The sequence below is a fragment of the Sorex fumeus genome, unplaced genomic scaffold, assembly GCF_029834395.1.
Source record: "Sorex fumeus unplaced genomic scaffold, SorFum_2.1 ptg000002l, whole genome shotgun sequence".
Lineage (NCBI taxonomy): Eukaryota > Metazoa > Chordata > Mammalia > Eulipotyphla > Soricidae > Sorex > Sorex fumeus.
In genome coordinates, this window is record NW_026606059.1 from 26,444,036 (window position 1) to 26,504,983 (window position 60,948).

The following is a 60,948-nucleotide window of genomic DNA, read 5'->3' on the forward strand; positions in this document are numbered from 1 at the left end:
AAGAAAGCTCCCGTGTTGCCCATGAGACCCTGTGGGACCCTGGCTAGCAGACTGATGCCAGGGAAGGTGTGAGCAGCAGAAAAAAAGCCTGAGAGTTGGGGTATGGGAATGATTACTTGGGAAGCCGTCTCTGCTGAAACACAATCCTGGAATGTAAATTCCTTCCAACGTGTGTTTGTGGGGGGCTCGCAGTCAGCTTTAAGAGTATTAAGATTTAGAACCAAGGAGGTAGCTTAAACTGTAGAGCCCAGCATGTGCAAGATGAAAGACCTTGGCAGTAAAGTCTCCCCTAAGCATTAAACACATTTCTGCACCATTGGGTATGGCTCATCAGCCCTGCATTGCCCGCTGAGCTCTTTCCAGAGCAGACCTGGGCTTTGCCATCCAGATGCTGAAAGGATATTACGTATATCCTCTTTCCTGCCTTCAAGACTTAATTCTTGACCAGAACGGTCATTTCCAACTAGTATTATCATAAGGGATCCTCCTTTATCTTACCTACCCTCCATCTCCCACACCACTGACCAACCATTGACCAGTCCTCCTGGCCCATTTTCCCTGGCATTGGGTGTTAGTGTCCTACTGTTTACTTTTTTAAATATCCCACAAATAAATGCAGTCATTCTATATCTGTGCCTCTCCTTCTGACTCATTTCACTCAGTATGATACTCTCCAAGGCTATCCATTTATAGGTCAAATTTTCTGACCTCATTTTTTCTAACAGGTGTGTAGTATTCCATTGTGTACCATAGTTTCTTTATCCATTTGTCTGTTCTTTTTAATTGTTTGCTGGCTCACTAAGAGATATACAGGACTCCACCACCCCATAGCCTAAAACCTCATGCTAATCCTCTCCTAGAGGTTGCTTAGATAAAGCTCAGGTCCCTTTCCTGCTGCTCTTTGGCAGAATGTGCGGACTAACTCTAGAGTTGCCCTTTCTTACAGGAAATCTGTTGTGGTTTTCACAATCCCACTGGGCAGCTAATTCATCAAAGATAAAGAACTGTTTTTGTTTGTTGGCTGGATTGATAGCAAAATGGGGAGGGCGATTGCCTTGCATGCAGCCTACCTGGCCAACCCAAGTTCGATTCCTCCACCCCTCTCGGAAAGCCGGCAAGCTACTGGGAGTATCCGGCAAGCTACCGAGAGTATCCCGCGCACACGGCAGAACCTGGCAAGCTATCCATGGTCGATATGCCAAACACAGTAACAACAAGTCTCACGATGGAGATATAACTGGGCCCACTCCAGTAAATCGATGAACAACGGGAGGACAGTGCTACAATGCTACTATTGTTTTCATGAAAATATATGGAAAAGATTGATTAAACATAAGAACTTGGGTAATTAGAAATTCAAAATAATTTATTTTTAAAAATTTATTTTTTTGGTTTTTGGGCCACACCAGTGAGTGCTTCGGACTTAATCCTGGCTCTGAGCTCAGGGATCACTCCTGGATGGCTCAGGGGACCATGAGGATGCTGGCAACTGAATCTGGGACTGCTTTGGGTTAAGGGAAGCACCCTACCCGCTGTACTATTCTTCCAGCCCCAAAATAGTTTAATTTTTTAAATCCAATTGTTGTCTTAAAACATATACGATCTGTGTTAGAGTGATAGCACAGTGGGTAGGGCACTTGTCTTGCAAGCATCCGACCGGGATTTAATACCCAGTACCCCATATGGTCCCCTCAATCCCTGCCAGAATTAATTCCTGAGTACAGAGTCAGGAGTAAGCTCTGAGCGCTGCCAAGTGTAGCCCCAAAACCAAAAAATAAAATACTCTAACCCAGCGACAGATCAGTTGCCTTGCATGTGTAGAGCCTTAAGTTCTATCTCTAAACAAAACCAAATCAAAACCAAAACTCTCTGAAACCTCCATTCCATGACCTTTAAGATAGCTCCCGCTTTTAAAAATACATATCCAAATTATTTAAAAAGAAATATGAAGTCTCTTACCTAAATAAATGAGCTCCATTATTCTATTGAGAGTTTCTCCAATGAAATAGCTCATTAAGCTAAGTACCTTTCCCTGTGCCTCCCACTCAGATGAGAGTCTCTAACGCAGTGATCTCCAAAACATGACTTCATGCCCACTTCCAAAGGTCACTGACAAGCTTTATAACCCTCATACCTAAAAGTGTTTGCCCAGGGGCCAGCAAGGCAGCGCAAAGGGCTGGACCACTGGCTTTGGGCGCAGGAAGCCTGGGATGGATCTCTAACCCTAGGCTTTTCCTGCTCCAATGAAGATTCCTCTTGAACATCCTCTCTCCCCTCACATTTTTTTCTAATAAATTTCTTTTTATTTATTTATTTTATTTTCATCTTTTTTTAAATCTATTTATTTATTTTTGCGGCACACCCGGTGATGCACAGGGGTTCCTCCTGCTCCTGGCTCTGCACTCAGGAATAACTCCTGGCGGTGCTCAGGGGACCATATGGGATGCTGAGAATCAAACCTGGGTTGGCGACCAAGGCAAACGCCCTACCTGCTGTGCTATAGCTCCACCCCCGATAAATTTCTTTTAAAAAACAAAACAGGGCCTGAGTGAGAGCACAGCAGGTGGGAGCCTTACCTTGAATGCAGCCCAATCAGGTTTAATCCTCCTCACCTCATATGGTCTCTGAGTACCAACAGGAATGCTCCCTGAGTCTGGAGTAATCCCTGAGACCACAGGGTGTGGCCAAAAAATAAATATAACTAATTAATTAATATAACCACACACACAGACACAAAAACCCAAAATGATCTCTGGCCCCACACGGTCTCCTGAGAATTGCAGGAGACCTTTGTGTGTGGCTTAAAGACCAAAAAAATTTTAACATCTGTATCATGGATGTAATTTGGTACACAGGACCAATTTTCATGGTAATGTATGGATATTACACTACACTGTCCTCCCGTTGTTCATCGATTTGCTCGAGCAGGCCCAGTAATATCTCCAACATGAGACTTGTTGTTACTGTGTTTGGCATATCAAATACGCACAGGTAGCTTGCCAGACTTTGCTCTGCGGGCGAGATACTCTCAGTAGCTTGCCGGGCTCTCCGAGAGGGGCAGAGGAATCGAACTCAGGTCGGCCATGTTGGCTGCATGCAAGGCAACGCCCTACCCGCTGTGCTATCCCTCCAGCCTGGTTATTGGTAATTTAAAAAATAGCATTTGTGCCCAGAGAAATAGCATAGGAAGCAGGCAAGTGCCTTACCTCCTTGCTATTTCTCTGGCACCGAATGTGCATGCAAATTTAAATGTTTAGGTTTCTTATGTCCCCAAGACTGTATAAGTTTTTAAAAAACTGATGTGGAAAGAGTTTCCAAACACAAGGATTTGCTTTACCAAGAAAACATGCACAAAGACCTTGCTTGTAGCTATTGTCATTAGAAATACAGTGCAGAGAGTTTCAGCTTCATCCCAATATCTCCTAACCATGCTGGTGGCAAGGCGAATTCCAAGAGAGCTTCTTTCTCTTTAAAATGGAACTGGGTGGAGCCAGCATGGAAAATCCCTGACTTTGGCCCAAAAACCTGTACCTCAGACCTGTCCCGACTGCTCTCTAGTCTAAAGGTCATTTCACTTCCTTTCGTCTCTGTTTCCCATCTTTGTAAACTGGAGACAAAGTGTTTCCTGTGCAGAGTTGTAGAAAGGTTCACCAAGAAGAATGTCAAGATGCCTAGTACGCACTAAAAACAAAATCCATTGTTAATTATTGTTAGTAAAAGTTAATTATTATTAGCAAAAGGCCTCTGAACACCAGAATTTAAATTTCAATGTGATATAATTACCACATAAGGCTGGTTTAATAGGATCTGTCTGATATCACCTTAGACCCTTCAGTATCCAATAAAATAAGATAATTTTCACATCTCCCATCTGGAGCAATAGTTCCAACCATCATTGACTTATTGGTCCCTTCTCTATACCAACTGCCTTCTCTCCCGGCACACGAGGCAAGCTTCCAACCATGGAGCAATCTGACAAAGGACCAAACATGATGGCCTCTCAGTATCTGCATTGCAAACCATAATGCCCCAAACTAGAGAGAGAGTAGCACAGTAGTAGCACTGTAGCACTGCCTCCCAGTGTTCATTGATTTGCTCGAGCGGGTACCAGTAACGTCTCCATTGTGAGAGAGAGTATAGGGGGAAATTGTCTGCCATAGAGGCAGGGGGTGGAGTGGGGTATGGGTGGCCGGAGGGATACTCGGGATATGGGATTGAAATTGTACAATGGAGGGATGGGTATTCAGTTATTGTATGACTGAAACTCAATTATGAAGGCTTCGTGACTGTATCTCACAGTGATTCAATTTTTTAAAAAATTCCAAAAGAAGAATATATATATATGTACATATATATTATTTTTGGGTCACACCCGGCGATGCACAGGGGTTAACTCCTGGCTCTGCACTCAGGAATTACTCCTGGCGGTGCTCAGGGGACCATATGGGATGCTGGGAATCGAACCAGGGTTGGCCACGTGCAAGGCCTACCCGCTGTGCTATCACTCCAGCCCCCAAAAGAACAATATAAGGGTCTTTCAGGAATCCGTGTAGTAATTTTAAAAATGGAAAAGAAAAGGATTCCTATGAGTCTAAATAATTCTATGCTTGAGCTCAATCCCCACTGGGGCCTGGAACCACCAATTGTCCAACCAGAGGGAAGCTGTGAGTGGCTGAGTGACCCTCCCTGTGTCTGGGAGTGGGCAGCTTCCGGCTCTAAGGACGTTTCCTCTTAGACTCTTGGATTTTGAAAAGAAAGAGGGAGGGGGGAAAAGAGCTATAAAGAGTAAACAGACACAAGAAAATGCACAAACGAGGGAAGGGAAAATAACATACAAAAATGTAGCCTATTTGAGGTCTCCCCATCTTGATCCCATCAGCGGTCCCCTGGGGCGTGTTTGTGCTGGGCGGGTGGCCCCGTGGAGGAGGAGGTGAGGAGGGGCGCGCTCTCCACCCATAGATCCCCCGACTTCGCTCTGCTTTGAAGTTGACCTGAACAATCCTTTCATCGAGTTTTCAATATCACTGTGGCTATAATTTAAACTTGAAACAGGAACAAAGTGTTTCTACTGTTAAATAAGTCCTCTGTTAGAAGAGCAGCTCTCCCCCCCCCGCCCCCATCCCCCACCCCGCGGATGGTTCCTCTCCTCTCTTCTTGGTGGCGGTGCGTTTTTTTGGTTTTTTTTTTTTTTTGGTTTTTTTGCCAACACACTTCAACACAAAGTTTGAGAACCGTTCTGTAGTGCAAGTAAACATAAAGTACATCAGGACTGACCACGAAGTCTAAAATCCAGAGAGATAGTGCAATGGGCAAGACAGCATACAGCCCACTGGGGTAGGATTCCCAGCATCCATTTGGTCCCCTGAGATTGCCACAAGTGATCCTTGAGTTCAGAGCCAGGAGCAAGCCTAGAGCACAGTCAGGTGTGGCCCAAAACAAAAGCAAAAAAAAAAAAGCACCATTTCTAAATCCTTCTTTCATTCCCTCCTTTCGCTCCTTTCCTCCTTCACTTCCTCCTTCTCTCTTCTTCCTTCTTTCCTCCTTTTATCCATTATTGTTTCCTTTTTCTTATAAAACATTTTTTTTGCTCTTGCATAGCACAAATACAATAATACTATGAATGTAGTGATCATTATAAAACATTGTCACTGTCACTGTATACTGTCCTCCCGTTGTTCATCGATTTGCTCGAGCGGACCCAGTAATGTCTCCATTGTGACACTTGTTACTGTGTTTGGCGTATCGAATACATCACGGGTAGCTTGCCAGGCCTTGCCATGTGGGCAAGATACTCTCACTAGCTTTCCCGCCTCTCTGAGAGGGGTGGAGGAATCGAACCTGGGTCGGCCAAGTTGGCCATGTACAAGGCAAACCCCTACCCATTGTGCTATATCATTCCAACCCTATAAAACATTAAGAAAAAAAAAAACACAGGTAATGGGTCCAGAGGGATAGTACAGTGGGCAAGGTGCTTGCCTGGTACAGAGCTGATGCAGGTTCAATCCCCAGCATCCCATATGGTTCCCTGAGCACCATCAGGAGTAATTCCTGAGTGCAGAGCCAGGAGTAAGCCCTGAGCACCAATGGGTGTGGCCCCCAAAGACAGAAACAGCTCTAGCCACCCCTCAGTACATGTGAACAGACATAAAAGGTGAACAGCTTTCTCAATAAACAATCTCTATTGATATTATAATAGAAAATTTTCTTGACCATCCACCTGCCTCCCTTCTAAATTTACCTATGTATGTTGAGATCTGAATGTGTTATGTATGATTACATACAGGAGGAGTTACTCTCCTAGAAATAAATTTTCCTGATGATGATAAGATGATAACTTTCATTTCCCTAAGTCTGATCCAATTCTGACTAAGATATTATACTTGTTTTCCTCAGCAGAAATACTTTAGTTTTAATTTTTTTTTTACTTTTTTTCATTTTATTTATTTATTATTTATTATTCTTATATTTATTTATTGAATCACTGTGGGAAAAGTTACTAAGCTTTCAGGTTTAAGTCTCAGTCGCACAATGATCAAATACCTCTCCCTTCACCAGTACTCATTTTTCACCACCAAGAACCCCAATATATCCCCCTCCCACCCCTCCCAATGCCTGTGAGGCAGATGATTTCCACTTAACTATTGTCTACATCGATTACATTCATTATTTCGACAAAAGATGCACCATTATTGTTTAGAATTTCCCCCCAAAAAATCAGAATTGCTGAAAAGGCATTGTGAAATACTTTGTTTTCTATAGCTGGTTATAAGAATCATATAATCTCTTGTGGCTGCAATAGCGGCCTTGCAATTTTGGATGTCTGCAAAGAGCCAGATAATTACGAGATTGGTTTCTGTGCGTCTGGTGTTATGGTTTGCCAGAGAGCCACTCGTGGGGGGTAACTCATGTCCTCCATAGGATGAGACAGTACCGCCCCACTTCCCATGAGTCTGCAGTTGCCCCATCACCGCCGGCTCATACCTGGCTTTCCAAGAAGCTCTGAGGCAGCAGCCACCTTGTATGTGGTCCAGATGCATTTCTGCCAAAAGCCACTGGGTTTCGAGATTTGTTTCTGAGTCTTTGGGATCATGGCCGTTAATAAGTTTGATCAGGAGCCAGAGAGGCCGTATGTAGGCGGCGACTCAAGGTCTCGCTGGGATGGGGAGGAAAAGGCTGGTTCCACCCCCATCTGGTGAGGCCCTGCGTGTCACTGCAGGCCCAAACCTGACTGTCCAGTGGCTTCTGGAGGATGGTGGTCACTGGGCCGCCAAGGGAAACAGGCCAAGGCATGAAACCTATTCCCACCTGGAGTGGCCCAGCGCCAGTAACCTACTACAGGAAAAGGATGCATTTCTGCCAAAAGCCTTTGGGTTCCGATATTCGATTCTGAGTCTCTGGGATCATGGTCATTAAGCAGTTCGATCAGGAATCAGAGAGGCCATGCCTCCAATTATATAGCTGAGCCGGAGGTGGTTTGTGGGTGTGTCTCCCACATACCTAACTTTTGGCCATTTACTTTCTTGGTAAACTTTGTCCCAAGTTTTTGGGGTCTGGCCAAAGGCACAGAAGCAATTTTGGGGTACCTAGAAGTCTGTAGGCGCCCTGAGGCTACTGATGCACTCGCCTCACAGGTTCAAACTGACCTGCTAGAAGCACCATACCCTCTTTAGTTTTAATTTTAAGGAACTAACTCTTGGAACAGTAAGATGTCCAGATCAGGATTATTCGAGAATATCAGTATTGCTGTTTCTGTTTATGAGAGGTCTGGGGTTACTATTCAAATGGGACCCAGTAGGGCCTGAAGTCAGAGCTTTCAGAGCAGGTGTGTCTGACTCTGACCTTGTTTAGGATGACAGAAATATCCTCCCCAACCCACAACATGTCCATCTGAACAACCTCCTCCCCCAGCCTCTGGTCTCTGTGCTTAACAACACTTTTTTTTTCCCTCAGTGGTGGAGGGTGCCACACCTGACAGTTCTCAGGGCTTACTCCTGACTCTATGCTTAGAGATCACTCCTAGTAATGCTCAGGGAACATTATGGGGTGCCAGAGATCAAACCAGAGTTGGCTGCATGCAAGCGAGTGCCCTACCCACTGTACTATCACTCCAGCCCCAAGAACTCATTATTCTTTGTACTATAGAGGCTCTGCAGTATGCTCAGGTGGAAAGATGCCTGTTGGTAAATGTAACACCAAATCCTCACCAGGCATCAAATGATATTTTAAGTCATAGCAGAGCAGTAGTGTCTGGGGAGAGAGGAAGAGGTTGGAGTTGAGAAGATGAGGGAGAACAGAAAGTTAAAGAAAAGTTAGGAGAGGAAATTCTGATCGTCAACTCAAGGTCTTCCTCCAATGTGATGAATATTCTTATAATAAAGAACAGAAACCCACCCAACACACACACACACACACACACACACACACACACACACACACACACACACCCTACTACATACAAGAATAGGAGGAAAGTTTTATTAGAAAGAGCCAGTCTTATTGGAAATGATGGAAATATGGAATGAAGGACTGCAGGCCTTGGGCATAATTGCCCAAGAAAGTCAGAAACTGCAGTACCTCTTTTCCTTCTTTACATCTCTTGTTTCTCTGCCCCTCAAACAAGGACTTGGAGTCTCTCTCTTGAAGTTTGGCCCCAAGGAGTCTCGGGTCCCACCACCACAGCATCCGGTGCAGTGCCGCCACGGCAGATAATTGTTCTGTTTCTCGTCATTCAGATTCCCTAGAGCAGGACTTCCAAATCTATTGGCTGCCTGGAATTCCCTGAGGATTTAAAAATATATATACAGATTCTTGAGGCTCTGTCCCAAAGAACTGAATTATAATCTCTGTTTGGGCACATGTGACATGGCCGTTGATTGGTTGCCATGGAAACCAGTCAAGGACACTGGGCTCTCACCTGGGTGGGTGGGCTTCAAGGGGCTCATGTGGGCTCCTCAGGATTGTGATCAGAGAAAACACTTGGAACGTATTTATCACAGTGCTCTTTCCAATACAGCCTGTAGTGATCTCTAGGGAGAGATAAACATTTTAATACACGACTTTTTCCACACTGGAGAAGGCTTTTGTTCGTCTTGAACGTGCTCTTCACCTCCATACCCTTCCCTGGATTTCTCGGAGTAAGTTTCTCTAAATAAAACTGTCACGGTCATGGTCCTCCTTCTGTTCATCGATTTGCTGGAGCAGGCCCAGTAACATCTCCATCGTGAGACTTGTTGTTACTGGGTTTTGCATATTGAATACGTCAGTGTAGCTTGCCAGGCTTTGCTGTGCAGAAATAAAACTATAATACATATATATGGTCAAATTATGCTCATTCTGACTTGGAGTCCTTCAGATGACTCAATCTTTTTGGCTTTAGAAAATGTAGGCCATGCTGGTTGGTGTTCAGGGAATATTCCAGGCTCTGTGCTGAGGAATCACGGCTGGCAGTGTTTGGGGAATTAGACAGAGGTCAGTGGTATGCAATACAAGAATCTTAAGCCCCTGTATTATCTCTCCAGCCCAATTTTCTGTATTTTAAGATAAAGATCAAAATCATTTATGTGGTTCACAAGAAGAGAGTGAGAGAGCTCTGAGGGCTGCAACAGGAAAAACAAAATCAGCAGAAGGGGGGGTAGGGTTAGGGTTAGTAACAAATCTTGGGATCTAGGGACAAGGACTCTGGTTTGGCATCTGTCCGTGTCAGTCCTGTAACTGTCTCTGGCTTCATCGAAGAAGTTTGTGGCTGGACAGACAGGCTCTAACTCTCTCAGCTCTCACATCCGAAGGTGCTGGAATCTGCATCACCCTCCGAGAACAAACTGCCTTTCCAGGGAAGCAAGGAAGACGGGGTAGGAGCACCTGGGTCCTTCGCCGAGTGTTCATTGACAAGATGTGAAAGGGAGAAAGGACTGGTGGAAGAGGGTCCTGTGGCAGACCCTGACTGAATAAATCCTGCTTCACGGACCACATGACACCCACTGCCTCCACCCCGACCCCATTCCTCCCCAAACGCACACACACACACACACACACACACACGCACACACACACTCACACACACACTCAGTCACTCACATTCAATGTGCAAACCTGTTTCTACTCTCTCAGGACACAAGAAAAAGTCAGGTGAACAAAGCAATTCTGAGACTGTTTTTTTTTTTCTTTTTCCAGTCATCCTTTCTTTTCCCTTTTGCTGTGATGGTGATGACCAACGGCCGCACACCTTTGACCTAGCGCTTGCTAAGAGTCACACGCTGGGCTGAAGTACTCACGGCGTGCCTGCGGGTGTGACCTGGGGCCTCTCGGATAGCACTGCTGGGGCATGGGGCAGTGCCGGAGTGGACTCCAGGGGCAGGGCGAAGGGGGAAGGGGGGAGGGTCCACCTCTGAGCACCCCCTGGGCCCTCTTTGAGCCTCATCTTTCAGAGGATGAATTCTAATGCCCGCCCAAGGGTTCCCACCAGGGCTTAGTCCTGTGAGTATAAGGCGAGCGCTGAAATAATTCTGTCCCAAACACACTGAGAATGGATGCAGGAGGAAATGATGCGAAACGAACTACCAGGAGAAAATGAAAAGCTTCTCTGGATGACTGGTCACACGGCGGCTCCGAACAGAACTGAGTAGGGAAGATGAAATAGAGTGTCAACAATTCATTGGTTGGATGATTATAATGACTCTTGTAAGTGGATGAAGAGGCTGATATTGCAGTTTTAAAAGAGCAAGTTCAGAGATACGTTATTTATTTCTACTATGCAAAGGGCGTGTCCTTGAAGTCGAAGATGACATCCATCACTTTAATGTACTTGGGTCTTTCATGAATTTGAACTAATCCATAGCAGTAGCTGATACTTGGATGGAATGGAAGATGGAATGATTGGATGGAAGGCTGCAAAAACAGCCTCTCATTGGGCACCCCCTTTGTATATCTGCCTACTTCCAGCTAACCACACTCTTCTTGGGTGCAGGACACTCTTGTTCACCCTTCAACTTACTAATAAATCATACCTTTAGGTGGAACTAGTGTTGTAATATTAAATGTCGGTAACAAATCATCATGAACAACTTCATAAACCATGGTGTTTAAATAAAATGAGGAAAAGAATAAAAAAGAAAAAAGAAAGAAATTATACCTTCACCAAAAATAATGTCCTTTATCTGATGGATCAGGGCTGGTGATTTCTAAATAGTTATTGCTTTTCTGTGCTACCATATTATCTTATAAATGTCACAATGATAAAAGACTTACAGTATTAGTTATGTCTTTCCCTCAAAACTGTGTTGTTCTTTTGATAAAATTTTCTCTGTTTTTGTTTTTGGGACCACATCAAGCAGGGATATGTTTCTGGCTCAGTGTTAGGGAGTCATTCTTGGTGATGCTCAGGGGACTATGCTATGCCAGGATCAAACATGGGCCTCCTGTGTGCAGAACATGTGCTCAGCCCATTGAGCTATCTCTCTGGCCCCAAGACCATATGTCTCAACAGAACAGCAATTAGGACTCATTTGTGCTTATAACTCACATAACTAACACATAATTGTTACTCAATCAATATTTAGAGAACAAGAATTGTTGTGATAATTGAGGGGGTGTTAGGAGGAGATATGAAATGGACAGTTTATCTTCTAAAAAGGACTTTGATATTAATTTATTTTCAACAGTTAACACTCTAGGTTGACCATGAAAATATAGCAGAACACACTACCATGAACATTAATGATTGACACTGCTTTGTATAAAATTTATATTTTGAACGACAGTGATTAAGAAAAATTTTTTTAAATAAAATAAACTGGTGGGGCTGGAGTGATAGTACAGTGGGTAGGGCGTTTGCCTTGCATGTGACTGACCCAGGTTCGATTCCCAGCATCCCATATGGTCCCCTGAGCACCTCCAGGAGTAATTCCTGAATGCATGAGCCAGGAGTAACCCCTGTGCATCACCGGGTGTGACCAAAAAAATAAAATAAAATAAGCTGGTTTAAATTGAGAAGGGTGAGGAAGTTAATATCTATTGAAGAAAGTTTTAGAGTGATTTTGTGGGCTACTTATACTTCTATCAAATCCTAATTTATTTCTTTCTCTTTCCTTCCTTCCTTCCTTCCTGTCTGTTTTCCCTTCCTTCCTTCCTTCCTTCCTTCCTTCTTTCCTTCCTTTCATCCTTGGTGCTGTGGATCCAAGCCAGGGCTTCATGCATGCAAGGCAAGTGTTCCAGTTACATTTCAAAGCACATGGACTTCATTTTCTTAGATAGGCCCATCCTTATAAATTTCCATTATACATAGGACAATTTATAGACTGATAGGGCAGAAAGGGAAAGAGTAGATGAGAGAATGAGAACAAAAGGCTGCTTTGAGGTATCTATGACAGTTGTAAGGAGAAAAAAGTTACTATGGGTTGAGTGGTGGACCACACCCCCCCCCAAAGTTTATGTTTAATTTATAGGCTCTCACTCAGAATGTGCTGGAGCGATAGCACAGCGGGTAGGGCGTCTGCCTTGCACGCAGCCAACATGGCCGACCAGAGTTCGATTCCTCCGCCCCTCTCGGAGAGCCCGGCAAGCTACCGAGAGTATTCGATATGCCAGACACAGTAACAACAAGCTACCGAGAGTATTCGATATGCCAGACACAGTAACAACAAGCTACCGAGAGTATTCGATATGCCAGACACAGTAACAACAAAGTCTCCAATGGAGACGTTACTGGGCCCGCTCGAGCAAATCGATGATCAATGGGAGGGCCTTTACTTTACTTTACTTTACTTTACTCAGAATGTGCCCTATTTGGATATCATAGCCCTGTGGATGCAAAGGGCTTAAAAGATGGTCCTTAAAAGATGCCCTAATCCAGTGCAACTGATGTCCCCATAAAAGTGAGGGAGGTACCGTTGGGATAGGACAGCAGGTAGGTCTCTTGCCTTGCAGGTGCCCAACCTGATTTGGATCCCCAGCACTACATATGGTCCCCCAAACCCCTATAGGAGTGATCCTGAGCTCAGAGTCCGGGCCACCAGATGTGACCCAAAAACAAAAAAAAAAGGGGGTGGGGATGGTGAGGCAGAATTTGGACAGAGACACACATTCAGGAAGAACACCACGTGAACAAGAAGACAGTAATCTCCAAACCAAGGAAAAGAGGGCCTGGAATAGATCTTTGTCTCCCAGTCCTCAGGGAATCAACCTACTAACACCTTGGTTTCATATCCAGGACCATAAAACAGTAAATTTGTGTTTAAGTCACCAGCTGGTGGTACTTCTTTATGAAAACATTAAAAACTTTTAGGGAAAGAATAAAGAGTTTTTGTAGATGTAAAAAAATTTCCTGGGTTGGAATGAACTGAATTTCAAAATACGGAGGTCTGAGGAATGGGAAAGGACTTGGAGTCAATTCACAGAGATGCCAGCAGATGGCGGTGTTGATTGGCACCTCGCGGGTGAGAGAAGAATATCTAGTTTGTCTTTGGGTTTAACACCTGCCGTTGGAGGAGCCCAGCTGTGGCAGGAGCTGCAAAGGTGTAGACAATTGCTTAGCTGAGTCCAGCATCCTCTGTGTTTCTGAAGGCTGCGAATAGGAGCTCAAAGAAAATCGTTCTGGTAGCTATAATGGAATTTAAACCTTTGCTACATCTGACAGCAATGTGAGCTCCTTGAGAGTTTATGATGTGCTGTGCCAATTATGACGTGCTGTGTCTTTGCCCAGCATCGCGTCTTACAGAGTTAAAATGTGGTTCTTGAGCGATAGTACAGCGGGTAGGGCGTTTGCCTTGCACCCGGGTTCGATTCCTAGCATCCCATATGGTCCCCTGAGCACCGCCAGGAGTAATTCCTGAGTGCAGAGCCAGGAGTAACCTTTGTGCATTGCCGGGTGTAAACCAAAAAGCTTTAAAAAATGTGGTTCTTCTTGATTACAGTGATTCTTTTTGAATAATATTTTCTTTATTTACAAGGTAGAATCAACAATTATTTGGAGGTTTTGGAGAGGAAGAGTGAGAGAGTAATGTACTCAAGAGAGAACACGGGCTTCTCCAAGGGCAGAGAGAGAGCCCCTACACACATCCTAGCATTAGACAGAAAAGCATGAAAGTACACATCTCAAGAGGGATATCATCAGCATATGCGCGCTGATTACAGTGATTTTATTATTTTGTTTATTCAAAGGAAATGTACCTTTTTCTTAAAATTTACATTGTTAAGCCAATAATATGTCTTTGTGTCTACAATTTGTGCTTAAATCTTTGAGGCACGCTTTTGTTTACTTATAATATTATCTGATAATATTTCAATAGAAAATTATGTGTGTACACACACATATACCATAAAAAAAGATCATGTATGGGGCTGCAGTGATAGCACATCAGGTAGGTCAAGCATGCCTTATATTCAGCTGACTCGGGTTCAATCCCCGACATTCCATATGGTCCCCAGAGTCCACCACCAGTGATTCCTGAGTGCAGAGCCAGGAGTAAGCCCCAAGCAGAGCAGAGTGTGGCCCAAAACATCATGTATGTAAAGATATATGGGGGCTGGAGAGATAGCACAGCTGGTAGGGCGTTTGCCTTGCACGCAGCCGACCCAGGTTCGATTCCCAGCGTCCCCGATGGTCCTCTGAGCACCACCAGGAGTGATTTCTGAGTGCAGAGCCAGGAGTAACCCCTGTGCATCGCCGGGTGTGACCCAAAAAGCAAAAAAAAAAAAATATGTACATATATAAACAATCCAACAGGGACCAAGAGATAACAGTGTTTACAAAGCGCTTCCCACGAGAGCCCTGTGGCGTTTATCAGGGTTGATCTTGCTGCCCCTAGTTCACAGATGAAGGAAAGGAAAACTGATAGATGCACATTAACAAACACATGAAGGATGTAGCAAAAACAAAGCCAGAATTTGTTTTTCTTTAAACACTCTCACCCTCAATTCAAAGCTCCCTCTTTTAAATTAAATGTTTCATAATTTACAAAACTATCAATGATAGTTTTGTAAATGATGAGTGGCTGAAGCAATCATGCAGGGGGCAGGGCATTTGCCTCACATGCAATGACCTGGGTTCAATCCCCAGCATCCCATGAGGTCCCTTGAGCACCGCCAGGAGCAATTCCTGAGTGCAGAGCCAGGAGTAACCCCTGAGCATGGCTGGGTGTGACCCAAAAAGCATAATTAAAATAAAACAATATTGAAATGTTTCTGAGTCAAGTTTTAAAAAAAATGATTTTTGTATGACTGAAACTCAAACATAAGGACCGAATATTTTTAGATTCTCAGTGGACTCTACCCTATTTTTATAGATACTTATCACAAGAAGCCTGCAAAATTTTACACAATGATAGAGATGTCTCAACAGGCCGAGCAGATGCTTTGCATGAAGGAGGCCCAGGTTTTTGGGGTTTTTTAGGGGGAAGGTTGTGGGGAGTGTTACTCCCAGCTGTGTCAGGGCTTACTCCTGACTCTGAATTTAGGGATCACTAGTAGAGGTGCTCAGGGGACCATGTGGGGTTCCAGGGATAGAACCTGGGTCAGATGCGTGCAAGGCAAGCGCCCTCCCCACTGTATTACAGCTCCAGCACAGAAGGCCCACACCCCTTTAATTTTTTAAAATTGAATCACCTTGAGATACAGTTACAAGCTTTCATGTTTGAGTTTCAGTCATACAAGGATCAAACACCCTTCCCTCTACCAGGGCACATTCTCCACCACCAGTGTCCCCAGTATACCCCCCCCCTTTAAAACCCTCCCCCTGCCTCCATGGCAATCTCCCCCATACTCTCTCTCTACTTTCGGGCATTATGGTTTGCAATATAAATACTGAGAGGCTATCACGTTTGGTTCTTTATCTACTTCCAACACACATCTCCCATCCCGAATGATTCTTCCAACCATCATTGTCTTAGTGATCCAGAAGGCCCCGTTTTAATCCCTGTCACTGCGTATGGCTCCTCAAACACCTCCTAGGGTAGCTCCCAAGCAGAGAGATAGCATCTTCAGCACTGCCGGTATGGCGTCCCCTCTGTCCCCTTCACCCCCCACATCCTATGAAATGTTAATAGAACTCATGTTCTCTAAGTAGCACTGCACTGTAGCACTGTCCTCCCGTTGTTCATCGATTTGCTAGAGCGGGCACCAGTAACATCTCCATTGTGAGACTTGTTGTTACCGTTTTTGGCATATCAAATGCGACATGGGGAGCTTGCCAGGCTCTGCCATGCGGGCAGGATACTCTCAGTAGCTTGCCAGGCTCTCTGAGAGGGACAGAGGAATCGAACCCGGGTCAGCCACGTGCAAGGCAAACACCCTACCTGCTGGTCTATCGCTCCAGTCCTGAGTAGAAAAATAAAACGTAGCCTCTTGAAATTGCACATCACGGGTTTGAAAACCTCTCGTTTGGGTGAGTTGTTTAATGTCACTAAACTTCATTTTTAAAAAAAATATTGTTAAAAATTAAATAGTAACGTTGGCCTCATAAACCTCCACAAAAATAAGATGCTTGTAGTATGTAATGTCATAACTGGTACAACTAGGTCTGTTTAAATGGTAGCCTCATTGTTCGCCCCAAGTAAAAATCTATCTGAAGGCTTAGCGTGCAAAGAACATGTTTTTGCTCTAGCAAATGTCTAAGATCAAGGTCAAAGTCATAATATGCAGCCTCAGGCTGACTTCACGCCCACACAGGGCTGGCGGCACGTCAGCAAGCAACTCACTTCCCACTTTCTGCCTAGGACTACCCGAGTAGGAACATTCCTCTCTCTGGAAGGGGCACATTTCTCTCTGGTTGGTAGTGCGGGAGCCGGTTCTGAGGGCTCCGTGCCCTTCTTTGACAGTGGGAGTTCTGCATGTAGGAAGAAAGAACAATTTGCTATAAAGATCCCTGCTGTGCATCCGAGAAGGCGATTTTACCGTAAAAGGAGGAAATTACACGACTTCTTTAATGTCATCCAGATGATTTTTCCTTTCTATTTTTTACGCTTTGCTTACAATTCCGTGGCATTTTCCTAGGAGCGCAGGCTGAATTTGGCACCAGCTGGAGTTGCACCCGTCATACACAATTTTTGCAGGGCATGAGTTTTCTGGCTGGGCCTTTTACATTTCAGAATTCTGTCTGCTATGCATTTCTTACACATGGGTGAAAGCTACGTCGATGACAAAGTGTTTGGTGGATACTGCCTCGCGGTTTTAGAAGCGTGTACTAAGACATCTTCTCTAAGACCTAGGTAATAAATATTTTAGGCGTTTCCAGTTCTACAGTTTGTACCCGTAGCAACTGGACAGCTCTGATCATGGAGCATGGAAGCAGCCGCAGACAAGGGCAAAACAAATGGACACAGCTATGTGCCAATCAAGGTTTATTTATGGGATCGGGGAGATAAGTCAAAGAGCTGGAGCACGTACTTCGCCAACAGGAGGTCCAGGTTCAATCCCCTGCACAATGGGGCTGGAGAAATAGCACAAGGGTTGGTTTAAGACACTTACTTGCCCTTCATGCAGCCAATCTTCGTTCAATCCCTGGCTCCACCTGCCCCCAGGACCAGCACTACCAGGGGGAACTCCTGAGCACAAAAGTAGGAGGACCCCTCAGCACCACTGGGTGTAGCACAGCCCCCTAATTAATTAATTACAAAACATTCCAGTCTGAGAGATAATATATAGTTTAAGGCATATGTATGTCTGACCCAGGTTTGATCCCTGTCACCACTTGGTCCACGGTGGTCCCTCAAGCATTGCCAAATGCAGCCCTGGAATCCTTTGGGTATTGGCTAGCTCCCCCTCCCCCCAAATAGCCCTGGTAATCTCTGGCACATTCTCAGGGCCTTGCATAGAACTGCTGGCCCAAAGGTCTGAGCCTCCTGAGCACCACCAATGAGGAACATCCCCCAAATTCCCTGCACTGCAAGTTCCTACCAGGACTGATCTCTGAGCACTGAGGCAGTAATAATATCTAAATACTGCCTAGTATCTTCAAAGTTTATTTATAAACACTAAAATTCTTTTAATTTTCACATAACATAAAATAATCTTTTAGAAATATTTTCCCTTAGCTCACAATTTGTACAGAAATCAGGCATGATTTGCTTATCCATGAACTAGAAGACTGTGGCCATAGAATCAGCATTTAATCTCTGTAAAGCTCATGGAACTTCTCAAGGCCCTTCATTAGTGAGCTGCAATTTGGAACACTGAGAAATTAAGTGCTTTGCTCAAAATCATAGAGCTAGTCAGCTATGAAGCCAAAATTTATAGGCCCTACATCCTGCTTTCCTAGATCAGATTATTTTAAGCCGGGCAAATCAATAATCTCCATGCAAGCACCTAGGATGAAAGTGAAGTTAATCTATGTCTATGAATATATTTCCAAACTAGTTCTTCTGGGGGTTCAGAGAAAGCTCAAAGGACTAGGCTGGTTGCTTTGTGCCCTGGAGTTGGTCCCCTGCATCATGCTTGCCTGTGGTCACCCAAAGTGACCGACAACACAAAACCGGAAGTAGCCTCTGAGCACCAACAGGACTGACCCAAACCCTGCTTCCCAATGAATAAATAAATAAAACTCAAATTAGTTGTTTTGACCTTTTCATAGAGAGGTTTGAACTCTGCAAATTGACTTCCTCAGCTATATGACTTGAAGACTACTAGGTCAAAGAAAACATGTGAGATCACTCATGACCTAAAATGCTACTGAAGTTGAATATTAAGAGTTTTACATTTAAAGAGTCTATGGAGATTTTTCTTGGATCACACCATTAAATTATATGAGGGAAATTGAAGTCCAGAGTACCAAAATGAACTGCCCAAGATTACTCCTTGGCAGGACCTGGGAACCAGGTCTTTGAACTCCTAATTCCAGAGCTGTTTGAATTGCACCATAGAGCCTGACACAATCGTTTATAAAAAGGCATCTCATTACTCATAATTAAGGCATGCCTTTGTGTTCAAGTTCAGAGAACAAATATAATAATTGCCATTAATAAGCAACTCATTCCCATATATCAGGAACTATACTAGATCTATAGAACACAATGCAATCCTTTTTGTACATATTTTCATCTTACAGTTCAGGAAGTGGAGGTTGAAGAGCTGACAATAATTTATCTCATGGTCACATAGCTATTCAATGACAGAGCTGCAGTTTAAATCTTCTTTAAAATCTGAGTTCTTCGCTTTCCATGTCACTTCTGTTGATTGACAATGTTAAGTCACAGCGATCACTATTGCAAAACTGGCATAAATTGGAAGAATAATGTATTGGGACAGAGAATTGAAAGGTGGGAGTGTGACTTCATGTGCTGCTCAATCAAAGCCTGTGATGCCTACTTCGGTGGCCTGATACCCAAAAATCTCAGACTGAATTCACGTTGGTCACATGTATCCTCATGCTCCTCTAGGAAGGGCAAAGGTAAAATGGAATCACCTACTGAGAAAATTGATCCTGATCGGCCCAATCCCTGGATTCCACAACTGACTCATGGTGAAATTAATTCTCAGAGTTCATCCCTAGAATTCGGAGTTAAAATAATCCACCCAAAGATGTGAAATTCAGTCACTTAATAGAAAAGGGGTGCCTCCTTTGGAAGAAAATCTCGGGGGGAGGGTACAATGGGAAGTTAGAAATAGAAGGGCAGAATAAATGCTCATAGGCAACCAATGAATTGGCCTTATCATCTCCATAGCCATACAACATTTATTTAACACAGAAGTCAAAGACAGAACCGGTATCATAAGCCTGAGCTCTGGCATCCTTGACTGCGGAATATAATAGCAAAAGACTTGCTCAAGGTCTATTAAACAGCAATCTCCCCCTTTCCTATTTGCTTCTGTGTTGAGGTCAGGATCACACACATGGTTGGTTGTGGTGCTCACATGCTTGGTTATGGTACTGTTGCATGCTTGCACATGTGCTCAGTGGAGTTGCACTCACATATTTCATGCACATTCTGGTTATGGGGTTCACCAAGGGCTGCGGTGCCCAAATATGTGCTTGTGAGGGATACCAATGGTCATTAGTGTTTGCCAGAAGTCCACACTTTAGTCGAGGTCCCTGCACACACACAGCCACTCAGCTGTGTGCCGGATGTTAAACACTCCGTGATGCTGGGGTCCCAGACAGCAGAATCATTGGGACTGTATTTGGTGCAAGTGAGCAGCACTAAGGATCAAACTCATGGTCTTATGTTTGCAAGGCAAGCACGTCTAGCCTCTTCCTCTGCACCAATATTTTCTTTTGGGAAAGGAGGGCAAAGGTAACTTGCTGGGACACACTCAGCAGTGCTCAAGGATTACTCCTGGCTCTGTATCCAAGGATCACTCCTAGCAATCCTTATGAGATTGAACTGGGATTGGTCATGTGCGGTGTAAATGATTTGACCCCTCTATTTTATCTATGGTCCCTTTATGCAACATTTTGTTGTTGTTGTTTGTTTTTTGCTTTTGTTTTTGGAGTCACATCAGCAATCCTCGGCGGTTACTCAGGAATCACTGCTAGCTCAGGGAACCATATGGGATGCCAGGGATAGAACTCGGGTTGGCCACAAGCAAGGCACGTGCCTTAACTACTGTACTATCTCTCTGCCCCCAATGCTACAAATACTAAGTGAACATCTTTGGATATTTGTCTGCACTTTTTAGTATCACTTAATGACTAGTGATCACCTGTATTAAGGCAGGACCCGCTTATACCTTATGCTAGATTTTCTTAGAGGCTCAATTTGCACTTTACAGGGAGAAACAAAAAGAATTAAGAGTGACCTGATCCCTGTCTTCATAAACCAAGTTCAGTCTCCTCTTGTCTTCCAGCTCCACTATCAGACAATTCAGTCTCTTTAGTGAGGAAGATTTTACCATTGCGCTTTTGCCTTGAGCCTACACGCAGCAGAGATCAGGGGTGCTCAGCAACCCAAGGTTATTTCCGGAGGCACTCAGAGGACCAGCTAGAACCCAGGACTCCTGCATGAAAAGCATAATCTCAAGCCTTTGAGCCCTATGTCCAGCCCATGAGGAGTTTTTTTTGAGGAGTCACACTCAGTTGTGCTCAGGGCTTCTCTCTCGGTGCTCATGGGCTACTCCTGGCATTGCTCAGGGAATGTATGTCATGCCTAGGATCAATCCAGGATTGGGCAGGGTCAGGACTAAACTCTGACCACTACTGGGTGTAGCCCCAAACTAAACAATTGCTGGGGGAGAGGGGCACAAGATTGGTTGCATGCAAGGCAAATATCATACCCCTGTAGGATATCTATCTCTCCAGCCCCAGGAACTGTTTTTTTGTTGTTGTTTGTTTGTTTTGTTTTCCAAACCCATTTTTGGTTCTCAGTCTAGAGTAGCATCTCACTCACAGGACATGAATAGCTACAACCCAAAAAGCAGTAAACACAAGCTCAAAGACAGTACTGGGTTTGAACCCATGGAATACTACTAAGGAGGTTATTTAGCCCTGGTAGACCAATCCTTCCTCAAATCAAATCAAAACAAAACAAAACAAAACAAAACCCAATATCAACTGCATAGGATTTCCCCAAAAGCATAATCTAAAATGTAGTGATGACGGCTCCATGCCTGCCCGGAAGGGAAAAGGTGTTGCTCCCTTCCACCTTTTTCCCCCAGGACAGCAAGATGGTGGCCTCCTCTGAGCTCTTTGGAAAGCCAGGTATGAGCCGGTGGGGACAGGGCAACTGAAACCTCATGGGAAGGGGGGGTATTCCCGGCTCGTTCTTCACGCCCTACCGAGGTCACGGGTTGCCCCCCACGAGCAGCTCTCTGGCAAGGCCATGGCTCCAGAAGCACAAGGACTTAATGCAGAGCCCAGCAGCTTGCAGCAGAAAAGTGAATGGACTATGCGTTAATCCACGGCTCCATGCCTCCAGAGCCACAGAAACCAATCTCATAATTATCTTGCTCTTGGCAGAAATACTTCCAGGCTTAATAAGTAAAATATCATTCATTTCATTTCATTTCATTTCATCATCCTGTTATTCGTCGATTGCCTCGAGCAGGCCCCAGTAACGTCTCTTTCATCCTAGCCCTGAGATTATATTCAAGGCTATTTAGGAGAGTGAGACCCATCATTGTTACTGGTATTTGGCATAATACCAGTAAAATATCAGAAATCCAAAATCGCACGGCCACAATAGCAGCCGCACAACATCATTTGGTTCTTGTAACCAGGTGTAGAAAACAAATTATTTCACAATGCCTTTTCAGCAGGTCTGATTTTGGGATGTAAACTCTAAACAATAACTGTGCATCTTTTGTCGAAACTATCAATCTAATCAAAGTAGATAGAATGCTAATTAGAATTCATCTGCCTCACAGGCATTGGGAGGGGTGGGGGGAGGTTCTTGGTGGTGAAAAATGAGTACTGGTGAAGGGAGAGGTGTTTGATCATTGCATGACTGAGACTTAAACCCGAAAGCTTTGTAACTTTTCCCACAGTGATTCAATAAACAAATAAATAATTAAAAAATAATAAAATAAAATGTAGTGATGAAAATGCTATCTTTCTATTTATTATTAAGTCTGAGATTCATGTTTTCTCTTATTTTAACATCTCTAAAGCTGAGATCTGCTCTTGGAATGAACTGAATTTTACATCTCCCCAGCCTCAGATATTGAAAACACATGCCAAAAGGTATCAGAACTAGCCCTAAAGAAATTAAGAGCGAATGGGGCCAGAGATCTAGCTCAATGGGCTGAGCATGAGCTTACCAAGAGTGAGGACCAGGGACTGGAACGATAGAACAGTGGGTAGGACGTTTGCCTTGCACGCGGCTCACCTGGGTTCGAATCCCAGCATCTCATATGGTCCCCTGAGCACTGCCAGGAGCAATTCCTGAGTGCGTGAGCCAGGAGCGATCCCTATGCATTGCCAGGTGTGACCCAAAACCAAACAAAAACAAAAAAACAAACCAAAAGGGAGGCCCAGTTTCACGCTCCCCAGCATTGCATATGGTGTCCCCGGTATGCGAGGAGCAGGCCCCAGACAGAGCCCAGAGTAGTGCCTAAGCACTAACGACTGTGGCTCAAACCATTTGTTTTAAAAAGGAAAAAGAAATAAATTAAGAGCTGAGTTCAAAATTTAAAACCAGAACCAGGCAGGGGATGTTGGGAATCTATAGAATGTTCCCCTTATCTTAACCTTCAGATAGCATGCAGGCTGAACCCTTAATCAGAAGTTCTTGTTTTGAGTTCCAGATTCAATGGATTATGACTCAGGAAACAGCACACAGAGGAATTTCTTTGCCATCCTGGTGCTCACCAGCTCAAACCCCTCCCCTTCTAAAAACTCCCTCTCCTTTCCTATTAAAAATGCTTCCTGTTGGTCATGGAGAGTATCATGCTAAGTGAAATGAGTCAGAAAGAGAGGGACAGACATAGAATGCATTCATTTGTGGAATATAAAATATCATAATATGAGACTAACACCCAAGGACAGTAAGAGACAAGGGCCAGGAAGATTGCTCCATGGTAGGAAGCCTGCCTCATGAGCTGGGGGAAAAGGCAGCTGGGATAGAAAAGGGATCATGAAGCCAATGATGGTTGGAGGGATCGCTCAGGATAGAAGATGTGTGCTGAAAGTAGATAAAGGATCAAACATGATGGCCTCTCACTATCTGTATTGCAAATCCTAATGCACATAACTACTTATGAGAGTAAGAGGGACATTTTCTGCCACAGAGGCAGAGGGAGGGGTGGGATAGAGTTGGGGGATACTGGGAACATTGGTGGTAGAAAATGTTCACTGGTGGAGGGATGGGTGTTAAATCATTGTATGACTGAAACTCAAACATGAAAGCTTTGTAACTGTAGCTCACGGTGATTCAGTAATAAATAAATAAATAAATAAATAAATAAATAAAATGCTTCCTGTGATCCAGCAAGTAAGATGGTTTTCAGCGATGAATCAACCATCCTCCAACCTGCTCCCATAATAAAAACTCTTCTTGATCATATCCTTTTTTGTTTGTTTGTTTGTTTGTTTGTTTGGGGGCCATACCTGGCAATGCTCAGGGATTACTCCTGGCTCTGCATGCAGGAATTACTCCTGGTAGTGCTCAGAGGACCATATAGGATGCCTGGGATTGAACCTGAACCTGGGTGGGTGCTGGGGAGGCAAATGTAACATCGCTTCGGCCCCTTGATCATATTCTCCTGCTTCATTGAGTGCCACCCTCTCCCCACCCCCACATCCCCAGTAGAAAAGTGGATCTTTGCTGCTTAGCGTATGAAGAAGTGGGATCTTTTGGAGGGATTTAGATTATGAGGATGGCGTTCTCATGAATGAAATAAACATTTCTATGAAAACGCCCTCTCGTAAGATTAGTCCTAGAAGGCATAAGATTCAGAAAGTCAGTCCTCACCAGATACTCAATTTCTCAGCACTTTGATCTTAGACTTTCCAGCCTCTCAAATTGTGAGAACTGAATTTCTATTCTTTAGGAATCATCCAATTTATAATATTTTGTTATACAGAAGCTCTAACAGACTGTCAGCCCGAAATCTATTTATCAGTATACACCATGTGTTCACAGCACTTTTTCTTATGTTTTGTGCACTATATTATACTATTATAAAAAATAATTGTGAAATTACAATCAATATATTCAATAAAAATCATTTTTATTAATACCTCTCAGCATTTTGTCTCTACACATGTCCCAGAATCTGTCTAAAAATCAATTGCTCAGTCAAACTCATGAGACTTTTGGGAGTCAGCAATGTAGTGTGATGAGAGTACATGCCTCACATGTATGAGACTGCTTGCTCGCCTTCCTTCCTTCCTACTTTTTCCTCCCTCCTTCACTCTCCTCCCTCCTTCACTCTACTCCCTCCCCCTCCCTCCCTCCCTCCCTCCCTCCCTCCCTCCCTCCCTCCCTTCCTTCCTTCCTTCCTTCCTTCCTTCCTTCCTTCCCTCCTTTCTCTCTCTTTCTTTCTTTTTCTATCTCTCTCATTTGGGGGTTATACCCAGTAGTGTTCAGGATTTATCCTGACTCTGTGCTCAGGGATGACTCCTGGCAATGTTTGAGGACCCACATATGGTGGGTGCTGAGGGTAGAACCAGGGTTGGCTGTCACAAATCAAGTGCCGTATTCAATGTTTCTCCCCTGCCCTCCATCTTTCATTTTAAATGTGTTCAAACCTTTTTGGAAATTACCTGCCCTTTTTTTAATTATTATTATTTCTCTATATACTTGTTAGCACTTACCCTTACGTGTCTTTATTTTCCATTACCCTTTCCCCACCATAAGCAGGCTTTAAGTAATGGGAAGAACTTTGCAGAATTTTGGCAAGAATAACTTTATTTTTAATTCTGGTGGTTTTTTCTTTTTAACTAATTAGCTACAAGCCTAATCTCCGTCATCTGCAAAATGGGGATGTCAATATTTTCCTCACGGTTATGCAAGTTGAATGAGATCATATATGTGGATATCCTTTAAAACTGCCGTGTTCTGGAATGTGATGAACAGAAGACCTCCATGCCCCTCTGTAATTCACCAGTCTTGGACGGTCTCCAAAGGCAACACTTAAGAAGAAAGGGTGTCTTTTTAGGTGCACTTGATTACTTCCTATCTTCGTCCACAGACTCACTAAGATGATTTTTGTTCTCCCAACAGCCATAGGACATGGAAAACACAGTGACTGATTGTTGTGTTTGACTGCACCCAGTCCTAGACAGGATGGGGACTCCATTACCTTAAGTAAATGTTAGTGTCCCCTGGCTTTGTCTGGTCCTGCAGGGACTACTTCCTTTGCTAGGGCCTGCAGGGGAGTCTTATCTTGATATTTCAAGACGATACAAGCTTAAACTTGAGACTGTGAGTTTCTTTCAATATTTTATACAGGAGACAAGCTTTTATGTGCTGACATTAAAGTAGTAAGCATTTGTTTGTGATAGTCTTTCCCACCCCTCCTCCTCCTCTTCCTCCTCCTCCTCCTCCTCCTCTTCCTCCACCTTCTCCTCCTCCTTCACTTCCTCCTCCTCCTCCTCCTCCTCCTCCTCCTCCTCCTCCTCCTCCTCCTCCTCCTCCTCCATTGTGATTTCCTTTGTTTTTGCCAGCTGTTTTTAAAACTCCTGTATGGTTTGAAGTTAGGGAGGTTGATTCCCTCCATTTTCTTTTTCCCAAGAACTATTTTAGCTATTCGTGGGGGGTTTATTGCTCCATATGAATTTCAGGAGTGTTTGCTCCATTTCTTTGAAGAATGTCATGGGTATCCTAATAGGGATCACGTTGGATTTGTACAGTGCTTTGGCAAGTATTGCCATTTTGACAATGTTAATTCTCCTGATCCATGAACAGGGGATATTTTTCCATTTCCTCATGTCCTCTTTTATTTCCTGAAGTAGCGTTTTGTAGTTTTCTTTGTACAGGTTCTTTACTTCCTTAGTTAAGCTGATTCCTAGGTACTTGATTTTCTGGAGCACAATTGTGAACGGGAGAAGCATGCTGAAAGTAGACTATAGACCAAATATGATTGCCACTCAATGCCTCTTTTGCAAACCACAACACCCAAAAGGAGAGAGAGAACAGAGGGGAATGCCCTGCTACTGAGGCAGGGTGGGATGGGGGTCATGGGGGGGGTGGGGGTGGGAGGGATACTGGGATCCATGGTGGTGGGAAATGGGCACTGGTGGAGGGAGCGGTATTTGATCATTGTATAATTGAAACCCAAGCACAAAAATTGTAACTCTACAACTGTACCTCAAGGTGTCTCACTAAAAACAAAAAACAAAAAACAAAAAAACAACTACTGTATATCTCTTGCTTGGTTTTGGGCTTCCTTCATGGAGTGCGAGATGCAATACCTGCTTTGTGCTCATCACACGTGCGGTGGCTGCCTTGTTCCCAACAACCTAGAAAGGAATTACAGTCTGTGTTTGACGGCATGTGTCATCAAAAAAAATCAGAACTGATTTCTGAGCATGTCCAGAACACAGAAATCCAACATCTTGCTTTCGAATTTTTGATTTTTGGCTTTATCCAGGTACAAGGAAAAGGCGAAATGAGTGGAAAACAGTACTTGAGCAGGCAAAGGGCATTACATTTTTAATTCCCCAAAACTGAAGGTCATCTTTCACTATAACTGTGTTTCATGTGTTGCTGTAACACTATGGCACTGTCCTCCTGTTGTTGAGCGGGCACCAATAACGTCTCCACTGTGAGACTTGTTGTTACTGTTTTTGGCATTATCAAAAATGCCATGAGGAGCTTGCCAGGCTCTGCCATGCAGGTGGGATAGTCTTGGTAGCTTGCCAGGCTTTCCAAGAGGGATGGAGGAATCGAACCCAGGTAGGCTGCATGCAATGCAAAAACGCCCTACCCGCTGTGCTTGAAGGGCAAGCCTACAAATCATTTATTATTCAGAATCTCTTGCTGGACATGTGTCATACTTAAAAATCAATAGATGCATAGATCCTTTTCCTTTATATTTTTCTAGAACAATACCAGATTCTTATGGCATTACAGAATAAGTTTCTAGCTTAAGGCATTTCATAAAGCAGACAACCTTATGGGAGTGGTAGGGTGTAAATTACCTGAATGAGTTAGCACAAAGCTAATAAAACCTAAAACACAGGTAAAAGGCAGAGGGTATAATTTGCTGACAACACTATTTAGTATCAACTACTAAGATCTAAAAATAAAGCATATGTCATTTAAATTGCAAAGAGGAGAAACTTACTAAAGGAGGAAAAAATTATTCCAAGACCAAAATTTATTTGTGTGAATAATCATCAAGAATTTCTACAGTTGTCTTTTCCCTAGGACAATAAAAAAAAGAAAATCAGTGTAGAAAATCAATTCTACACTGATCAGACTTAGTTATTAAAGACCATAAGTTGTCTTTCTTTTTTTTTTCCTTTTTGGTTTGTGAGCCACACACGACAACGCAAAGTTTCCTCATGTGTGCACGCAAAGCATAAGGTGTCTTTCAGGCAGTAATTCTTAGTTACTTCAGTCATTTTATTTCACAGGTTCCTGGTTTACTTTTTGTTTGATTATTGTGTTTGGGGGGTTTGTTTGTTTGTTTGTTTTGCTTTTTGCTTTGTTTTTATGACTTTTATGGTAACATATTTTTTAACTTTTTAAAAAAATTTTTTGAAGAGTACAAGACATTTTTTTGTAAGTCTTTAGCGAAGAAAGGGGGAAGATCATATTTGAAATTAATTAGATCTCTTAGATTCACAGAGAGCATTTTCTGTGCCTGGTTTCCACAAGGATCAATATGGTTTAAATGACTTAAGGATATAAGATAAAATAAAACTTTCAGGATAATTTTTGGTTAACAAAGAAAGAGTGAGTTGGTGGCGGGGAATCTATTTGGAGGCGAGGGGAGAAGAAAAAAATACGTTTGTGTATGTGTGTTTTATACACACAGATACATATCAACTTAGGCAAGCACTTTATTAAAGTGGATGTTATTTCGTTTACAGTTAAGCTGGATTTCTTTTGGGAAATGTACTTTAGAGCCGAGTACTGTTCCTATATTATTTATCTTTGCCTTCGCAATCATGAATTGCCTCTTAAAGTGAAGCCGAGTGGAGTTTTCCAGGGACAGGGAGAAAAGGGGGCGCGTTGGGCCATGTATGCTGGTTTCTGGGTTGCCTCTGGGCGCCGGGGGACCCGGCTTTAGGGGTACAGTCAGGGTGACCTGGACCTTGGCTGCCCATCAGATGTCCACGTTCGGGCGACCGTGCCCTCTGCTAAGGACACCCTCGACGTCAGGAAGCAGGAAACGGGGTGTCCCCGGAGTGGCAGCTGGCCTGCCCGCCGCTGCCCGCCCCGCTGGGACGCCCCCGCCCCGCCCGGCACCTGCTTTTCTGCACCCTCCGGGGGACATCGGGCTGGCTGGGGTAGGGGGCGGGGGCGTCGGGGGCGCGCGGACACCCCGCGGGGAGGGATCTGGGGTCCAGAGCGCCGATCGCTGGGCGCCCCGATTATCCCCCCACGCGGGACAGCGCCCTCCGCCGCACCCACCCGCGCAGGCTTGGGGAGGGGCGGCGCGGAGGGCGGGGGCCGGCGCGGGGCAGGGCCGGGCGGGCTGCACGTCGCCGGCCGCTGGCGCTCGGGGCCGCCGCTCTGCGCCGCGCTTCGCACTCGGCCCGCAGCTTGTGCAGTGCCCGGCGCCGACTGGCCATGGGCGGCCTGTGGATGGCGCTGCTGTGCGCGCTGGCCGGCCTGGGGCCCGGGGTCCGCGGTGGCTGCACGGAGAAGGGGCGCTGCTGCCCCGGCCGTGACCCCACCTGCTTCGTCGAGGGCTGGAGGCTGGACAGGGTCTTCGGGAAATGCTACTGCGACCAGGCGTGCCACCTCGTCGGAGACTGCTGCTTCGACTACGACAGGGCGTGCCCAGGTGGGTGGCTGTGGGGGCCGAGGGGGGAGCACTTAACTTGAACCCGAAGTCAGGGGGGGTGGGGGATCCCTGCAGCTGAGCACTGCAGCCTGGTGCTAGGGATTCTTCGGACCCTCCATCCTGGCCAGCCCAACCTCCTCTCCGACCCACCCTTTCTCCAAGCCCCTCATCCAGATACACGACTCTTGCATCCTAGAACCTTGCAGTCTCTTCTATTAGCGTACAACCAGCATCCTTATACTAAGGATGCTTATATTCCAGACCTCAATTATCCAGATACCCCAACTTCACCCATCCCAAGGACCTAACCTCATTGTCCTGGTATCCCCAACTCCATCTATCCTGAAGTTTTCCAGCGCCTTCTGTCCAAGTGAAGCCCACATCTTCCATCCTCGGGACACCTGGCCCCTTCATCCAGGGGTCTCCAGGTCTCTCCATCTAGACACAGAGCTAGGATGGAAGGGGCTGACGCCCTCATTCCCCTCCACCTGCGCTAGATGAAATCTACCTTAGAGAATTCCGTTTTAGGGCCTGAGGCTGCTTACCCAGCTGCATGAGTGTTTTGAAAGCTGGAAGTTGGGGCGGTTCCATCGTCCATCCACACCATGAGGACTGACCTCTAGCTCTGAGCTGGGAGAAGCCCCTCAGTCTGTGACCCCAAAACCAAGGCTAACTAATAACTAAGGTCCTCAAGCCAATGGCCCCTGGAGATGGGAACTAACAGTTCCAGGGAGTACCCTCGGGTCAGCCTCCACTGCTCTCATTCTGGGGAACTTTTAGAACCTGGTGAGGGTAGATAGGGAGAGAAGGGGCCCTTCTCACACTTGGTGCCTAGAACTTGTTCTGGGAGACTACCTTCTCCTTTGAGGACAAGTTCTTTGAGATGCCGTTGTCTTCTTCTCTGGACACCAGCATTGAGCATCTCTCAAAGGGAGGTGTCTGTCTTCTTGGAATTCAAAATATCTATCATGCCCCCTGGGGCGTGTGGGGAAGGGGCATTGGGCAGGCCGGGAGGTATCAAATTACGTGGCCTGTGGAGGTAGAACTCAGGATAGACACTCTGATTTCAGGGACCCCATGATGTCTTCATCATGCTGACCCCTTAGGGTCAGTCTTTTCCATGTTTAAATTTCTCATAGTCCCTGGTAAGGGTTCCGTAGATGGTGTGATGAAATCAAAAGATATAGGAAGAAATGATGCGTGTAGTCGTGAGGAATGATGGGTGCATGAGAGAAATAGAAGTGACCCTGCGCCGGTTTAATCACATTACTCCAAACCCCACACTTAGGCTAGGGGTTGACCTCAAGGCTCCGAGTAGAGTGGGATTCTCGGCATCTTCTGGGTAAGCTGCTTGGGGGGGCCTGGACAAAGACGCCCTCCCTTCTTGTCTGTTGCTGAAAGAGGCAGCCAATACCACTGAAAGACCACAGTTGGAAAACATTAAGAATTTTTGATGGTGGTCAAAAGCTAATCATTTACTCGTGAATACTGATCTTTTGGATAAAGTTTCTTTCTGTTTTTTGTTCCAAGACCAGAGTGTTTCCTACTAAAACAAGGCAAAGAGTAAGTTAGAAAATGCAGTAACCTGGGGTCTGGGCCTCCCTCCCTAGCAACAACCCCTCCTCCCACCCACCACCACCATCTAAGTGTCTGTTTGGCCCAGAGAGATTGTTTGACGCCTAAGGCACTTGCTTGGCAAGGTGGTTGACCTAGTTCTGTCCCCAGCATGGCAAAGCCCCCGCCCCCCCCCCAAGCATAGAGTACCACTAGATGGATGTGAGCCAAATCCCAAACTACCTCCCACTTCCTACAGAAAAATGAAATGCCTGTTTGTCTATTACCTGTTTCTTTCTAACAAAGCTTCACTATGGCGGAATCTCTGTTCAGACAGGGTTTGCCTGCACTTTTTTATTGGGCGGAGGGGGACTCCCAAGCAGTGCTCAGCCATGGGAGCCCCTCCCAATGATATTTTGTCAATCAGACTGAATGCTTCGATGCTCAGACAAAGCACTGCTCAGGCCCAAGGTACTGGGGACCTCCAGGCACCATGGGAGGTACTGGACTCATTGAACTACCCCAGCTTATGCAATAGACCCCACCCCCACCCCCTACCCCCCACCCCCCAAGCTATCTCCCAGGCCCTGATATCCTTTAGAGGCAAACACAGATTTCCTGTGTCCAGATACTGTGAATCTCTGTGCACAGAGATTCAAAGGTGAACATGAAGCATGAGCCCTGGAGGAATTCTAGTTGAGCAGGGAAGCATTCGCACACTCCACTGTGACAGGCTTAGTGCCCAAATAAGGGAGCCAGGAGGCCAGAGAAGAAACACTCAGAGCACCCAGGGAACGCATGAAGATTTCCTCAAGGAAGTGAAGGAAATGAGTAAGAGGTCTCGGAATGAGGGGGCATGAGGGTGGGTTCTGACAGAAGAGTGAAGCCAGTGGAGTTCAGAGTCACCTACAGGTGTTAATTTTTTGTGTGTGCCAGATGTTAGGCTAAGCCCAGAGATGCCACCAGGGAACTGGACGATGACGTCCCTAGCTGTGGAGAAGTTCCCACCTAGGAAGGTGATGGGGGAGAAAATAGGCAAGTGTCATGAGAGGAAGCAGTTTTCTAGAGGGGCCAACCATGTTGGGAGGAGGCTCAAAATTCTCAGGGTCCTTCCTTGGTCAAAAAACACCCCTTGTTTTCAGTCCCGGAAGTAGAAATACTAAGACAAAGAGCCTCTCATTTCGGAGTGTGAATTTATCAGGGAAGGAGAGAAACTTTCCAACTTAGGGAAGAACTTGAACAAAATAACAGCAACCAGGTAACCTGGGAATGGTAAACAATGGGAGCCCAGCCAGAAAGAGACAGGGCATCTGGGAGAGTTTTACAGGGAGCCTGAGGTGCCTTTCCCAGGGGACCAAGCAGGACATACAGGCCTCAGCAGAAACAGTAGCTCCTTCCTGGTACACTGCTGCACCCAGTGTTTCTCAGGCAGGGAGGGCGCACTCAGAGACATTGGGAAGTAGACTCCTTGGCCAGAGGAAGCCTGTTCTCACCTCAGCGGAGTCTGGATGTGAAGGGCAGAAGAGAGTGAGGTTTCCTCAGCCTGTGCTGAGCCTGGAGTCTGGGGGAAGGCCGACTGGGCTGGTATTAGGGTTTGGCAGGGCGGAGACTGGGGCCCTCAGTGGCTCTCACGGTTCAAGTCAACTGAATGGGCAACAGGGTGAGCTCACTCTGCGCTACAGCTGCTGGCTTTCAGGCTGCCTGCAGCCACGTGTACGGTGCCAGGCTATTATTTATTCCGAGATAAGTCAAGGTTCAGCATCTTAGAGCCCCAGGTCACGCGTTATAAATAGAATCATTCTGCCTCTTGGTCTCTTTTTCTCACCCATTGCTGTGCGAGATATTGATACCACCTTTCAAAGTCCTTTGATTTTATTTTCAAGTACCCTAAGTGTGAATGAAAACTATAACTGTGTAAAATGAACAAAATATAACTTTGTACACCTTACTTCTTTCTGATCTTTTTCATCTTGATAAACAACTTATGTATTTTTCTGCTGTGGCTAAGACATAGCACAGCGGGTAGGGCATTTGCCTTGCACGCGGTCGACCCGGGTTCGATTCTTCTGAACCTCTCAGAGAGCCTGGCAAACTACGGAGAGTATCTTGCCCTCACAGCAGAGCCTGGAAAGCTCCCCATGGTGTATTTGATATGGAAAAACAGTAACAAGTCTCACAATGGAGATATTACTGTTGCCTGCTCAAGCAAATCGATGAACAATGGGAGGACAGAGACAGTGACAGTGGCCAAGAGAAAAAAATACAACTTTCTCCTTCTAAGTAGACAGCTATTGTGTTTTATTTTTAACTCAGTGAAAATGAAATTAGTTAGAATGGCTGAACTGTTCCACAAAAGTCTATTCTGAAACGAATTCTCTGGGAGATCTTGAGATAATTAGCATGGGGCTCAGTGCCAGGAATTTGTCTTTGTCTTCATCATCCTCATCATCATCACCACGACCACCACTACCAACACCACCACCCAAAAATGAACAGAATTTTTTCCACTGGCTGTGCCAGGGTCTGGGAAGGTAAAGTTGAGGGACAGATACAAGTTATCCTGCTCTAGAAGAATTTCTTAGAAGTCTTGCCTAGGGCATTTGCCTTGATGTGACCCAAGTTTGATCCCTGACATTCTATATGGTCCCCGGAGCCCTACCAGGAATGATCCTTGAGTACCCAGCTGGGAGTGAGCCCTGAGCACCTCTGGGTGTGGGCCCCAAACAAAAACAATAGAAGTCTTGTTGAGCAAACGTAACAGCGAATTCCTCCTCTAGTACCTAGAATGTGCTTTCTGACATCATGGAAATACAGCATTAGATATTTGATGAGAAATTTATGAAAGAAAACTTTATTTACTTATTTTTAATTTTTATTTTTATTAGTGAGACACCATGAGGTACAAAATTTTGGGCTTAGCTTTCAATTATACAATGATCAAATACCCATCCCTCCACCAGTGCCCATTTCCCACCACCACGGATCCCAGTATCCCTTCCACCCCCCACCCCCCCAGCCCACCCTGCCTCTGTGGCAGGGCATTCCCTTTTGTTCTCTCTCTCCTATTGGGTGTTGTGGTTTGCAAAAGAGGCAATGGGTGGCAATCATGTTTGGTCTATAGTTTACTTTCAGCATGCTTCTCCCATCCTGGGAGGATCCGCCCAACACCCTTTATTTGGTTCTCCCTTCTCTATCTGAGCTCCCTTTTTCCCTAGCATGTGTGGCTGACTTCCAAGCCATGCAGTAAGATTCCTGGTACTAATCTTGGCCATTCTTGGGTGTTAGTCTCCTATTTTGTTACTTTATGCTCCCCAGATGAATGCAATCTTTCTATGTCTATCCCTTTCTGAAAGAAAACTTTAACCTAAGTCAAAATCAAGCTGGTCTCTTCTCCAAGATTCATAGGAATTCTAAGAAACAAACTGGTCAAAATCTGCGGGCATGGTATCTGGAAGAAGGGGCAAGAGGCGCAATGCTCGAAAAGAGGGACTTCAAAACCCCTCCAGAAGAAGGCTCTCACAAACAGTGCTGAATTAGAGAGCTGAGGCTTTATTGGCATCAGAATGGCCAGGGGTGACAGCATCTGGCTTTCCTGCCTTTGTCTCATCAGCAAAATGGAGCTGAAGCCAGTTTCAACCTGACTTGACATCTCAGAATTTGGTTGCAGCCTTGGGTGTGTTATCCAGAGGGGACCCTTGTCAAGACTTCCTTGGCACTTGCTCAGTGCCAGGACCTTGCCCATGGCACAGTTCTAACCTAACTATACTTCTACATCATCCTCACTTTGATCTTGATTCACAGATAAATTAACCAGGGCAGTGAGAGGGTAGGCAAGTTGTCCAAAATCATGCTATCAATAGAGATGCAGCAAGATTTGAATTCCAGCATTTCACACCCCAGCCTACTCATCAGAACAAGATGGTTTTTACTGCTCTAGACAAATTAGGGCTAATGAAAGTAGCTCCTAGATAAATACTCATAGATTGAGCACATTCCCTGTTTTTCTTCAAGGGTCAAAAATGTGTCTTGGGATCAGAGATATAGTACAGGAGTAAAGTGCTTGTCTTGAATATAGCAGACCCAGTTCGATCTCATACAACATCTCTGGAGCACCACCAAGAATGATCCCTAAACACAGAGCGAGGAGTAAGCCCTGAGCTCCACTAGGTGTACCCCAAAAGCCAAAAAAAAAGTAAAGGTGTCCTGCTCCTCTTTGGAATTTCAGTGGGTGTCTGGTACTGTTTGATAACATTTGTCAAAACACATGAGCAGTCAGAGCAGTCAGACCATCTCGGGATGTTATCTGTGGCTTCATCTGTGGCTTCAAAGGGCACTGCCATCTGGGGTGTATTCACAATTCATTTTTTAAAATAACATTTTCTTTCCCCATCCATAAAATGTGCTTGTTGCAAAATACAGAAATACACGTAAGAAGATAATAACACACCATCCAGGAAAATCAACAATATCTGTTTGATCTGTCTGGCTTTTGTGTCTGGAGTGGGGATGGGGTCCCCAGTCATGCTTGGGAGTCAATCCTGGTGATACTTAGCCAGCTTTGCTGCTTCAGTGCTTGACTCAGTGGTGCCTGATCGGAGGAGGCATGAGATGTGGGATCAAACTTCAGGTCTTGCACGAGGCATGTGCTCCCAGCCCTATGAGCCGCCTCCCACTGTATCCCTTTTATTTTCTGGGTTTATAGGGTGCTTATAATTCTTATTTCCTAGGGAAGCAGACCATGCTATTGTTGTGTTAACATTTCGTGAGTTTATCCAGTTAATGTCTCAAAAGGAAAAAAAAACCCTCTATTGTGGTTCTAATCACATGGTTTCTGAAGAGGGAAAAATGAGTTGACCGTTTTATTGGAGCTCTTTGAAGGATAAATTGGCACTCTGGCATTGTGGTCACAATTCAACCTTCAGAGCTGTGCCAAGTTTCCTCAAAAAAATATTTACACGTGGATAGAGGAAAAAAGGGAGATGACATGAAAATGTGTCAATATGAGTGTGTGTGTGTGTGTGTGAGTGTGTGTGTGTATGCACATATGTGTATAAAGGGGTTGTCTTTTTTCCCTTCTCCATGCAATGTCAAAAAATAAAGCTATGCATAAATAGTTCTGCTGTGAGTAAAGTGTAAAAGAGTATAACTTCAGAATGAGTAGGACTCTGTGAGCTTAACAACCTGAGAGAGAAAGCCCATGGTTGTGTGTGGGTGGTCTTCAAGTTTTAGGTGGCAGAGAGCCAAACTGACAGGCCCAGATTTCAACAGATTGGGGGATGGTCTTCACTCTGTGATTAACCAGGGATATTCTACTACCAGAGAATAAGGCAAGACCTTACAGGGGGAAGAAAACATCCCAAGGATTCTTAGGAAAGAAAATCTCTGACTGTCAGCAACATGTGGTGCTCTTGATATTGTTGTTGATAGGTGTGTGTGTGTGTGTGTGTGTGTGTGTGTGTGTGTGTGTGTGTATGTTGGCATCATCAAAAAATAAACTGTCCAAAAGATGAGGATGGTATGCCTGATGGTAGGTGCCCCAACTCACTTGAAACTGTGACTGGACTCGGAGAAGAAAAACCTGTGACTTCTCTGAAGGGAAAGTGTCCGGAGGAGCAAGGGCCGTGAGTTGGCCTCAACAACCTGCCATCTGCAGGGGAGGGAAGGGAACAGTAAGTCCATGAGAAAGAGAGATAAAACAAGCAGATTTTATGTCACCATATTCTCAAGTTTTTTCCCCAGCCATGCCTAGTAGTGCTCAGGGCTACTTCTGGCATGCACACAGTGCTGGAGATCAAACAAATGCCTTAAGCCCTGCAGGATTTCTTTAACCCTTAAAATTTGTTTTGTTTTGTTTTGTTTTGGGGGGCCACCTCCAGTGTTGCTCAGGGCTAACTCCAGGTGAGAGTGAAGGGGTAGACACATGCCAGGCCACAAAAGACCCTGTGGATACCAGCAGAAGGTTTGCACTTTATTCTATATCTAATGAAAAACCACTGATTTTTTTTAAATGTAGAGGATTGCTTATTATTCATCCATTGATTAGGCTGATAGAATTGGACATGAACTCCACCTTACTTTCTTTCCCTTTTTCATAAATTTATTTATTGAATCACCGTGAGAGCAGTTACAAAGCTTTCAGGTTTAAGTCTTGGTCATACAATGATGAAACACCTATCCCTTCACCATTGCCCATTTTCCACTACCAAAAACCCCAGTATATCCCCCATTCCTTACCTGTGAGGCATATGATTTCCACATTACTCTCTCTATACTTTTATTACATTCAATATTTTGACACCAGACCCACCATTATTATTTAGGATTTTACCCCAACATTCAGATCTGCCTAAAAGGCAACAGTGGACAATTTGTTTTCTATTGCTGCTTATGAATAACATATGATGTCATGTGGCCACAGTAGTGGCCGTGGGATTTTGGAATTCTGAAATTTTAACAGTTAAATCTGGAGGAATTTCTGCTAAAATCTGCTGGGTCGAGATTTGTTCCTGAGTCTCTGGGATCATGGCCGTTAGTGGCTTGATCAGGAGACAAAGAGGCCGTTCATGGGCGGCAACCAGGGATCTCGTTCGGGAGGTAAGGAAAGGGCTGGTTCCACCCCCATCTCATGAGACCCCGTGTGTCTCATCACTGCAGGCCCAAACCTGACTGTCCAGTGGCCTTTAGAGGATGGTGACCACCGAGCCACCAGAGAGAACAGGCCAAGGCATGAAACCTATTCCCCACTGGGATGTCCCAGCACCAGTAACCTACTGTGGGGACCGGAAGCATTTCTGCCAAAAGCTGCTGGGTTCTGAGATTTGTTTCTGAGTCTCTGGGATCATGGCCATTAAGCAGCTTGATTAGGAACCAGAGAGACTGTTCATGGGCAGTGACTCAGGGTCTTGTTGGGGCAGGGAGGAAAGGGCCCGCTCCACCCCCATCCCATGAGGCCTTGCGTGTCTCATCACCGCGGGCTGAAACTTGACTGTCAAATGGCCTCTGGAGGATGCTGGTCACCAAGCCACTAAGGGGGAGCAGGTGGAGGGACAGCACCCTTTTAAACCCCCTGGGGTGGCCTGGCACCAGTAATCTGCTGCGGGCACTGGATGCATTTCTGCCAAAAGCTGCTGGGTTTCGAGATTTGTTTCTGAGTCTCTTGGTTTCATGGCCGTGAAGCAGTTTGATCAGGAACCAGAGAGGCCTTACCTCCAATTATATAGCTGAGCCGGAGGTGGTGTGTGGGTGTCTCCTACATACCTAACTTTTGACTGTTTACTTTCTTGGTAAACTTTGCCCCAAGTTGTTGGGGTCTGGCCAAAGGCACAACAGCAATTTTGGGGTATCTAGAAGTCTGAAGGCACCATCAGGATGCTGATGCACTCTCCTCACAGGTTTAGATTGACTTGCTGGTGGCACCATACTCCCCCAAACCACTGAGTTTTTAAAGAGTTTTAGAGTCAGGTTGGATGCCTCTTGTGCATGCAGGAAGCTTGGGTTCTCTCCCCAGCTTTGCATGATCCTCCAGGCACAGCCAAGGAGTGATATCTATGCAAAGAACTGGAGCAGCCCCCAGACTCTTTCCTCGTCCATGGGCCGGAGAGGTAGTACAAGGGCTTAAGGTTCTTGTTTTGAATGCAGCCAACCTCAGTTCAATTTGCAGTTCAGAAGTGAGTGCAGAAGTGATCCCTTAGTACAGAGGCAGAAGTAAGCCCTGAGCATTGCCAGGTGTGACCCAAAAAACAAAAATGAAATATTTAAATAAAACAACCACCCCCCTTTTAAATCAGTGGTACATTTTAAAAGGTCATTGCAATGTGTTCTGCCTGTTAGGACGTGCGAACATGTTCCCTCCCCTTTGCCTAGTTTTATAATTGCAGCACCTAAAGTCCCTTCCTGTTCTACGCCATTTGTTTTATTATCATGGTGGGAACATCTTAGGAAGGGAAGAGTGGCTGGCACATCACTGGCCTGATCGTTCCTGCACACTGGCACCATCTATGACTCACTCCTTGGTGAGATGAGAGCCAGAAGGTTAAACTTAGGGGTCTAATTTATCTCTCCTCTATGCCTTCTCCTGACCTTCTTCTCCAATCCTTTACTTGGCTCTTGGTACCACCTTCCCAAAAACTTGTTTTCATTCAAACCCATGCTTCAGGATCAACATCTGTGGAAACAACTTGAATATCATTTTGAGTTTAAACAAAGAATAAGACTAAAGGAAAAGTTTGTTTAGCTTCTTAGTCCTCCTTAAGTTTAGACTTCTTTTCCCTAAAAGAGGTTTTATAGGGTCATGAGTTTTAGGTTTTTGTTGTTTGGCTTGGGTGCTACACAGAGAACTGTTCAGTGGCTACTCCCGGCTCTGTGCTCAGGGATTACTCCCTGGGGTGATCAGGGGACCATGTGGTGCTGGATATCAAACTTGGATCTCCTGCATGCTCTTCCCTTTGAGCCATCTCTCTCACCCCAAGAAAGAATATTTTGATATGCTGTATACAGAAGCGAAGGTGAACTTTAGAGGGAAGAGGATAGAATATTAATGGAATAGTTCAAAGGAAATGTGTGTCATGCGGTAAATATATGACTTGTGGTAATAAATCTGCCAGAAGTTCTTGTACTTCCCCTAACCTCCATAACCAAAAATCTCTTGTAAATCTACAAGGAATTACAATTCAAATATAATCAGAAGTTCATGGTTAATCAAGAATAGAATCATTCATGCAGCATAGAATAACCAACTCAGAATAATTTGTGCAATGCCTTTTTATATGTAAAATTCTAGTGAACTATTTACTTTTGTCTTCAATTAAGACAATATGATGACATTGTTCAGAGTCACAGAATATTTTGCTCCTCTGTATGGGGTGTTAAAAAAGCGTAGTTTGGAAAAACAGAATATAGCATTTTGCAATGTCAAACCTTGACCAGTAGGAATCACAACTGATCCATTGAGTCTGCAATATAGGGACTTTATGGATCAAACCAATTAAAATAATTAAACCTTGGACATAAGTGACACATGCTAAGGAAAAAATAGGAGACAAAATAAAGCCATAGAACTCTAAAATTAAAATTGAATTATAAAAATGTGATAAAATTTGGGACCAGAGTGATAGTACAGCAGCTAGGGCATTCGCCTTCTCTGTGGCCGACTTATACTTGGTTCCCAGCATCCCACATGGTATATCTTTGGGTTCTGTCTTTCCCTCGTGTGACCTTTACCATATCCAAAGTTCAGGCCAAATTTCATTTCATAGAACATTAACCTTTGAAGGAGGTAGCACTCTGTGCTCAGAGAATATTCCAGCTCAGGTGTGTGATACCAAAGGGTTGAACCTGGCTCGGTTGCATGCAAGAGTACCCCTTACCCATTGCACTATCTTTCCAGGCCCCAAGCATAACACATAAGTGTTATTTGAGTGCGGGTCATCAGGACAGGGCTAGTTATACTCAAGGATAAAGAGATGTTGGGGAAGAATTAAAGAGAGAAGGAGTCCTTCTCAATCATCTCCCTGCCTGCCCTTCTCTTAAAATGCTTTTGGATCTGTGGGTCAGTTAAATCATGGGATCAAAAAGAAGGAGTCAGCATGCGCAGCAGGAAATGACCCGTGATGGGTTTCCAAAGGACGTGTGCCCGGCAGATATTGGGACCGAACGCAAATGTGGTTCATTCTTGCTTCTTAGGTAATTGACTTAATAACAGAGTTTGTAGATGATTGATAAAACGATGCTTTAACACAGTTTGCAATTTTTGCATCACTGACAGATGTTCATGTTGCACGTGACCCCTTCCATGGCAGGAGTAGCTTTGTGCTGCTAAGAAGAGGTTTTTGTAAAGCACAAACCCTAAACTAGTGAGCTCCAGAAACTGGGAGCTTTCAAGTACAGAGAGGAGGCAGGCCGGATCAGGAGAAGTTAAACTGCATTCCTGGTGAAGACCATGAAAAAAAAAGCATGGGAATGATAGAAAAAAAACAATAGAGCTTTCCCCCACTCTGTTTTTCACTTGGACAGGGTTTCCACATTGTCAGCAAGGCTTAGTGTCTCCTTTCAAGGTCCATCTCCTGTTCTATTCTTTCCTCGTATTCAGTGTCTCGCCTTGAGATAATTCGATTTTAGAATTTATTATAGGTGGTGTCAGGAGTTGAACTTCATGCTTCATGCAAGACAAGTGCCTTACCACTTGGACTATCTCTCTGACCCTATTACAGTCCTGAAAGACTCCTTAGGTCTATTTTTCCCTCACTCCCCTACTACTTTTGAGGGGAAGTCACACCCAAATGGTGCACTTGGTGGGGGGGTCAACTCCTGGGTGGGGTGTGCAGTGACAGGGATCACAGCCAGGTCACCTGCATGCAAAGCATGAACTCAGCTCTTTGAGCTACCTCTCTGCCCTCCTTAGGTCTTTAACGGGAATGTGAAACCCATTAATCTCACCAGTTTTATACAGTGATGTCCAGGAAATGGGCCCAGAGCCAGCATCTTGGCTTGACTTTGGTGCCCGGGTGCAGTCCCTACTGCCGTCGGCTCGGGCTGGCCCACCTCTAGCTCCGGTTCTAATAGTTCATGAATGTGGACACCGTATAGAAGAAGACAATATTCCAGAGAAGCCTTAAACTAGCAGATCCCTCCGTGCCCTCCTAGATCCCATTTGCTGGGATGTGGTAACGCAGGTAGGTGATGGAATTTGGGGTGGGGGCGATTCCCTCTGCAGTATTCTTTTCCCCCTTCACCAAGTCTGCAATGCAGATGGCATGGCGGACTGCGACAGAGTACCTGGTCTGGGCTGGGGAGGATCAAGTTAACATCAAGGAAGCACAAGACCTGAGCTCAGCCGGCGAGTATGAGGAAGTTCCCTGCAGGCACGGTCTCTGACTAACGCCTGTTCCTGGCTCAAACTGAACCTAAGCCCAGGATCCTGGAAAATCCTCTCTCCACCCCTTGCAACGGGTTATCAGTTTGCCCATCAGGGCGGGGGAGGCGAGTGGCCCCTGGCCGCCTGACTCAGGCTGGGCGCCCTGGGTGCTGTTTTTGCAGCTCGCCCGTGCGTCGTGGGAGAGTGGAGTCCCTGGAGCGGCTGCGCAGACCGGTGCAAGCCTTCGATCCGCGTCCGCAGGCGCGAGGTGCAGCAGGCGCCCCAGAACGGCGGGGAGCCCTGCCCGGCCCTGGAGGAGAGAGCCAGCTGCCTGGAGTACTCGTCGCCCCAAGGCCAGGACTGCGGGACCGTCTTTGGTACTGAGGTTTCGGGGATGGCTGCCTTTGGGGATGACTTTCCACCTCTTGGTCCCAGAAGAGGCGGGGTCGGGGTGGGGTGGGTTATTGCGGGGGCGGGGAGGGAAAGTTCCCAGCGCTGCAGGGAGTGGGGTGGGCCGGGCTGCCCCATGCAGATAGGAAACTCGGGAAATGCTTGGTAAAGGAATCAGCAGCGCCCAGCTGTACAAATGTCCCCTGCCCCACCCTCTCCCCGGGTTTCATAACCTTCTCTCTGCACTTCTGTGGGCTCCGAAGGGTTCCTGCACGGGCTGATCGCCCCTGAGTCGGTGCCCGGCCCTGGAAGAGTCCTCCGAGGACTTGGGGTAAGGCGACAGTATTTCACACGGATGCAAAGTGTCCTGTAAGGATGGATGGCTCTGTGCCACTGCCGCTGTGTCGTGGAAGTTTCCTGCATTTTGGAATGTTAGACTGAAAACACCTACCTCTTCTTTCTCCTTTTCGCCGCTTCCTTCTTTCTTTTTCCCTTTTCCGACTTTCATTTCTTTTCCCTTTCCCTTTCCTTCTCGTCTTTCTCCTTTTTTCCCCTCCTTCCTTAGTCTCTGTCTCTGTCTCTATCTCTCTCTGTCTCTCTCTCTTTTCCTTACCTTGCAGTGCTTCTGGGACCCATACAGTGCCTGGGACCCAACTGTCTGAGTCACTGGGCTATGTCTCCACTCCCCACTGTCCCTGTTTTCTAGTCAACCGGATTGGGGCAGGTGTGGTCAGATTTATAATTTGAAAAAAAAAATCAGGTGCCAAAGAGATAGCACAGTGGGTAGAGTGCTTGCCTTGCATGTAGCGAACCTGGGTTCAATCCCAGCACCCACAATGGTTCCCCCAAGCACCACCAGAAGTGTCACTGGACACTTAAACCACCACCACAACAATAGAAAAAATATATAATTTGAGAAAATCATTTTTCCTTTGGGGTGGCCAGTGAAGAGCCGGGCTCCTGAGTGAGCCAAGAGCCATACAAATAAGCAAAAGGCCAATACTCCATGTTGATAAAGATGGAACTTGATAGGGAGACATTCTGACACCTCAAGATCACAAAGTCGTGTGCTTTTCATAAGATCATGGAAATTCACACCAGTATGACATGCCATTTTGTCCTTATCCCTTTAAAAAATTCCACATACACACATTTCCTTAAAACCAACTTGATGCCAGGCACTCTAAGGTCACAAAGACCTGCTGTCATGTAAATCACAGAAAAATACAGTTGCAGTTTACTAGCAAGTGGTAGCAACTAACGGGGGTGTGTGGAATTTTGAGTGTGTAGGTCTGGAGCCATAGCACAGTGGGTAGGGCATTGCCTTGCATGTGGCCAACCCGGGTTCGATTCCTCCGTCCCTCTCGGAGAGCCCGGCAAGCTACCAAGAGTATCCCGCCTACATGGCAGAACCTGGCAAGCTCCGCGTGGCGTATTCAATATGCCAAAAGCAGTAACAATAATTCTCACAATGGAGATGTTCCTGGTGCCTGCTCCAGCAAATAGATGAACAATGGGAGGACAGTGCTACAGTGCAGAATTAGCAGATTTTCCCTAATTTGGAGACAGAAGAACTGGGCTGGGAAGAAGGAACAAAGGGACCTCATCAAGGATATATGGGTGGGGCTGAGAAATGTCACACTCCCAGACAGAAATCAGCAGAGACACTGTGAAGGGACAGGAAGCTGGTGGGGGGGTGGGGGCTGACCTAGAACAATCACATGTTCAGGGAGCACATTAGCTTTATTAAATGGCGTTACCTAAACGGCAAGCAGGGGCTGGTCCAGAGGCTTAGGCTATGCACGAAAAACCTCGAGAAGACGATGGTGAGGCCAAGTAGCTTACAGAAGACAAGGAAGAAGTGGCTAAGGACGGGGTTGGCATTTTTGTTAGTTTTGGTTTTGTTTAAGGGCCACATCTGGCGGTGCTCAGGACTTACTCCTGGCAGGGCTTGGTGCCGAGAATTGAATGAGGTTGCCACATGCAAAGCAAATGCCTCAGTCCCTGTACTTTTTCTCCATTTTTCATTTTTTTAATCATCCTTAAAACCTACCCTTGATCTTCCAGGAAAGGGATGTTGCCCTTAGCAACAAGGTTCAGCTATGGAGCATCAGTCTTCAGAGCAGTGTCCTACGGCACTTCCTTCTACCAGCCCTCCCTCACAGCTCTTTAAAACAGTACAAGGCTTGGGGCTGGAGCAATAGTACAGCCAGCAGGGCATTTGTCTTGCATGCAACTGACCCAGGTTCGATTCCCAGCATCCCATATGGTCCCCTGAGCACCACCGGGAGTAATTCCTGAGTGCAAAGCCAGGAGTAACCCCTGTGCATGGCTGGGTGCGACCCAGAAAGCCAAAAAAAAAAAAAAAAGAAAGAAAGAAAGAAAACAGTAACAGCGCAAGGCAGGTTGCTGGAAAGGGCAAGAAGATCTATGTAAATACTACAGGGTGGGGTCAAGAGCAAGCTAGGGATATTGAACCCAAGGGCCTCCTTTTCATTTGATGAGGCCAAGTTCCCTAATCCTCTGACTGGGTCAAGTCTCCAAGCTACATGCTGCCACATATCCTGACATTCCCAACTACCCCTCACCTAAGCCTCCTACTAAGCTGCACAAGAGAATTTTTTCTGCTTGATTTCTCAAGAGGTGTTAGGGCCTGTGACTCAACACCAACAGGAGAGATTGTGCTCAGGAGTTACTCTTGGTGGTGTGCAGGGGACCATCTGCAATGCCAGAAACCTAACAAGGGGTCTTCCCAGCCTGTGCTGAGGGTCTCCTCCTCTGATAACAGAGTCTCCTCATCTGAAAGGCGACAGCTCCACTTGGCATTTACAGCTCTCACTTGCTTCCCAAGCTTTACCTTTCTGTAGTCATGTAAAGAAATGATGACCCTTGTCCCAAGTTTGTAAGGGAGGACAGGACTCCTTGAATACCCCAGTCTTGAGGTCCTTAAACTGAGCCCTTAGAATTCAGCAGCAGTCTCGGTTCCCCTGGGCACTTGTTAGAAATGTAAGTTCCTTAGTCCCCACTCAAACGCCATCAGTTCAGCCCCTGGTCTACGCTGCGACAAAGCTTCCCAGGTCCCATTGATTTCCAGAGCCCCACTGTGGTCTGAGTCTGGGTACCCCCTCAGCTCCCTGCATCATCATCACTTGCTGGTTCAAGTGGCATTTTCCAGAAGGTTCAACACCCCCTTCATCCCCCACCCCCCCCCCACACACACACAAAAAAAAAGACTTGGGGGAGGGTTAGTCAGGAAAATGTGGAATAACTCAGATAAGTTTCTTTTCTTTATCAAACAATTTCTTTTCGGAAGCTCCATGTTATGTTCATAAGTATTTCCATTCTGTACAGGGGAGATAGGAAATGGAGCGTTGGAGTGTTTTCCCACCTTATTAGATTACATGGCCCTTTCCCCCAAGGGCTTGTCTACCAAATTACTCTGTGATGTGATAGACAATGAAGGGAAAACAAGAAGGAATGAGCAAGAATGACATGAAAATCCAAACTGATGGATACTCCATGCCCCCGCCCTCCATCCTGTTTTACCAGCGATCCTATGCCTTCAGTGATGTGTTGTATTAAAGACACACTGAGCATCCACCACATGCCAGCACGATGCAAGTTTGGGAACTGTAAACTTGAGCAATACGCGTATCATAGCAAGCTCTAAGTCCCGATGATGGCAGAGTCTCGTGGCAGTGTGCAAGTTGGGGGGGGGGGGGGAAAGGGGTGGAGCATAGAGAAGGGGCACCCACCTGGAAGCTCTCAGTCCTGCTACTTGGCCATCTGTGTCCATTGTCTCTCCCGCTGCCTTTGTTGCACAACATCCTGTGACAAACACCTATAAGCACTGGGCTCTCAAGAAAGAAACTTTCACAGCCACATGGCAAGGGAACTGCTAAGATCAACGGAGTAGCTGCTTTCCCCACGGTGAGGCTCAGCCACTGAGCCCCAAGGGGCTGCCCCTACCATTCCCCAAATGTGGGAAACTCCACAGTGTTGTCTGCGGAAGTGGGGGAGCTGCGTTAGCGCTCTTTGCTGGCCGGGGTGGGAAGGAAATAGACATTTCCAAGGGGCCAAGGGAGGACACCTAGGAAAGGACAATTTAACCTTATGGAAGACTGAAAAAAGGGGACTCCTGAGCTGGAAAGACTGAACAAGAGTTAAGGCGTTCCTCTTGCACACTGCCAAAGATTCACTTCATCTCTGGTCCCCTGAGCACTGCCAGGGGTGACCCCTGAGCACACAGCCAAAAGTAAGCCCTGAGCACTGCTGGATGTGGCCCCTCCTCAAAAAAAAATTAAAAAGAAGGAGGTGGGGGCGTGGGTGGGTTTGTGTCTGCAGCACAGGATAGGCTACCCGGGAAGGTGGGCTGACTCCCCTAGCAAGCCTGATTAAGGGTTTGCAGCTCTCCAATAAGTGACTGGGAAACACTTGTCCAATCAGGCAGTTCTGCTCCATTGCTAGGAGATGCCCCAGAGCTGCCACTGGCCAGTTGATCTGCGCATGCTGAAGGGGATGGTCCGCTGCAGCCTTGCGTAGGTGGCACATGCTCAGTGGAGATCAGTGGCACATGGCCTGAGATTTGCTCTCTAGTGCCTCCTGTCCAGACCTTAGAGCTGGCAGATTGTGTAAGAGCCTGGGCTGGAAAGCCTCCCTCCCCGCTTTACCGATTAATTAAAAAAAAAAAAAAATATATATATATATATATATATATATATATATATATATCAGCTTGCCCAAAAGAATTTGTAGGCTGAGCAACATTTTGCCTTATGGGCAAGTTCTCTGGAGGAATGCACACATTGGGTTTCTTTTTTTTTTTTTTTTTTTGAGTCACACCCCGCGATACACAGGGGTCACTCCTGGCTCATGCACTCAGGAATTACTCCTGGCGGTGCTCAGGGGACCGTATAGAATGCTGGGGATCGGACCCTGGTTGGCCGCGTACAAGGCAAACGCCCTACCGCTGTGCTATCGCTCCAGCCCCACACATTCGGTTTCTTGAGGGGGTGGAAAGGTCAAATCCAGGCCTCATTGTGTCTCAATCTGAATTCTTAACATTTGCATGGCAGAACTTCTGATGAGTTATTGATTCCAGTCTTGTTAGCAACTCTCTAAGAGAGTGAATTCATTTTCTGTGGCTGCTTAACAAGTCACCACAGACTTAGTGGCTTAAAAGAGTCCAGATGTATGGGTACAGAGAGCTCGCTGGGCTGCCTCAGTGTGCGTTTCCTTGCGGGAGGCCTGGGTGTAGTCCCTGGTACCATGTGGTTCCCAGCACCACTGGGTAAGGCAAAATTTAAAAAATAAATAAGAGGCAACACAAATTTCTTATCTTCCTGTTCCTGTAAGAGGTTCAACAGTCTTGTTGCCAAAGCCAAGTTTCGAGTCTATGTGAGCAATTCAGGTTTCTTATAGTGCTAGCAGCCAAAGAAGGACAAGCAGACTTGTCCCCAAAAGATCTTGCCCACACAGCCAGAAGAAGCAGGTTTTAGGGCCGGAGCAATAGTATGGCAGGCAGGGCATTTGCCTTGCATGTGGCCAATCCTGGTTCAATTCTCAGTACCCCATACGGTCCCCAAGCCTTGCCAACAGTGATCATGTGTGCAGGGCCAGGAGTAATCCTGTGCATTTCTGGGGGCGACCCTACAATAATACAAAATTTTAAAAAAGAAGCAGTTTTTAATAGAGAGAGATCTGGGAAGCACATTTTTATCAAGGGCGGGCTGCAGGCTAGTGGATGCCACAGTGATGAATACATTCCCTCGGACTCTCTTGAAGCATATTTCATCGGATCTGTAAACCTAAGCCAACGGTTTTGAGTAAGGCATCAACCTGCCCTATCTTAGGCTTTTAGAGGAAGGCTTAGGCTTTTGAGGGAAAGATAAGGCAAGGAAAATTGTTTCTACCTGGAAGAGCTGTTAGTTTCTTCATTTTGATTTCAGCCCTGTATGTGGGTTTTTACGGGAGGTTGCAGTTTCAACCTCTCTGTGAAACACCAAGGGGTAATCGGGCTCTTTTATTGTAGGCTGGGGGTGAGACTCTGTGTCCTTGACTTTTCATGGGAGAAAATGGATCCTGGCTGTATAAGAGTGGAAACTTTACAGGGCATGGGGAAAGTAAACCTTATAAAGAATGAATGGGTGTACATATTTAGTTGATCTTTCCAAGTTAAGCATTGAAGGTTGGTCTGGCTTCTTACTGCTGCTTATAGTAAAATGAGAGTGTAAAGAATTAGATGGAGGGAAGAACTGTTAATCCAAACAGATCTGATGAGTCTGTAAAAGTGCCAAAAGTTGCTAAAATTAAGGAAGTCACTCTCCAGAAAGCATGTTCTGGAAGAGGGGGCCGGGTGTGGGGGAACCCAAAACCCGTCAAGGATAAGGCTGCAGGATCTTTTGTCAATACTCATGGGGTTAGAGTTAATAGATGACCTCAAGCTTCGTAACCCAATGCGTTATCTTAACTTCACACCTAAAGTGAGATCTGGACCTCAGAGGGATAGACGCAGGGCAGGGCAGGGCAGGGCTGCATTCCTTCCTGGAGGCTCTGGGAGAGGACGTGCTTCTGGGCAGTTGTCACTCTCCTCTGACTGTGCACATGTCCTTTTGCTCTATACCCCACAGTCACTCACACCAGCCTGGACGCATTTGGTTTATAAAACAGTGGGCTGGAGCAATAACACAGTGGGTGGGGCGTTTGCCTTGCATGTGGCTGACCTGGGTTTGATTCCTCCATCCTTCCATCTCGGAGACCCCGGCAAGCTATGGAGAATATCCTGCCTGCATGACAGAGCCTGGCAAGCTCCCCGTGGCATATTCGATATGCCAAAAACAGTAACAACAAGTCTCACAGTGGAGATGTTACTGGTGCCCGCTCGAGCAAATCGATGAACAACTGGAGGATAGTGCTACAGTGCAGTGCTACCCACAGCCAGCAGCATTGCTTTCCTCTGCATCTTCCTTCCCTCCGCACATCTTCCTCTGATCAGCCTCTGCGATAACGCTCAGCCCACGCAGGCAATACAGAATCATCTCATCACCTGCCACTGCTGCAGTCAGCTACAGAGCTACCTTGAACGGCATTTGCAACCTTATCTCTTTTTGCCACGTTCTCCACTGCACTCACAGGCTCTGGCGTGGGGGACATGGACCGTTATTCTCCACAGCCCAGGTGGAAGGCAACACGGTTGTCCCTGAATGATGCGAGGGCATTGTAGGTGTCAGAGGGTGATGGCGTCTGTGAAGGTTCCCAGCACTTCAACCTGGATCTTGTGACTTCAGCTTTGGTCCCCAATCCCTCAACCCCAACCACACCACATCAGTGTTCTGGTCTTGTCACAAGGCAAAAATTGCTACTATAGATTCTAGAAACTAAGTGGAACAAGAGCCCATGAGGCCACACTCCTGAAGTGCTCTTGCGAGTGGCATTTCTCTGGCCCGTTTCAGGCACAGCATGGCTGTATTTTTTATTGTCAAAACAAGTCTAAAAAGTCACATTGCTGGGTTTTGTCACACATTTATTTCCATGCCTGCTCCTCCTGAAAGGGCATCAGCCTGTTTTATAAACCAAATGTTTCCAAGCTGGTGCGAATGATCAAATGTGCATTCTCTTTCCCCCTCCGCTATCTCTACAGGCCTTTAATTTTGTTGTTGGTCTATATTGGGGTCACACCTGGTGATGCTCAGGGCTTACTCCTGGCTCTACACTCAGGGATCGCTCCTGGCAGGGCTCAGGGGACCGAAGGGGTGCTGGGGATTGAACCCTGGTTGGTCACATGAAAGGCAAGCACTGTGCTATCACTCAGGCCCCAGGCCTGTGATTTTAAGCCTGAGTTTGTGACACCCCATTGTGTCACAGAATTTATGAAATTAATTTACTTTCATGTTCAAAGAGATTGTATGTGGTGCCACACTGTTTGAAGTAGAACTTTTGTAAAATGAAACAATGGGTGGTGGCGAATAGGATGCCAGGAAAGCTGGCAACGAGCCTGCCAACAAAGAGCCTATTTCATTTGAATATTGTTGCCAGGAAGAGAATCAAGCTTTTATGGTGAACCTGTGTCCCGGGGCGCTGGCTACGTGCTTTCACACATATGCAGAAGTGAACCTGTAGGCAAAATCATTTCCAAATTACGACTCTTCAGTAATGAAAATTTGAAATTATGGGGAATATTAAAAAGAGGTGCTGGTTCAGAGAGCCACAGGCAATCTGGCTTCTGGTCTCATTTCTGAAAACGAGAGGGGGGAGAAAGGAGAGCCGGAGATAGAGGGAGAGGGAGAGAAAGAGGGAGAGAGAAAGGGAATGAGATGGATAGAAGGGGAGGGAGAGAGAAGAGAGAGAGAATGAGAGGGGAGAGAGAGAGAGAGAGAGAGAGAGAGAGAGAGAGAGAGAGAGAGAGAGAGAGAGAGAACTTCAAAAGAACCTGCTGCCATAGCAGGCCAGCCTGGGGTTGGGTAGAGGACAGGATGTGGGGCAAACAGGTTCCAAGGATACAGCCTTGCTTTTTTTTTTTTTAATGTACATTTGTTTATTTATAGCACAGCGGGTAGGGCGTTTGCCTTGCACGTGGCCGACTTGGGTTCGATTCCTCTGCCCCTCTTGGAGAGCCTGGCAAGCTACCAAGAGTATCCTACCTGCACGGCCAAGCCTGGCAAGCTACCTGTGATGTATCCGATGTGCCAAAAACAGTAACAAGTCTCACAGTGGAGACGTACCTGGTACCAGCTCGAGCAAATCGATGAGCAATGGGAGGACAGTGACAGTGACAGATTAATTTTTAAAATGTTATTTTAATGAATTACCGTGAGATACAGTTACAGACTTCTGGTCTCATTTCTGAAAATGAGAAAAAACTTTCATGCTATTACATTTCAGTCATACAATGTTCAAGTACCCATCCCTCCACCAGTGCCCATTCTCCACCACCAATGGAGTATCCTTCCCACCAATGGAGTATCCTTCCCAGTATCCCTCCCGCCACACCCCACCCCCGCCACCGCCCCCCACTTGGATGGATGGGAGATAGCCTTGCTTTTATGACAGGTCCTAGCCAGGCTTGCCCCTGAACATGGAGTCAGTTGGTCTGAAAGAGAAGCTCTCTTCTGCATTGATTCTTGCTTCATCATGCATCCTTTCCCCTTCATCTTACCTCCTAGAGTCTAATGTTTTCTGATGAAAAACTGTCCCAATAGCTTTCGAAAACTGTGTCCTAGTTTTTGTTGTGGGGGCCACATCCCGAAGTGCTTGGGTTCTCTAGCCCAAGTATCCTTCTTGTTGTTCTAGTTTGGTTCGGGGCCACACCCGGTCTGCTTGGGGCTTACTCACAGCTCTGTTCTCCGTGATCTCTCCTGATGTGTAGTGCCAGATAATGAATCCGGGTTGGCTATGTATGTGCAAGGCAACCAGCTTAGCTGCAGTACTCTCTCTTTATAAAGTTTTGGGGGTGAAGGTGAAGCACTGTGACGTGAGATAAGTAAGGCCGTCAGCATGCAAGCTGCCCTGTCCTGTGCTCTCCAGTAGTGTTCCTAGCCCTCAGCCTAACCCAGCACCACGTGCCCCAGTCCCAGCATCTCGTGGCTCTGAACCACCAACCTCTCAAGCCTATATGACAGGACCCGCCATCACGAGAAGTGGCCCCAAGTCCCCAGCACCTCAGGATGTGGCCCTTTATGAGATTTTTTTTTCTATTTTAAAAACTGTTTCTTATTGGGGCTGGAATGATAGCACAGCAGGTAGGACATTTGCCTTGCATGCAGCCAACCTGGCTTCAATCCCCAGCATCCCATATGGTCTCCCAAGCACCATCAGGAGTAATTCCTGAGCACAGAGCCAGGAGTAACCCCGGAGCATCACTGGGTGTGACCCAAAAAGTGAAAAACAAATTTCTTATTGAAGTTTCTTATCATTTCTTTATACCTGAACACATTTCATGTGTTTGTGTGTGTGTGTGAAGGTTTAATTTTGGTCACGTCTGACTATGCTTAGGACTTCGTCCTTGCTCTGAATTCTGGGATCACACCTGGGGGTAATCAGGGACCAAATGGTGTGCTGGGGATTGAACCTGCGTGAACTGCATGCAAGGCAAGCACCTTACATGGTATACTAACACTTTGGCCCAGCAGGCCAAGTGTCTTGTCCCTTGCAGTATCTCCCTGGCCTTGCTCTGTATTCCTTCCTTCCTTCCTTCCTTCCTTTTTTTTTTTTTTTTTGCTTTTTGGGTCAAAACCGGTGATGCACAGGGATTACTTCTGGCTTTGCACTCAGGAAATACTCCTGGTGGTGTTCGAGGGACCATATGGGATGCTGAGAATCGAACCCGGGTTGGCCTCGTGCAAGGCAAATGCTCTACCCACTGTACTATCGCTCCAGCCCCGCTGCTCTGTATTTCTTAACTAAAAATTTTCCCCTGACAATTCCTTTGAACTTTTATAATAACATATGTAAAACAAAAACAAATTAGGAGATCAAGAATGTTTGGGCTAAATAAACACTTTTCAATAATTTTAAAGTTTATAAATTTATATAATTATAAAGATTAAAATTTTTAAATGTGATATGGATTCAGCAGTAAATATATTTTTTTCACAGTGGGACTTAGACACATAAATGCATCAGAGCAGCAGAAATGGAAACAATATGTGAGAAAATAAAAATCTTTAAGCTATTGGTATTTCTGATAATTAGGGCTCAAAGACACAGAAAAAGATCTGAACACAAATGCACTCTCTGGTTCATTTTTATTCTGTCAGTGGATTTGGGAAGTTCAAAAGCTGCAGTTCCATTTAGAAAGCCTGACATGTTTTCTTTGGAAACAGTTAAACGTATTAGTGCAACCAAACGAGCCACACAGCTGGGTCCAAGGCTGGCTCTAGATGGGGGTAACGCTCATGCTGGAGAGATTAGGAGCCAAAGCAGCTGAGATAAATAAGCACAGGACCGCTAACTCTTGGGAGCAAGTGGCTACCAGCTGTGGGGAAGCTCCGAAGCCTCCAGTAATGACTTGCTCAGGAACGCTACAAGAGAAGTAGGGCTGCCACCTTGTGGCAGTAACAGGGCAGTGATTTACATGCATACCTTGTTCTGACATCACACCCTCAAACCCTGCTACCAGCACCCTCAAACCATTTTATCGTGTGGCTGACCTTGGGTTCCCACACACCATCATCAGCTGGCTTCTAATGCTCCAGTTTCTGAAATGAAAGATTAAGATGAACCATTATCTGGACCATCTCAACTGAAGCACTCAGTATAGGAACAGGAGACAGTGGGGAAATTGAGCCTAAGTGTCATTCATTCTTTCATAGATTCATTCACTGCATTATAGCTGAGTGCGTACATGTGTGAGGATGGTAACAATGAAAGGGCCAGACCCCTTGAGCCTTTCCTGAGTCCACAGCAGTGGAATCAGTTCACTGTCCCTTGCAGTTCCTCCCAAACCAGAGATGACACTGGAAGAAGTCACGGAAATGAACCAAAATTACAGAGAGCGGAAAGGTGTAAGATTCTTCTTTTCTTTTTTCCTTTCTCCTTTCCTTTTTTTCTTTGTCTTCCTCCCTTTCTCCCCCTCCCTCTCTTCCTTCCTCTTAGTTTTATTGAGGGAGGAAATGTTTTCTTAGGAGAATGTGAAATTCTATGGACAGAGGAAAGAAGAAAGGCTGAAGTAAAGGAAATTCATGTCCTTAAAGAAGATCCCAGGCACCGCCGACCCATCCCCTCTGGAGTTCTAGCCCCTTTCCTGCTTTTTTATCCTGAATACCAGGGCTTGGAGAGGAAGGAGGAGAAGGATGAAGAATGGGCCACTTTGCATTTTCATTCTCAAGACTGGCATGGGGAGAAATAAGTGCTGGCTGGTTATATCTAGGCTATGAAATTGTTCTGGAAACTTCTAGGGTTCTGGGAGACCTGCATTTAATGGGAGGAGTTCCTTGGCTTCCTTTGATTTGATTTGTCCATTTTTCCCCTTCCTTATCTCCTCTCTTTCTGGCTATATCCATAAAGCTCATTGATTTACCTATTCGGTATATAACAACAACAAACTGTCCTCCTGTTATTCATCGATTTGCTTGAGCGGGCCCAGTAATGTCTCCATTTTGAGACTTGTTGTTACTGTGGTTGGCATACTGAATATGTCACAGGGAGCTTGCCAGGCTTTGCCATGTGGGTGAGATACTCTTGGTAGCTTGCCGGGCTCTCCGAGAGGGGTGGATACATACATATGTACACACACATATATAATAAAATGTTATATGTAATGTAATGTTATAAACATGTAAACACATAAATATATATACTTATTTATACACATATACAAATATATACATATATTTACATATAATAAATGTTTCGGGGGTCAGGAAACATTTTTTTTTTTTGCTTTTGAGTCACACCGGCGTTGCACAGGGGTTACTCCTAGCTCATGCTGGGCTGGAGCGATAGCACAGTGGGTAGGGCGTTTGCCTTGCATGCAGCTGACCCGGGTTCGATTCCTCGTTCCTTTCGGAGAGCCCGGCAAGCTACCGAGAGTATCCCGCCCACACGGCAAAGCCTGGCAAGCTCCTTGTGGCATATTCGATATGCCAAAAACAGTAACAACAAGTCTCACAGTGGAGACGTTACTGGTGCCTGCTGGAGCAAATCGATGAACAATGGGAGGACAGTGCTACAGTGCTAATAATATATGTATATCCATTTTCTTTTCTCTTTTTCCCTTTTCCCCTTTGGTTTCTTTACTCTTCCTACCTTTCCTTTTCCTTTCCTATCTTTTCTTATAAACCAACTCTCTTTATAGCTTCTCTCACCTCCCTCCCCCCATTACTTCTAAAGCTTTTGATCATTTCCCTTTGGGTGTCCTTCGTGTTCTCACCCATGATATATATTACCATGCACAAGCATGCTGCCAAGTGTCTGTGCGTCCTCCCTGTCCATCAGAACTATGGGGACATGATCTGATCTCACTTCACTCTTAGTGGTATGCACAGACTTCTGGTCTTAAAGATGAAGGACTGAAGTTTATTTTCACTTTTTTTGTGGTACCAGTGGTCAAATCTGGATGCTTACATAGGCAAGGCAAGTGGTGTACCACTGAGCCACACTGCCTGCCCTAGAAGGAGGACTTTAGTGGGAGTGAAATCCCATGGAACCAGGGATGTGAGTCTCCAACGCTGTTCTCCCTTTTCCAGTTCCGGCCCTTATAACTACCTCTGCATTCAACAAGGAGAGGACGAGAAAAATCCCATCTCCAAATTGGTCTTCACAGAAAGAAGTTCCTGGGTAATTCAGTGTTTTTCTTGCTCTATTTTGTTTAATTTACTTTTTGCATGTGGTCAAATCAGTGGATGGGTTTTCTTTGATTTACTTTGATTATAACATGGTTCTTCAACACACAGGAAAAGTCTCCTGCTGGTCTGGTAGGGACACAAAGATTTTTCTGTCTCTGAGGTCTGCTCTCCAACAAGAAAAAGAGTGAAACAAAGAAATTAAAAAGAAATGAATTCAGAGTAAAAAGAAATTATCATCCATTCTAAGGATGTTCTTCTTAAGTCTTTACAAGAGCAAAGAAAGTTTAATACACCGTGATCTGCTTTGTAGATGCAGAGAAAGCTTTTGGTATTCGTTCCTGTGGAAAACCCTCCACAGAATGAATGATCTGAGTATTGTGGAGATTATGGACAGCAAACTCGCAGCTAACATCATCCTTAACAGAAAAAACTAAAAGCTTTCCCTCTAAGATCAGGCCCCATATAAGAATTATTGAACATAGCATTAAATAACCTTGCCATAGCAATTAGGCAAGAAAGAGATGGACAAGGGATAGTGATGGAAGATCTTGGGCATTTTGGTATGGTGGTGATACAATAACTTTGTTCATCAAGATTATAAAAACTGGGGCTGGAGCGATAGTACAGCGAGTAGGGCCTTTGCCTTGCACGCGGCCGACCCAGGTTCCATTCCCAGCATCTCATATGGTCCCCTGAGCACTGCCTGGAGTAGTTCCTGAGTGCAAAGCCAGGAATAAGCCCTGCGCATCACCTGGTGTGACCCAAAAAGCAAGAGCAAAAAAAAAAAATCATAAAAACCAACACTATTATAACCATGTTACCTAAATTACAATAAAAATTGTTTAAACCATAAAAGAATTCACCCATGTCTGGATGCTACCCCTGGACCTTCAGAATCCATGATTCATAGTTGTTTCCTTTAGCTCATTGTGTATGAGGAAAACTAGCTGCTGTCATAGAAAAACTTCTCTCGATGCCCAGCATAACTTTGATGCTTGACTTCAAGTCCGGATGAGTTTTCTTGTACCAGGTCGTGCCAGCGATCTGGATGAGGGAGTAGGGGACATGTATGTGGCAGAATAACATGGTGCTGGTGTGGGGTGTCACAGACTTACTCTCCTGGGACTTGTATACTCTCAGGCCTGAACATACTTGTTCAATCTCTAAGATAGCAATAAAGTTACCAGGTGTGTTTCCCCTTGCAAAATGTGCTTTTACATGCAATTTAGTAGTCAGAGTAGAGAGAATATTTCTATAAATTCATATGGACTAGATGGTTCAATCAGGAGCGGAAAAAACAAAAACAAAAACAAAAACAAAAACCAAACAGTAAGGTGCCTGAAGGTATTACTGAGACATCGTTGGGATTGAGAAAGTTGCAAATTCCCCAGCTTGCATGAGACCGGTAGGTTCACTGCAGTAGTGCTGCCTTCTCTGGAGTTAGGCATGCTTGGGAGTCATTGTCCTCAGACTCCGCAATGTTGCCTAAACACAGCCGGTGACTTGTTCTGTTCTGGTTTTCCCTAGGTACTGTATGGAGTTCAGGACAGAATCATACACATCTCACTGTGCTATGGAGAACCGACCCCTGACTCGATGGATGCAGTATATTCGGGAGGGGTACACAGTCTGTGTTGATTGCCAACGCCCTGCTATGAATGCTGTGAGCCACCGTTGCTCTGGAGATGGCCTGGACGCCGATGGGTAAGAGAGGAAGTGGTTGAAGGGCTATCCTTGTTATTATGTTTTGGGCCGCACCTGGCTGTGCTCATGGTTTACTCCTGGTTGTGTGCTTGGGGACCATTCTGGGTGGTGCTCAGGGTACCATATGGGATGCTGGGGATTGAACCCAGGTCATCCATGTGCAAGGCAAGTGCCCTACCCACTGTGCTACCACTCTGGCTTTTTCTTTTGGACTCATCCTCTCTGTGTGTTGGAGAGTGATCTGCACATTGCATCTGTGGGAGGGATCTGGGTAGTAATATGGTCGAGTCAATACAAGTGGACAGGTCCAGTTCACTCTATAGGACTCCTACTTTCTCCCAGAGACTAGTGAGTAAAGCTAGTTACTAGGGTCCAGACCCAGCTCTCAAATGATCACCTAGTTGTACTAAATCAGTGTTAGATTTTGTTAGTTCTGTGGTGCCAGGAATCAAAACCAGGTCTCATGCATGCAAAGCCTAACTAAGCCATATCCCTGACCTCAGAAGCAATATTTAAAATTTCCTGAGACCCACTTGAAACAAACAGAATCAGAATCTTTGAGAGTAAATTTTTAACAATCTTCTGGAGCAGAGGACTGCATATAGTAAAAATGTTTTTAAATTTCTATTTTTATTTTTGATCAGGGCCTTACAGAAGTAAGGGCTGGATTTGAGCTGGGGGTCCTACTTTGTTGAATCCTGCCCAGATGATTCATACCCACAAGAGTTTCAGAGCCTCTGCCCGATGGGATAGTTGGGAAAGATGGCCAGAGCAGGAGTCCTTTGAGCCTTGTTGTGACTCTTTCTAGGATCACAATCTATAGGCTGTTCAAAAGAATTGACTCTGAACATATTTTATTATCATGAAAAATCTGCCCCAGTCCTGTACTGATTGGTTCAGTTAAATCAGTAAGACTTCATAACTAAGTAAATAGCAGATCTCATACTGGGCAGTTATGGACAAAGGTCATTTTAGGTCACACATGGATTATGGTTTAAAAAAAAGAATTTAATTGAATCACCGTGAGAAAGTTTATGGTGAGATACAAGATTATAGTTTTAAGTATGTCAGATGAAATTGGTAAAACATGGATCTTTCCAATCAACCATTATCTCCCTGGAATATTTTAATGTTTAATGATCTAAATCTGTATTAGTCTATGGTGCTTAGGTGTTGAGTAAATAATCTGAACAGTCAAGTTGGTAATTCCTAGCAAGCAGAAACTTAATATTCACTTTTTTTTTTCTGAATGTCTTACTCATATTTTGAGTATTTTTTTAATTGAATCAGAGATACAGTCACAAAGTTCTTCATGATTTGATTTCAGTCATACAATGTTTCAACAACACCCATCCCTTTACCAGTGTTCATTTCCCAACATCAGTGTCCCCAGTTTCCCTATTTTGAGTTTAAATGAATTTATAATTTAAGTTTTATCCATAAGTTGATACAACTTGAGCCTTTACTGAGGTACCAGTACTTTTTATTTTTTGACTTTTTTTTGTGGGGGTGGTGGTCACACCCGATGATGCTTAGGGGTTACTCCTGGCTCTATACTAGGAATTACTCCCGGTGCTGTGTGATTTTTTTTTTTTAACTTCGGTGATACTTTTGTAAATTAGAATTTTCTTTGGTTTGCTCTGAATGGTAGCTAACATTTTCAAAATATCATTTCAGAAGTCAAACTCTCCACTGGCAAGCAATTGGCAATCCTCGATGTCAAGGAACTTGGAAAAAAGTTCGACGAGTTGACCACTGTTCTTGTCCAGAGGTCCACAGTTTCATTTTTATATAGTGTCATGTAAATATTTCAAAAGGTTTGGAAACATGCTCTACAGATGTTGTCAAGTTATATTCAACACTTCAAAAACCCGCCAAAAACTGTTCAACCCAGGTGGTTGAATGTGTGCATTTTCCCACTTTGAAAAGAAGGAAAATACGGGGCCTGGTTCCCAAGACATACAGTACCTTAACTGTTATTTTTATGTTTACTGACTTGAGGAACCCCCTGAGGCCTCTTGTCCCCTTTGTGGCTTGGTGTTCCCCTCCTTCCACCTGGTAAGCTCCCATTCACTAGCCCACACAGATGCAGAGTATTTGTCTATTTGCACTAAAATTACCATAACATCCTTTTTTTTAAATTGGTAATTTATTGTGTAAATCACTGGTGCTTTAAATCTTAATTCCCTAATTTCTAAAAATATTTTCTCTTAAATACATAGATATATCCACAGTTTTATACATCCCTGTATTACTCCATAAATTCTAAAATAATAATTTTAAGGAAACTGCCACAAACTATTTCCAAAAGGCAGGTTAAGACTAAAAGCATTATAGTTACAAAAATTAAGAGGTGAAAAATATTTATTCTGAATAAAAAATTTTCAATTAAAAAGATCAATATTTGTTCTAGTTTGCTTACTTGATATAACTTTTATGAAGAGCAATTTTGGCTGCAAAGAATAAAACAACTGTTTTAATTGAGAAAATTCCATTGGCAGCATCATCTAAGTTTATTTCAAGGCTTAGAGTCAGAGAGAAGCACTATTTTCACTGTGTATTCATTTAAATGTCAAAGTTGCTTTTGCGATAAATTTAACTCCTTAGAAATTAATAAATATATTTTGAGTTTCATCAATGTTAGGGACTTCAACTTTACTATTAACATTTTAAGGTCATATTAAACTTTTTTTTTGGGGGGGTAGGGCAGTGGTCCATTCCCAGTGATGCTCAGGGCTTACTATTGGCAGTGCTCAGGGGGACCACATGAGGTTCTGGTAATTTAAAAAAAAACCAATTCTCTTCCAAATGAGTACCAATGGTATAAATGAATACCAAATAGGATGAGTAACATGTCACCAAAAAAAAAAAAAAAAAAAAGCCAAAAAAACCTTCGGATTTGACAGGCTTAGATTTGATGACTAAAAGATACAAATATTTATGGTTCCAATATATGTTATCACATTTAACATATCTGACTTGTATAAAGCCAATTTTTTACTCTATTTGTTTAGCTTTTAGTGAATGGCCATCAATTACTTTTATGTTAAAGTATATTTTATTTATGTTCCTGAGAAGAATTCTGTAGGCTAAAAAGTCTTGACTACTAAATAATGGTTTTGAAAGCTTGTTATTAATTCCAGCAAAACCTGAGGAAACGGTTCAGACTTGAAACACATAGTCCAAGTGATTAATGAAGAAATTGAAAGTTTTTTTCTGTTCAAAGTTAAAGATCAAAGAATTTAAGACTGCTTTGGTATTCTTTTTTTTATTCTATTTTAATGAGTACCTTAGAGCTCGGGCCTTCCTCTGGGCAGTCTACAATGATTTACGAATCCCCAAATTACTTGACATACTTTCAAAAGTCCATATGGAAAGTAATTTGAACAAAATAAATAAATAAATATTCCCATTCAGAAAAGAGGAGGGAAATGAGTGTGGTAAGAAAAGAGGGAAAATGGGTAGAAAACAAACCAGCCAAATTATAATCATGTGAATTCCCTTTTCAGGGCCTTGTTTGTTCGTTCGTGTTTGGGACACATTCAGTGGTGTGCTGGCGATGGAAGTCCCTGGTTTTTCCATGCTGCCTTGGCACCAACCTTTTGGAGATACCCATATTCCTAGTCCCCTTTTGGGTATTTCCTGGGAGTTTTTTATTCAAAGTTTTGTAATTTAGTGTAAATAGCACTGGCAAAATTTAAGTTGCTTTTGATGCAAAATAAAACTGGCTCTGCCATCCAAGTTTTTATTATTGTGAAAGGTTCGCAGGCAAGATTGCTAGCTGACTAAGAAAGAAAAACTGCACGTTCTGAGGTCTAAACAATCAGGTAATGAGCATATTGA

At 45.0% G+C, this 60,948-nt stretch overlaps 1 protein-coding gene across 1 annotated transcript; it reads left to right on the forward strand.

Moving 5' to 3' along the window:
- Positions 1-29,043: 29,043 nt before the first annotated feature.
- Positions 29,044-59,575, forward strand: SBSPON (somatomedin B and thrombospondin type 1 domain containing). Its single transcript, XM_056111327.1, has 5 exons — positions 29,044-29,322; positions 41,911-42,105; positions 55,303-55,393; positions 56,929-57,105; positions 58,783-59,575. The coding sequence occupies exons 1-5, from the start codon at positions 29,106-29,108 to the stop codon at positions 58,898-58,900; spliced, it is 798 nt and encodes a 265-aa protein (XP_055967302.1). The 5' UTR covers positions 29,044-29,105; the 3' UTR covers positions 58,901-59,575.
- Positions 59,576-60,948: the final 1,373 nt, after the last annotated feature.

Bases quoted from the DNA above. Each gene is read 5' to 3' on its own strand.
- SBSPON (XM_056111327.1), top strand. From the start codon at position 29,106: ATGGGCGGCCTGTGGATGGCGCTGCTGTGCGCGCTGGCCGGCCTGGGG. The intron at 55,394-56,928 runs GTAATTCAGTGT...GGTTTTCCCTAG, and splicing joins TCACAGAAAGAAGTTCCTGG to GTACTGTATGGAGTTCAGGA. The intron at 57,106-58,782 runs GTAAGAGAGGAA...ATATCATTTCAG, and splicing joins GATGGCCTGGACGCCGATGG to AAGTCAAACTCTCCACTGGC.